Raw genomic sequence first — 72,089 nt, 5'->3', positions numbered from 1 at the left:
TGTTTGGAGTTAAGCTTCTTTTGAAGCTTTAAGAAGCTCCTCTCGGATCCTGGCCCCTGACATTGATCTGTCTTCCACATCTCTATTCCCAGATAAGAGACAATGGCCAAAGACAGCACTCCAGAGGCTCAGGGAACTATACTCTTTTCCAGCCCCTGTTTTCTTACCAGTTCCTGTTTTGGTCATGAGACTTCCACTTCCGGGAGCGGCATGCAAACACAAGTACATTCATCCCTGGGACACTGTGGAATTATCACCCACAGACTCTGCTCACCGCTGTTACCTGGCTGGCATCTCACCTCCCCAGGGGAACCATAGGCTCACTAAAACAGGAGCCCAGCCTCATACTTGGTTTCATCCTCACAAAGCCTGGAACAGTGCTGGGTACTTAATCGGGGCATATTTATTCATATATATCTGATCTCTTCCTCTTTGGGTTTTAGGTCTTGGGGCAGGAGATGACAAAAAGAACACCAGCTGTCACTCCTCTCTAAGGCCCAGGCCTAACAAAATACTACTGCTACCTGAGGAAGGCATTTTCCCAACAATGATAATTAATAGCTAATATTTATTGAACATATATTATGTCCCAAGCATTCTGGGAAGCACATTGTACACACTATCTCATTTAACCCTCGTAGGAATTCTGTGAGTAGGTTGTACCCACCGCACATATGAGGAAACTGAGAGCCCACGAACTCTAAGGTCAAATATAGTTCGTCATTGGTAGACCCAAGTCCAGCTGATTCCAAAGCCTAGGCTCTACTCTAGCACCTAAAACCCCTTGGATTCTTGCAGGAAATTATGCAGCAAGTTTATTTCCACTGTTTCCAAAAATTCCAAGGAGCTGCTCCCATATTTCCCACCAGAGCCCAGCTTTCTGCTAGTCCCATAGAGTCTTGACTCCTATCAGGAGTTCCCAGTTTCTACTGAGCACCTGAAAAGGAACCTGGGAGAGGAAAACAGAAGTGGGATAGAAAAGGCAGAAAGAATTAGAGCATGAAAGGACCCTTGGTACCCCCGCCTTGGCCCCAGCCCTCTTGCCACAAAAGAAAGCCCCAATGCCCTACGCCGGTTACCTCTCTGTCAAGCCCTTCCCGGGCCCCATCTTAATGCTAGCGCAGAGTTTTCTCTGTGAGTCATAACAAAGAATAAAGGCGCTGTTTCTTTCATGGCCAGTCCAGACTGGTTTCAAGAGTGAACAAGCAGTGATTCATTGATTGATCAAAAAATTGAAGCTTAGAGAAGGAGTGATTTTGCCTAAAGTTTAGCATCTCTCCTCCAAATCAGAGAAGGGTCTGTTGTCCCAGAACCTCAATTATTCCTGGGGCAAAAGGAGGTATTAAGAAAACGTGATCTATGGAAGGTGTCTTCCAGTCTTGACATTCACATGAAATTACCAGTGAACCTGTGTACCCATAAAAGATATACTGACAAGGTAACCTTCACAAGGCATTGTAACTCTACTTTTCTTCCTGATTATCAAGTAGTCAAAACAGGAAGCAAAAGGGCCAAAGGAAGGGAAGGGAAGGGAAGGGAGAAGGGAGGGGAAGGGAGGGGGAGAGCAGGGGAGGGGAAGGGAAGAGGGAAGAGGGAGGAGGAAAAGCAAGAAGCAAAATGTTCTCAAGTACAGTAACCCTGGGTAAAGAATAGATAGTCAACTGATAACTCTTCAAAAGACCACCAGAAAACCTTTGCTCAGCCGAAGCTTGTCTTTGGCCTACTATAGTAAGAGAATGCACAGAATCTTAATGTCTCAAAAGGAGGAAATCAATGGAAGATATTTACAGAGTTTGGGGGTCTGGACCCAAGTGGGTTAAGGTAGATTTAAAAAAAATATTTGTTTTTAACGTTTATTCATTGTTGAGAGATAGAGAGAAACTGAGCATGAGCAGGGGAGGGGCAGAGAGAGGGGGAGACACAGAATCCAAAGCAGGTTCCAGGTTCCGAGCCGTCAGCACAGAGCCCAACACGGGGCTCAAACTCACAAACCAGGAGATCATGACCTGAGCCCAAGTCAGACGCCCAACTGACTGAGCCACCCAGGCGCCCCAAGGTAGATTTTTTTTTTAATATTTTTTGTTACTGTTTTTTTATTAAATTTTTTTTAATGTTTTATTTATTTTTGAGACTGTGAGAGAGAGAGACAGAGAATAAACAGAGGAGGAGCAGAGAGGGGGACACAGAATCCGAAGCAGGCTCCAGGCTCTGAGTTGTCAGCATAGAGCCCAACACGGAGCTCGAAGACACAGACCATGAGATCATGACCTGAGCCAAAGTCAGACACTTAACCAACTGAGCCACCCAGGTGCCCCATTTATGTCACTGTTTTTAAACCAATCCCTACAACCCAACATGGGACTGGAACGCACAACCTCAAGATGCAGAGTTTGCATGCTCTTAACTGAGCCAGCCAGGCACCCCTAAAGTGGATCTTTCAAATCGGGGAGCACATCAGGACTGGATGAAGTTTGTGACATTATAGTTTAGGATCCGCAGGTACAGGGAAAGCAGGGCCTGAAAGCCAACCTTGAGAAGGAAGATTTACCGAGGAGGACATTGTTTCCCACCCCACCCACCCCCCACCCCACCCCCCCACCCCCCCACCCCCCCCCCCCCCCCCCCCCCCCCCCCCGTGAGCAATCTACAGTCTGAATAGGACAGCTGTTTGCCCAGACGAGCAAACTATTTGTTTACATAAAATTGGCTTGCAGGGATTTCATGAAGCAAGCAGTGAAGTTACTTCTTCGGTCATGGTCCTATCTTCCGGGCTGAATTTCCTGGAACAATAGTTACGGCCTGTCGCCATAGGAAGTCACTGCTCTCACTCCTGACGGTTAAGCCACGTGCATACAGAGGATCTCCATTCTCAAATTCAACTTATTGTTGTATTTATTTATTTATTTATTTATTTTTAATGTTTATTTATTTTTGAGAGAAAAAGAGCATGAGCAGGGGAGGGGCAGAGAGAGAGGGGGAAAGAGAGAGAATCCTAAGCAGGCTCGACGCTCAGTGCATGGAGCACGAGGCACTGCTCAATCTCACAACAGCAAGATCATGACCTGAGCCAAAATCAAGAGTCCGTCGTTTAACCAACTGAGCCACCCAGTTGCCTCTCAACTTCTTATTTTAAAACACCATTTGGGGGGAGGGGGGCGGCGCCTGGGTGGTGCTCAGTCCATTGGTTCAGGTCACAATCTCACAGTTCGTGAGTTCAAGTCCCATATAGGGCTCTGCACTGACACCTCAGAGACTAGAACCTGCTTCCGATTCTGTGTCCCCTTCTTTCTCTGCAGCCCCCCCCCAACTCATGCTCTGTCTCTCTCTCTCTTTCTGTCTCTCAAAAATAAATAAACATTAAAAAATGTTAAGAACAGTCACCACTGTGGGGCATGCTTCTATTCCCCTGGAGACAGAACATCACCTCACTTCCCCCACCAATGACATTATGACTGGATGACATAATTCTGAATGTTTCTCCCACGCCACCCCACCAAATGAGCAGGGACAGTCAATAGATCATTTCAGCTGGAAAAGAGCTCACTGCCGTGTGCACATAGCCTATCTGTGCCCCAGATGGTTAATGAGTAATCAGCACTCATCCAAAAGGATCCAGTTCCCCCAGTGGGCCTGGGAACAGCAGTACATTATTAGGGCATTGTTAGGTAATTTTAGGATATATGCTTTATTCAGAAAGACCAGGTCTCCAGCCCCAGAGTCACTGGCTGTGTATAACTTTTAGCAAGCATCTTCCCTCTGGGCCTCTTTTCCCACTCTCAGACACGTTGGGTGGGATGTTTCCCAGGAGTCCTCTCAACTCTGGCTTTCTGGTTCTTTGATCTGGCCCTGCTAATGTATTTCCACCCTTGATCAAAAAAGATGCAAAGATAGTAAAGGACATCCTTTATGGCTGCTTCCATAGCCTTTATATAGTCTTCCCTGTGGGGACATTCCTCAAGAACATAGCGTCTAAGCCCATGGACTTGCATTACTCAGAATAGAACTTATCAAGGGGCACGCCTAGGTGGCTCAGTCGGTTGAGCGTCCGACTTCGGCTCAGGTCATGATCTTGCAGTTTGTGAGTTTGAGCCCCGCGTGGGGCTCTGTGCTGAGAGCTCAGAGCCTGGAGCTTGCTTTGGATTCTGTGTCTCCTCCTTTCTGCCTTTCCCATGCTCATGCTCTATCTCTCTCTGTCTCTCAATAATAAATAAACATTAGAAAAATTTTAATTAAAAAAATAAATTAAATTAAATTAAATTTAAAAAAGAGTAGAACTTAGCCCAGTGCCATGCAGAAGGAAGCACAAAGAGCTCGTGGCACGCAATTGTCTTTCCCACTTATCGCCGAGTGGTAACAACGCACAGCTCTCTGGTTCTCCATCTTTCTGCTTCCTGGACGATCCTGCCAGCTGACGGAACTGGTGTAGGAACACCGATATTTCACTTCTGAGTGAGATTTTCATGAAAACTTTGCTGGTCAGTGTACCTGAGGAGAGAGAAAGGGCCCTCCCAACCTACAGACAGGACTATCGGCTGTTTGTACTTGCTTACTAACACGTGTTTGTTTGGCAGAACTTGTAAGTTTGGTAGAATTTAGCCCAGGACTTTCTTTCATTGCATCCTATCGCCTGTCAACCAGGTTTGCAAGAACAGAGTCACACAGAACCTGCCATTAATAGCTAGAACCTTCTCATATTCTAAAAATAAAATAAATTGCTTATATTATATATATTATATAATATTATCTCATATTATAAAAATAAATTGCTTTATTATATATTATATTATATGATATTATCTCGTATTATAAAAATAAATTGCTTATATATTATATTATATTATCTCATATTATAAAAAGAAAATAAAGTCATGGGATGTAATGTACAGCATGGTGACTGTAGTTAATAATACTGTAGATTATTAAATGGTCTTAAAAGTTCTCATCACGAGAAAAAACATTGCAGCTACGAATGTGACGGTTGTCCACTTAGGCTCACCGGTGATCATTTCGCAACAGAGACAAATGTCAAATCATTATGTTGGATATCTGAAATTATAAAATGTTAGATACCAGTTATATCTAAATTTTTATTTATTTATTTATTTATTTATTTATTTACTTTGAGAGAGAGAGAGAGAGAAAGCACACATGAGCAGGGAAGGGGCAGAGATCGGGGGTGCACAGAGGATCTGAATCAGGCTCTGTGCCGACAGCAGGGAGCCAGATGCGGAGCTTGAATTCACAAACCCCACCCGAGTGCCCCTAACTTTTAAAAATTAATAAAAGTCATGGCTTTTATTTACCCTGGGTGGCTCAGTCGGTTAAGCAGCTGGCTTCAGCCCAGGTCACGATCTCGAAGGTCATGGGATTGAGCTCCGCACTGGGCTCTGTGCTGACAGCACAGAGCCGGCTTCAGATTCTGTCTGTCTGTCTGTCTGTCTCTCTCTCTCTCTCTGCCCCTCCCCTGCTCATACTCGCTCTCTATCGCTTGCTCCCTCAAAAAAATAAATATTTTTTAAAAATTAATAAAAGTCGGCGCGCCTGGGTGGCGCAGTCGGTTAAGCGTCCGACTTCAGCCAGGTCACGATCTCGCGGTCCGTGAGTTCGAGCCCCGCGTCAGGCTCTGGGCTGATGGCTCAGAGCCTGGAGCCTGTTTCCGATTCTGTGTCTCCCTCTCTCTGCCCCTCCCCCGTTCATGCTCTGTCTCTCTCTGTCCCAAAAATAAATAAACGTTGAAAAAAAAAAAAAATTAAAAAAAAAAAATTAATAAAAGTCAACAATCGTTGCCTCTGGAGGAGGCAGCAAGGAACCCTACCTGACAGGCCCGGATGACCTGAGTTAGGGTAGATGAGATAGACCCGGGGCCATAGCCAAGAAAAGAAGTTTGCCCTTGAAGAAGACATCAGGCAGCGGAGGCCGCCATATTAACAGTTAACACCCAAATCTCACAGGCTTAGAATAAGTTTATTTCTCACTCGTGTTCCCGTTTGTCATGAGTCCATGGTGAGTCTGCTCCTTCTCCCTCCCAGATTCGGGCTGAGGTAAGAGGAGCCTCTACGTCGTGCCCGTGGCTGGTGTCCCCATAGAGGAAAGAGGGGGAAAGTGGGAGACTGCAAGGGGGCTCCAGAGCCTTCCATGCTCAGAAGGGGGCACAACTCACTTCCTCTCATGCTCCGGGGCCAAACCCAATCATGCAGCCGAGCTAAGTCTAAAGGACGGAGATAATGGAGCCACAAGGAGCAACCTTGACTCCTGGGCACCGTAACAACATCCACCATGGAGGGCCCGGCCGAGGCTGTGGCACGTTCACAGGCAGAGGCCTGGCCCACCGAAGGGGGCACTTGCCGGGGAGATGCGTCCCACGACCAGTGCAGGTTGGGTGCTGTGGGGAAGGCCAGGGGACAGAGCACTGTCTCACTTCCATGGGGAGACCCCTTCTTACCTCCAGGAAGTGTGGGCAATCCAGCCGCTCATCTGCTGAGACTGCCAGGTCAGAGTCTAGGGACCAAATTTCTTCTACCCAAACAAATCATTTGCCTAACAAGGCCCTTTGCTCTGTGCGGTGATTTCCCCTGGGGCTGTGGAAACCCAGGGTGCCAGGCTCCCCAAGGTGCCAGCCAGAGTCTTCCTTCCTGGCAGAGGAAAAGCAGGTTCTCTACACCCTGTGCTCACTGGACTTGGCCTCCGGACGCCATACCTGGGGGCGTCTGTCAGAGAGTCGCTTACAACAGGGAGAAGCTGGAGACACCTTACTGCCAACAAGGGGACCAGTTAAGTAAATGGCGACACACATACACAACAAAACAAGACGCAGCCACCAAGTATGATGATGTAGGTCTTCCTTATTGCTTGATACGGGTATATATACACACACACCCCAGCAAGCGCATGTCCCAGGGCTATTCTGAAGGTCAAAGGAAGTAGCAGTCGGGGAAGCCACATCTAGACCTTCAAAGAGCACACATATGTTGGTTTCATTAGCACTTCTAGTCACTTCCTGTGAGCCTGTGCTCCGACCACCTGTGCAGACACTGCTGAGGGCAGTGATCAGGGCATCTTCTGCCCCGATTACCGCATTCTCTACGTCAGCGTTACCCTGGCCTCCTATGCCTACATCCCAGTCGCCATCCGCAGGGTGTGTGGCTCCTCCTGAGTCAGGTGCTCTCCACCTGTGCCTCCCACCTCACCGTCACCTGCCTCGTCGATGGCGTGCAGCATCTCCGTCCCGGATGCTCAGCTGAGCTGTTGTAGTTCCATGAAACAACAGGACAAGGTCGTGTCCGTCTTCTACTCTGTGGTCAACGCCGTGCTGGACCCTCTGATCTACAGCCTGAGGAATAAGGAGGTGAAGGCCGCTTACAGAAGAGATGCTTTTGGCAAGCTGCCTTCCTAACCGACTGTGGAACATTCTAGCCCAGCCAAACCATGGTAGCCACCCCCTAAAGCACAGATAATATTAACACTTAGATAGAGTCAAATGTATGCCAGCACTATTTTTTTTATTTTATTAATTTTAAGTAATCTCTACACCCAACATGGAGCTCGAACCCATGACCCCAAAATCAAGAGTTGCACGCTCTTCTGACTGAGCCAGCCAGGCGCCCCGAGTACTGTTTTAAAAGCTTTACAAAGCTTTACACTATCTACTCATTTCAGCTTCACAATAACCGTATGAAACGGATACTATTATTATCCCTGGAAACCTGAGACACAGAGAGGCTGAGTAACTGGCTCAAGGTCACACAGCTAATAAAAAGCAGAGCCAGAATTTGAATCCAGGTAGGCAATGGCTCCAGAGGCAACGTTCTCAGCCAATACGCTATATTGTCCCTTTCTGATGACTGCGTCTTCACAGACAGACAGTGGGCACGGTTTTTCCTGAATTCATACGTCACGGGGAAGGACCAGATTATAGAATTATACAGTGGTACAGAAGGGACTAGGGCCTTAGCACACCTGAGTTCATGCTACCTCAGAGCGACTCTGTCTCTTGACATCTCTGTGACGTTGAGTCAAGGTACATAACCCCCTGACCCTCAGTTTTCCCAAGCGAAAACAGGGTATAACCACCCATCTCAAGTGGTCATTGTAAGAGTCCCGCGAGAGCACAGGAGGCTCACAATTATTCAGACACCACTGTTTTCCTTTCTTGCTCGGAAAAACCTCTTCATAAGAACACATATTTTTTTTAATACAAAAAATTGTATTTACTTAGAAGCACTCAGAATATCAACAAAACAGCTGCAACTTTGTTGTTTTTTTTTTTTTTTTGCAATTACAGAGTGGCTTTCAGCTAACAGAACAATAATTATTTCATAGAAGCTGCATCAGAGACAACTGAAAAATGAACAAACTACCATCCCCATATGCAACTCATTTGTGCTGTGCACCAACAAGAACCTGCTTTAAATTTCCATGCCGGTTTACAACCCCCATAAGGTACCAGGCAAGGTTAGCGGCTATTGAAAATACCAGCAGGGGGCGCCTGGGTGGCTCAGTCGGTTAAGCCTCCGACTACTGATTTCAACTCAGGTCATGATCTCCCGGTTCCTGGGTTTGAGCCCTACTTTGGGCTCTGTGCTGACAGCGCAGAGCCTGCTTGGGATTCTCTCTCTCCCTCTCTGTCCCTCCCCTGCTTTCTCTGTCTCAAAATAAATAAATAAACATTAAAGAGAAAAGAGAAAAGAGAAGGAAAGAAAAGAAGAAAAGGGGAGGGGGGAAGGGGGAGGGGGAGGGGGAGGGGAAGGGGAGGAGGGAGGGGAGAGGGGGAGGAGGGGGAAGGGGAGCGGAAAGGGGGAGGAGGGAGAGAGGGGGAGGAGGGGAGAGGGGGAGGGGAGGAGGGAAAGAGGGGGAGGAGGGGGAGAGGGGGAGGGGGAGGAGGGAGAGAGGGGGAGGAGGGGGAGAGGGGAAGGGGGAGGGGGAGGAGGGGGGGAGGGGGAGGGGGAGGAGGAGGGGAGGGGGGAGGAGGAGGGGAGGGGGAGGGGGAGGAGGAGGGGAGGGGGAGGGGGAGGAGGAGGGGAGGGGGAGGGGAAGAGGGGAGAGGGGGAGGGGGATGGGGAAGGGGAGGGGGAGGAGGGAGAGGGGGGGAGGAGGGAGAGGGGGGAGAGGGGGAGAAGGAGGGGAGGGGAGGGGAGGGGGAGGGGAGGGGGAGGGGAGGGGAGAGGGAGGGGAGGGGGAGGGGAGGGGAGAGGGAGGGGAGGGGGAGGGGGAAGGGGAGGGGAAGAGGGTGGAGGGGGAGGGGAAGGGGAGGGGGAAGAGGGGGAGGGGAAGGGGAGGGGGGAAGAGGGGGAGAGTGGGGAGGAGGGAGGGGGGAGGGGGAGGAGTGGGGAAGGGGAGAGGGGGAGGAGGGGGGAAGGGGAGGGAAGAGGGGAAGGAGGGCAGAGGGGTGGGGAGGGGAGGGGAGGAAGGGAGAGGAGGGGAGGGGGGAGGGGAGGGGGGAGGAGAGGAGGGGAGGGGGGAGGGGGGGAAGGGTGGGGAGGGGAGAGGAGGGGAGGGGAGGGGGGAGGGGTGGGGAGGGGAGAGGAGGGGAGGGGAGGGGAGGGAGGGGAGAAAGGGAAGAGGGGAGGGGAGGGGAGGAGGGGAGGGGAGGGGAGGGGGGGAAGGGGGGAGGGGAGAGAAAAGAGCCAAGGGAGGCCTCTTGGGTGCATTGGGATCCTTGAACTTCTTTTTTGTTTCCCTTTTAGGGGGGATACTAGTTTTCATTTCTCTTTCATGATGGGCCTTGTCTACCTTTACCTTGTCTTCAAATGTTCCTTTTTCTTGGGCAGACATGGTCTTCCACTTCTCTGAGCTTTTCTTTTTAAACTTTTTTTTTAAGTTTATTTACTTATTTATTTACTTGGAGAGAGACAGAGATAGTGTCCGTGGGGGAGAGGCAGAGAGAGAGAGAGAGAGAGAGAGAGAGAGAGAGAGAATCTCAAGCAGCCTCCACGCCGCCAGCCCAGAGCCCAATGCGGAGCTCGAACTCAAGAAGCTGCAAGGTTATGACCTGAGCCGAAAAGAAGAGTCGGACTCTGAACCGAGTGAGCCCCCCAGGTGCCCCATCTCTAAGCACTTCTTAGAATACTCTGAGAGGGGTGCCTGGGGGGCTCAGTCGGTTAAACGTCCGTCCGAATCTTGATCTCAGCTCAGGTCAGGGCCACACAGTTCATGAGTCTTGAGTCCTGCGCTGGGCTCTGCTCTGAGTGTGGAGCCTGCTGGGGATTCTGTCTTTTCCCCCCTCTCTCTGCCCCTCCTCTGCTTGTGTGCTCTCTCTCTCTCTGTCTCTCTCAATAAATACATAAACTTTTTTAAAAAGGAATACACTGAGAAGCTGACTGAAGCATCTCATGCTTCCTCTTGGGAAGTTTGCACAAAGAATGCGTATGATGACATTTTTGCCTCTTGACTTCTTAGTATCTCCTATGCCCATGTTTATTTTCTTCAGCGAGGCACAGAGTAGCCCAGTGCTCGTCTGGCTCTCACTTGCCCCGGGGCCGTCTCTGTGGAACTCAATGTACCGCCAAGACCAAATATTTTTATACGTTAGTATTTTTTAAGAATGAGATGATATCATGTAGCTCTAATATTAAATAACATTTAGTTGAGTCACCAGAAAATTCTTTATTTTGTCCTTACCTCTTACGATTACATCAAGGTAGACGTCCCTGCTTGGTGCTAGTTTGACGTAAAACCTTCCTCAATCCAGAGGCGCCTGGGTGGCTTAGTTGGTTAAATGACCAACTTCAGCTCAGGTCATGATCTCACGGTTCGTGAGTTCGAGCCCCATGCCGGGCTGTGTGCTGACAGCTCAGAGTCTGGAGCCTGCTTCGGATTCTGTGTCTCCCTCTCTCTCTGCCCTCCCCTGCTCTTGCTCTGTCTCTCTCTCTCTCTCTCTCTCTCTCTTTCTTTCAAAAATAAATACACATTAAAAAAGGTTTTTTTAAACCTTTCTTAATCTAGTCTCCCTTTTTAAAAGAGAGAGCAAGCCTTAGCACTTAAGAGTAACTAGCTAGCCTTTAATAATGTTATGTTGGGGCACCTGGGTGCCTCGGTCATTTAGGGTCCAACTCTTGATGTCGGCTCAAGTCACGATCTCACGGTTTGTGAGTTCAAGCCCCACGTTGGGCTCTGCACTGACAGTGAGGAGCCTGCTTGGAATCCTCTCTCTGCCCCTCCCCCACTCACTCTCTCTGTCTCTCTCAAAAATGAATAAACTTAAAAAAATTTTTAAATAATGTTATGTTACTTTCATTTTTATTTACTACGCTAAATACTTATAAATATATAAGTATCATAATACTTATGATAAAAAGTATACTTTGATTAAAAAATTGCTTAGAGAAGTCCCATCTTCAAAAATCATAATACAGGCGATACCCAAGGCAAAACATCACAAAGGATGCAAATGAATGGCTTTAGAAGCACTGATCTGCATCATTTCTATGTTTGGAAACGTTTTCCCATTCATGCTTTTATTTGATCTTCATCGAATGCTGTTAGATAAGCCAGGTGTCATTACCCCCATTTGACACATAACCAAGATCATCATAATTAATCTGAGGGGTTGAACTGGCCAGCACCAAGTCCCCCTGGATGGCCCTAAAATAGCACAGAGCAGAGAAACCAGGCACCCTGAGGATTCATGATGGAATCCCCAGAACATACTTCTCAACTTCATTTCAGAAAACAAGGACGTTCTGGATCGTCGTGGCCGCGGGCTGCCCTCTCCCTGCCTTCCTGGTTTAGTTTCTTCCGACAGGGTCTCCCTTGCCTCCAAATGCCCCTCCTCTGCCTCACACCTCGGGAAAACACACACTGGGCTAAATCGCTCCTCTTCCAGGAAGCCCTTATGAATCTGCTGGGAACTGCCTTCCCCAGCTAGCAACAGAGAACTGACCTTAATGGCCTAAGGTTGCTTAAGAGGAAGTCTGTCTGTAGGAGTCAGAGAAGTTTCCCAAAGAGCAATTAGGCTGAAGCTAGGGCTAGACTGATAACAAAGAGATTTTTCAGGCTGACAAAGTCCATGCGTCCTGCATTGTAATGGAATCATATATTTTTTAAAGGCTGCAAGTGGTTCGCACTGGTACGGAGGCTCCCTGGAGGCAACGGAGATCCAGGCAAATTCCCTCTTTCTGTCCCAGCATCTTTCGTACACAACTTCTGCTGTGGATTAAATTGTGTCCCCCCACCCCACACACACACAAATTGACACGTTGAAGCCTTAACCCCTAACACCTCAGAACATGACTGTATTTGGAGACAGGGCCTTTAAAAGATGACCGAACTGGGGCGCCGGGGTGACTCAGTCAGATAAGCGTCCACCCCTTGATTTCAGCTCAGGTCATGATCTTGCGGTTCAATGAGTTCACGCCCCATGTTTCAGGCTCCGCGTTGTCAGTGCAGGGCCTGCTTGGGATTCTCTCTCTCTCCCTCTCTCTCCCTGTCCCCCACCCTCACTCATGCTCTCTCTCTCTCTCAAAATAAATACAAACATTAAAAAAAATATAAAGTGTTGCCTTCATATCACAGTTTTTCCTGCTAGGAAAGAAAACTGACTGTATTCACCTCTCTGGTAAACACGAGAAGAGAAAACAGGACCTACAAGGGACATGTTTCGAGTCAGAGAGCCAGTGCCTAGGACAATGCCTGGCTCGGTCAGTACTCTTTGAATGCATGAAGATAACGTTTATCTTTTGGGTGTGAAAACTGTGCAGAGGGATGGAATATGAGCTCCCCGCCCCCACCAAAATCGTACATCCAGGCAGAAAGAATGAAACCTACCTTTTTCGTCCATGTAAGGTATTTGAGTAGCCCTTGAAGGCATTGGAGTATGCAACCCTTGGCCCATGGGGGAAATTCTCAACTCCTTAGTGTTGCCTTACAAGCCTGTCCCAACCTAACTTTCAAGGGAACACTCACCCCACAGGTCCTACCAAACACCTGCCCAGCAGCCACAACTCATGACCTGGGCTGGCCAGAACCAGTCGTGCATGTTCACATTGCTCTTCCTTTGCTCATGGCTTCCCCCATGCCTGGAATATGCGATCTAACCTTCTATCGGCCTGCCTGACAAATCCCTCCGGCTGTCATTCTAGTCCCAGCCTAAACGTAATCTCTTCTGGGAAACTTCTCTGACTCCTACAGAGAGAATTTCTCATTCCTTCCTCTGCGCTGTGGTTTGCCTTCCTTAAAGAAAAAAACAGTGCTGAGTGGGAAAAAAAGAAACATTTACTTTCAAGCAGGAAGCCCCAGTCCAGCACAGTCTAGGAAAATGGGGAAGAAGAAAGAGTGGTTTTCTAAAGCCAGGAGACCAGGGTAGAAAACACGTTTTCTCCCCCGTGAGACATGAGTGCCTGGAGTGCATTGTTTTTGGTTTGGGTTTTTTTTTAATCTTATGTCCCCGTTGAACAGCCCCTGACCTGGTATTGGATACAGAGAGAATGTTAGATTCCTTTTTTTTTAAAATTTATTTCTTTATTTTGAGAGGGAGAGAGAGCAGGAGTGGGATAGGGGCAGAGAGAGAAGGAGAGAGAATTCTGAGCGGGCTCCGTGCTGTCAGTGCAGAGACAGTGTGGGGCTCGAACCCACAAACCGTGAGATCATGACCTGAGCAGAAATCGAGAGTCGGACGCTTAACCAACTGAACCACCAAGGAGCCCCTAGATTCTTTTTTTTTAAAGTTTGTTTGTTTGTTTGTTTTCATAATCTCTATACGTATCATGGGATTCGAACTCACCATCCTAAGCCTTGCATGCTTTACCGACTGAGTCAGCCAGGTGCCCCTGCCGTTTTTTTTTTCTTTTTTTTAAGGTTTATTTATGAGAATGTTACATTTCTTGATAATTGCCTGGCTTACACGGGTAATACAGCAAAGTGCCCAGCACGGCCCCTGACACGTAATAGAAGCTCAGAGACTGAATAATGGGCAGGAAACTTTCTCCCTAGAACCGGAGGGGATGCCTCCAAAGTCACAGAGCTGCATCTTTCCCGTGAGAAGCTGATACCCCTCACTTCCGAAGCTCCAAGCTGCACCTGTGGACCATGTTGCCACACAGACAGCCGTCTGGAAGCATCCAGGAGTCCTAGAAATGGGCCTTACCTACCGCGCCTGGGGAGTGGGGGCAGGGGCAGTTCACGGTCTCATTTAATCGTAGATTTTTATTGTCGCCTTCCTGTTGTGGAGAAGGTCACAGGGTTGGAAAACTGTCCTGAGAGTTGTCCTGAGAGCCTGGGGGCTCTGGAGCACAGGCTCCTTCCATAGCTCTGGATATGGGTAACCCTGTCATCACTCTGACCCCCAGCGCTGTTCCTTTGAAGGCTATGCTCTCACTGAGCCCTCTTTAAAGCCATTTATAATCATTTTAAGTGTGCAAGCTTTGTGTCTCCAGCTAGACCGTGCACTCCCTAAGGGCAGGGAGTGGGGAGCTCAAGGAAATCTGGGTGGAAAGTTGCAGAATTAACCCTCAGCATGCTCCCCCTGCACACCTGGAGACCCGGTTTCCCTAAAGAAATCTGGGGGCAGCTCAGTTTGTATTCCCTCTGAGAAAACCCTATCAGCTTCCACCAGCTTCCTCCTAAGGGACGGCTGCCCAACAATTGTGGTAGAGTTGGTCTGACCAGGAACTTCTAATGAGTTCCAGGACGGCTACAGAGGGCCCCGGGGACGGGAAAAAGACAGGCAAGGCAGGGGACAAGTAGGCAAGTAACGTAGCCCCTGTGGATGGACCAGTCTGCTTTCTAGAGCTTTCTCCCAGAGGGCTGGTCTCCAGCTGGGAGCGATCTCCACCTGGGGCTCCGGGAGGGTGAGTCCCACCTCTGAAGGAGAACTCCTTCTGTCTCCACCAGGATGAGTTCAGACAGGCTCAGGAGTTCAGTGGGGGGGGGGGGGGGGAGGGGTTGGGTTAGACCATGAGTCACTGATGATCTAGAAAGAGCCAGGGAATGGAAGAGGGTGGAACAGGTTCCTCTGCTGTGTCAGCGTCCACACCCTCCTGCCTGACCCCTGTCCAAGGATGTTCAGGGTCCTTCCTAGGTGCAGGCCAGGATCTCTCAGCCTTGACACTATTAACATTTGGGGCTGGATAATTCTTTGTGGGGGAGGGGGCGGCTTGTGCCCCGTACCATAGAATGTTTGTCAGCATTCTTGACCTCCCCCTGAGATGCCAGAAGCACACCACCCCCTACGCCCCAGTGTGCCGACCAAATACATCTCCAGACACTGCCACGCATCCGCTGGGGGTCGGGGGGAGTCAGCCCGGTGGAGACCCCGGCCTCATCAGGATTGCCAGCTCCCTTCCCTTCCTTACGAAGAACACGGGGACGGGGATCTCCACCTTCCTTCTGTCCTCTCCTGCACCTGCCTCTCCTAGCAGCTCGTGGAGATTATCCTTCAGGCCATAATCACATCAGGGCTTTACTGCTGCTTTTTTCAGAGCAGCGGGCAAGAAGGAATCAAGTTCCCGGAGTTAGTTCCTTTGTAAAAAATGTAAAGTGTCAGAAGGAAAACCCACACGCCCAAAATGGCGTCCCCTAGGCCAAGTCACCAAACGGGGGTTTACTACCTGACCTAACTGTAGTTTCAACCTCCCCCATAAATAGAAGCCTTAATGGGTCAGTCAGGAATTTTCTGGTCAGCACCAATGAGCTAATGGGTCACAAGGGCCCTCTCCATTCCCCAAGGGAAGATGAGGTCATCTGCATGATAAGAGCCCCTGCCTTTCCCTCTGAAGGAAGGTGACCTGGCCTGAAACAATCCTTTCTTTTCCTAATAACTTCCTTGTCCTACACTCCTTCCTATTAAAAAAACAAAAACAACCTTCCATTTTGGGGCACCTGGGTGGTTCAGTCGGTTGAGCGTCTGACTCTTGATCTCGGGCTCAGGTCAGGATCTCAAGGTTTGTGGGTTTGAGCCCCACACCGGGCTCTGTGTTGACAGTGTGGAGCCTGCTTGGGATTCTCTCTCTCTCCCTCCCTCTCTCTCTCTGCCCCTCCTCCACTTGTGCAAGCCTGCGAGCGCCCGAGCACGCATTCTCTCTCTCTCTCAAAATAAATGAATAAACTTAAAAAAAAATTTTTTTAACCCTTCTCATCTCCTCAGAGCTCCCCTCTGCTTCCAAGATGGGCTGCCCCCCCATTCACAAATCACTTAATAAAGCCAATTAGACGTTCACATTTACTCAGTTGGAATTTTTTTTTAAGTTTATTATTTTTTTAAATGTAATCTCTGTAACCAATGCGGCACTCGAACTCACAACCCCGAGAGATCAAGATTCGCAAGTTCCTCCCACTGACCCACCCAGGCGCCCCCCCCAGTGAGGCCTGCTTTGAAATGAACAGGAGCGCCTAGGTGGGCTCAGTCAGTTAAGCGTCCAACTTCAGCTCAGGTCATGATCTCACGGTTCATGGGTTCTGGCCCCATGTTGGGCTTTGTGCTGACAGCTCAGAGCCTGGAGCCTGCTTCAGAATCTGTGTCTCCCTCTGTCTCTCTGCCCCTCCCCTGCTCATGCTCTATCTCTCTGTGTCACTCAAAAATAAATTAAAAATACATACATACATACATACAGAAGTAAACAAAATTAAAAAAAAAAAAAGAGTTAATCGCTCAACTGACTGAGCCACCCAAGAGCCCCTTTTTTTCTTCTAAACCCAAGTTATAGGGGCACCAGCATGGCTCGGTCGGTTAAGGGTCCAACTTGATTTCGGCTTAGGTCATGATCTCACGATTCGTGGGATCAAGCCCCAGTTCAGCTCTTGGCTGATAGTGTGGAGCCTGCTTGGGATTCTCTCTGCCCCTCCCCGGCTTGCATTCTGTCTCTCTCAACAGAAATAAATGAACGTTAAAGAATAAACACACACACACACACACACACACACACACACACACACAGTCTATAGGTCCAGAAGCAAAGAGGATCCTAAGGAAATTCAGCCTTGTCTTGCCTGGCATCTGCCTCAGGGAGGGCTATTACTGTTTTCTCAGGCAATGCCGAATCGATCCCCAGAGGCCAGAGATGGACACGCCCACTGTGAGGTGGGGAGATGCCCCTGCCACTGGGGGTAGGGAGACCTCTTCCACTGCCCATCAGGATTTAGGGTTCAATGTTCCCAGCTTCACCACCATCTTCCCACACGTCCCCAACACACTTGTTTAAATTCCGCTTTTTTCCCAGCCAGTGCCCTCACTTGAAGCCTTCACTCGCTTGGTACACCAGCCAGTCACACGATGAGATCCTGCGTCTGATTTTTCAGCAGTTTTGGTCCTGGGGTTGCAACCGATAAGGGGCTGCCTCGGAGAACACATGGAAGCTTTTAGGTCATTTCTGCGGCTTGAGCTGGGAATTCAAACACTTGAGCTCATTCTTTTATTCTGCCACCTGGTCCGGAGGCCCTCGGAGCAGCCAACCAGTGTCACTCTATTTCTTGATTTTCCAAAATGCTCAAAAGTATCATATACAGAGTTACTTAGCTCCTTGCTTCTTACACGTGGTTGATTGGGAGTAACCAACGCAGACCTTTTGTGCGTCTCTGTAAACAGTTGCCACATGGACCACCAGGGCTCTGTTTCCTTCTAGTATCTTTAAATCTGATCAGATGAGAGCCAATTCCAGAAACTCTGGAACCAATTCAGGAAATTCATCCTTAACGTTCTGTTCCTCTGGAACCACTATTTGTACCAAAATCGGTATTCTTCAAGGTTCTCCAGAGGAACAGAACCGATAAGATCCGCACCCACCCTCTCTCTCAATCTGTGTGGTGTGTGTGTGTGTGTGTGTGTGTGTGTAGACACTATATCCTCCAAGAAGAAGATATCTGTAACTCAGGGAACAAAATAGCCCTGCTCCATCCAAAACAATGCCCCCTCCCTGGGCAGGTAAACAAAGCAGCTTCCAAGTTGTCTCTGGCCCTTTTCACAGGTTGGACCTCAGACATTGCACGCCACACCCTGCATCAGGAAGAAAGTTATAAACCTTCAGGCTGTAAATTAGTCTAACCCCACCCTATGCGTAGATTTCCCCGAGTCAGATGCGTCCACCCAGGCTTTATACACCCTGCTCTTTTCCCTGCAGCTCAATTTGCTCACCACTTGCCTCACTCAAGTCTTCAGATCTGCAAGGCCCTGTGGCCCCCAACTTGTGGGCCATTATCTATTCACTAACCTTTCATCCGCATCTGCTTCCTGGAAGACAGATAAGGTGCTCAGTTACGTTGATCACCTCTCGCCGATCCATACATCCCCAAGCCTTGTGGAGAAATTCCTAGTCAAGGCACCAGGCCTGGAATTGCGACCCTGGATGGAGATTTATAGTCTCTCTTTATGGGTGGGGTCTTCCCCATTCTTTCTGCCCAGATGTGCATCTAGGAATCAACTCTTCTTGGCTCAAACAAAGACCCTGCAGCAGCTTGGATGGAAAAAGAGAAATGTTGAGACCGCTGTGCTCATCAGTTAAGCATCTGACTCTTGATATCGGCTCAGGTCATGATTTTGATGTTCATGAGATCGAGGCTCAGGTGGGCCCCAAGCATGGAACCTACTTGGGATTCTCTCTCTCTCTCTCTCTCTCTCTCTGCCCCTCCCCAACTGTGCATGTGCTCTCTCTCTTTCTCTCTCTCAAAATCAATAAGTAAACTTGGAAGGAAGGAAGGAAGGAAGGAAGGAAGGAAGGAAGGAAGGAAGGGGAAAAGGAAGAAATGCTGAGGCCAGGACCATCTAAGGGGAAGAAATTCCAAAATTTTCCCATTTTTTTCTCACTGGAAATGTTCCCAGATAATCATTCAGCAGCTTTAAAACAAAAAAGCAAACAAAAAGAAAACTTTATGTCCCTAGTGCATGAAACTTGGCATATAGTAAGATCTCTACACCTACATGTATGAATTTGTTATAGGTGGCAAACACAGCCCAGACCCTGGGCGGAAGGGGTGTCTGAGAGGTCTCCATGTTTGAAGTTCAGGAAGGGGTGACCCCTTATTTGCTGTTTTCCAATGTCCTAACCCTTTATCTATAAGAACCTGGGCAACAGCCAGATTCATGACTCCTAAGGTCAGTTCCAACATTCTGCCTTGCCAAGCGTGTGGTCCAAACTCCCCTCCCAAGATGGCCGTTAAAGCCCCAGGCCTCAACTATGAAGATCCTTATCCAGTCTCCTTCCCCTTGGAACCATTGTTCAAGTTCCACTCACTATTTTGGCTTTTAGAAGACTCTTCAGTTCTGGCTCTTCGGGATTTCCTTTCCTTACATCTGAGCCCAGTCAGAGCTTTTGAATGATTTTGTGATTTTTTCCCCCCCTACATTTCTGTACATGAGATGGGAAGGCGTCCCTGTTTCCCCTGCGAAAGTAACCACATGGGTCCAAGAAGGAGTTGCTCATGCCAAGCCCATGGCAGCAAACCAAAACTCGGTTAAGCTCTATGCTCGGCTCTGCCAGAAAAAGTAAGCCAAGGTCATCCAATCAACACTTGTCTGCTCAACACAAATTACCTGACCCACCTCCCTGACTTCCTTTTTCTCCATTTACAGAAAGTAACCCTGCTTTGACCAGGTACCAAGTGCCCAGTACAGCTTCCTTGTTCCTGCTCACTTTGGTCCATGAACTTCCTCACCTTGTACAGCTCTTCCGTGCTCCTTTCTATCTGCCAGAGGGGATGATGCCCGATTCATGCATCGCCAAATAAAAGTTTACTAGATCCCTAAATTATTTGTGAAACTTTTTCTTTTGACACCACTAAGTCACCCGCAGTGACTAAAAGTACTGGGCTGATGCACTCTGGTCTTCTGAATTCTCTGTTCCCTTCCCTGAGTCCCCGTGTCCTTCAGGGTTTAGTCTGAAGAGCTCAGTCTGGCATGCAAGGCCCCTCATGATCAGGCTTTGGTTGATTCTGGCTTCTTGGCAAGCCCGTCCTCACACCCTTTACTCAACATCACTAAAACATTTGCTGTCAGCACGGTCTCCCACACGTCCCCCATTTACATATGTCACCTCTCCGCCCAGAACATTCTCCACCTCGCTCTCACTCACCCTTTGTAATTCACCCCAGATGTCATTCTCCACACAAGGCTTCCGGGAGATCTACCCTACAAGCTTGAGTCAACCCCCACTTCTGCTCCCGTGCTCTCTCAGTCTGCCCAAACCTCTCCTCACTGCATATTGTATGTATTTACATTAAAGAATTTTTTTGGTTTGTTTTCTCAGGGAACACTCACCTCACCCACCAGGTTCAGGTTAGGTCTCCAGCTACCATTTTGTGCTACAAGACCCTGCCCTGGGGTGCCTGGGGGGGCTCAGTCAGTTAAGCATCTGATTCTTGATTTGGGCTCAGCTCATGATCTCACGGTTCATGAGTTCCAGCATCGGGATCTGTGCTGACAGCCTGGAGCCCGCTAGGGATTCTCTGTCTCCCTCCCCTCCTGTCCCTCCCCTGCTCCAAAACAAATAAATACACTTGAAAAAAGTTACAAGACCCTGCCCAGAAGCAAGTTCCTCGCTTGCCCAGACTCTTCCAAGCCTCTGGGAAGTTCATAGCTAGGTGTTCACGAGATCAGATGCTTTTTGTAAAATTGTAAGAGGAAGTAATTTTAGCTACAATTGGTTAAAACCGGTGTATCTTTCCACCCCAGGTCCACCCTTCCCCTGCCCCATCACACGTTCTCCCTTGCAGCTTTAGGGTGGCTGCAGACAATAGGAGATCCAGCTAAGGGGTAGTTGAGGCGGGAGTATACTTGGGCTTACCACATTTATCTATGACTTGTAAATAGTTTCATCTTACTTAAGTTCCGGTAGTCAGCCCAGTGGAAAATGACTTCCAGGAGTCACCATCACCCATCGTTAACAACTCACCCAGCATCATGCGCGAATGTACAGAGTCAGGATTCACATCACTGCATTCACGTAGCCTACAGCACCCAGATGCATGTGTGTTTGACAGGGACAGAGCCAGAAGATATCTATGGAGCCCTCTCCCAGCCATCAGAGCTATTATGAATATCATGCGATTTTTAAAAAATTCGTAATGTTTTGGTATCTGTCAGTTTTAGAACACGTTTAATTCCTTGTGATTTATTTTCTCAGTCACTCCCAGTAATCATTTTTTTTGGACGTAAACTTGTGTTCTTTTCCTTAATGAGCCTCCCCACAATGATATAATCTGCAAGCCCCACAAAACTTGGATTTGTCCCTAGACCTATCCTCTGCCACCACCGACACAGATTAGACTCTACATTCTCTCAGAAATTTGGAATTAGGATTTCTGTGTTACTGGAACTGTAATGTATAAAGTCAGGAGCTACGGGGTTACCAGGCTTCTCTCTATGGACGAAGTACTAGAGAAAGCCCGTAGGCAGGGTAGCCAGATCATTCTGTGTACTTTCTAGACTCTGGTTTCTGCCTTCTCCCTTCCTGTGGGGTCTGTTTCAGTTAATTATTGCTGAATAACAAATTACCCCAAAAGTTAGCAGCTTAAAACAACAAACATTCGTTATCTCACTATTTCTGCAGGCCAGGAATTTGAGAGCAGCTGAGCCGGATGATTCTGCTCAGTGTCCTTCATGAGGTTGTAGAAAAGATGTCAGCCAGAACCCTGGTGCCCTGTTGGTGGGAATGTGAACTGGTTCAGCCACCGTGGAAAACAGTATAGAGGTGCCTCAAAAAAATCCAAATTAGAACGACCTTCTGAGCCAGCAATCCCACTTCTAGGCATTTATCCAAAGGAAATGAAATCAGGATCTCAAAGAGATATCTGTATTCCCGTGTTCACTGCAGCGTTATTCATAATAGCCAAAATGTGGAAACAATTTGAATATTGTCATCAGGTGAATGACTAAAGAAAATGTGATATAGATGATTGATAGATAGATAGATGATAGACAGACAGAGATAGGTATACACACACACACAATGGAATATTATTCAGCCTTTTCAAAAAAAGAAAATCCTGCCATTTGCCCCAACATGGATGAACTCGGAGGGCATTATGCTAAATAAATAAAATGAGGCAGACACAGAAAGACAAATACATGATTTCACTTACATGTGCAATCTAAAAAAAAGCCAGACTCCTAGAAGCAGAGTAGAGTGGTGGTTACCAAGGGCTGGGCAGACAGGGAGATGGGAGATGTTGGTCAAGGAGCACCAACTTTCGGTTATGCAAGATGACCAAGTTCTAGAGATCTAAGATACAGCGTGGTAACTGTAGTTACTACTGTCTTGTATCCTTGAAATTTGCTATGAGGACAAATCCTAAGTGCTCTCACCATACCCACAAAAGAGATGATAACTATGTGAAGTGACAATTATGTTAATTAGCCTGATTGTGATGATGATCTCACAATGGATCTGTATGTCAAATCATCAAGGGGTACCCCTTAAATATACACAATCTTTACTTGTTGATTATACCTCAATCAAGGTGGGGAGAGTAGGGAGGGGGAGAGGTGGAAAGATGTCAGAGAGAGCCACAGTCATCTCAAGGTCGTCTGGGGCTGGCAGGTGTGCTTTCAAGGTGGTTCATTCACAGGGCTGTTAGCCAGAGGCCTGAGTTCCCGGCCATGTGAACCTTATCATAGGTCTTCTGGAGTGCCCTCAAAACATGGCAGCTGGGTTCCCCCAGGGTGAGTGATCCAGGAGAGAGATAGCAAGGAGAAAGCCATGTGGTCTTTTATGATTGCTATGGCTTGAATTGTGTCCTCCCCCAAATTTACATACTGAAGTCCTAACCCCCAGGACCTCAGAAAGTGCCCCTAACTGGAAGCAGGATCTTTATAGAGATAATCACATTAAAAATGAGGTCAAATTAATGGTATGGAGTCTTAATTTGTAAGTGAATGAATATTGAAATAATACATTCTGCTTGTTCTGTGGCAGGGCAGGAGGGGGAGACTCTGGGCACAGAGACAGATACGCATAAAGAAAATACTACATGACAATGAAGACAGACAGCCGTGAACCCAAAAGTTTACCAGCAAAGACACATGGAACAGCTTCTCCCTCCCACCTCTCCAAAGGAAACAAGACCGCTGATACAGTAACCTCAGACCTCTAACCTCCAGAACTGAGACAATACACTTCTGTCGCTTGAGCCCCCCAGCTTGTGGCAGTTTGTTACAGCAGACTTGAGGAGTCACCCGTCATTTCTTGGCAGTCCATTTGTCAGGAGTGAGTCACCAGTCCAGCGCATGCTCCAGGGGAGGGGAATGAAGCCTCACCTCTTGAAAGGAATACTCTCAGAGAGTATGGAGATATTTTTAAATCACTGCCAAGGCCATGAGATACCTCTATAACCAACCGTATGGGAAATTTTTCTCTTTCGTCTAAATGGACTCAAGTTGGGTTCCTCCGTGCTGCATTCAAATGTCCTTGTTGAGAATTTATTTATGTGTCTCTCTGTTCTAATAAGGTCTGGAGGATAAATTGTGAAACTCTGCCTCCCAGAAACCTAGTCTAGGGCTGGAAATATGTGTTCTAAAAACTGATTAATCTGTTAATTATGTCAAAAATAACATCACGCTGGTGTAGCCCTTGGGACTTCAAATAGCATTTTCCCAATAGATGCTCACTCTCAGAAACCTGTGGTGCAGATCAAGTAAGAGGGTGACTGTGAAGTTTCCAAAACCATCAAGTGTTATTATTTTTCATGTAGGTGATTCATTCAGTAGATAACTAACAGATATTTGGCTTTTACACCCTTACGTAAGTGTTAGAAATGGGGTGATGAAGAAGAAAGTCCCTACTCTCAAGGAATATACAGTCTTGCATTAAAATCCTTGTCATACTCAGGTCATGATCTCATGGTTCGTGGGTTCAAGCCCCGCGTCGGGCTCTGTTCTGACAGCTCAGAGCCTGGAGCCTGCTTCGGATTCTGTGTCTCCCTCTCTCTCTGCCCCTCCCCTGCTCTTGCTCTCTCTCTCTCTCTCTCTCTGTCCCATCCAAAAGTAAATAAACATTAAAAAAATTTTTTTAGGGGCGCCTGGGTGGCTTAGTCGGTTGAGCGTCCGACTTCGGCTCAGGTCATGATCTCGCACTCCATGAGTTCAAGCCCCACATCAGGCTCTGTCCTGACAGCTCGGAGCCTGGAGCCTGCTTCAGATTCTGTGTCTCCCTCTCTTTCTCTGCCTCTCCCCTGCTCATGCTCTGTCTCTCTCTGTCTCAAAAATAAAAACAATAAAAAAATTAAAAAAAAATTTTTTTTTAATTTTTTTTTAAATCCTTGTCAGACTATGTATCCCAACCATCTTTGGATGGCTCTGTCTATAACCATCAGCCTCTCCAACTTGGGCCTTTCTTACTAAGCATCTCCCTTTTCCGGGCACTGGATAGTTAACTGAGACCAAGATGCCCTGTCTTTGGGAAGTGGCTGTTCTAGGAGGAAGCAGATGGTCAGAGAAACCCAGGTATCTGAAGTTTAATTTTAATGATCTGTGAATACGTTTTTCCCTTGCATGCTGCAGGGGATCTGGGCCAAAGACTGAGTGGGTGAAAAGGAATAGAGAAATGAAAAGCTAAAAATGACAAACAAGGGAAGCAATGATACATTCTCACTTGAGAAATAACTGAGAAGAGACTGCAGGGAGTTGGTGTGGGTGTATGCAAATATATGTAAATGTGACATCCACACCAGCTCAAATTCTTATAGTCCTTTTATTTTATATACTTGAGTGTTGGTCACTGGGACTATTCCCCTGGACCTCCTATGTGAAATGATTGACTGCTAATCTCACTCACCTCACTATCTATTTGATCAGGGATGAAGCATTTTTCCACTCTGGCCCTTAGTAACTTCTTTTATGCAACAGAGTTGGATACATGGTCTTTACGGTTTCTTCCAGTTCTTACATATGTTGTTAGCACAGAGAACAATCGTTTCCTTTGCCCCTCATTATTTCCAAGGAAGCTACCCCAAGATTTGAGCACTCCTAGAAAACCTAAATCGTGTTGAAGATATGAAAAGGGGTAGGGAGGGGAAAGGAGTTGGAAGAGAAAGAATTAACCATAGAGGAAAGGACAAGAGAATGTAGAAAAAAATAGAGATGTACCTGGCAAAAAAGTTGTAGAGAACACCTCACAGCTGCATGGGACCCACAGAAATGCAGAGCCATAGGTCATCTGTTCCTTTCCAACAGAAGTACCTACCACAATGCTGGTATACATTAGATTCTCAAATTTTTTAAATCATTGAACTGAGCCAAACTGGAATTCTATTCCATTGAACACATTGTCTCTATAGCTAGAAAAGTCCCCAGTACCAGAGATGTCTGAGAAGAGGTATGATGTCCACCTGGTGAAGATATTGAAAAGGTGAATCATGCAGCAGCCAGTGAATTTCGGAGTGACCCCTGAGTCTCTTCAAACTCAGTGACCACTGAGTGTGATAGTTTGAGATTAGATTGAACTCCATGAAACTCTAAAATTTTTGGCTTAGGTACACCTGAGTCTGTGTCTGTAAATCCTGTTGTAGCCTACTCTGCCCCAACTCCATCAGTTCCTCCCATGCCCAATCCCCAATTATCCTTCAGGGACTATTCAGGGGGGAAAATAACCTATCAGATTCTCTGGTCCTGCACCCTTCCTGAGATGCTATTAGTCAACTTTCAGTTCATTTTTTGTGCTTTTCATCCCCCACCCACAAAGTCATTTCCTTCTATTACTCAATCAATAAATATTTATTGAGCACCACTTTGTATCCTGCCATGGCGTCTGGAACTATATGGAACAGAGAACATGCAAACACCATGGTCCCTGCCCTCTGATGCCTATCACTTGGCTGGAGAGACAAAACTGCCACATGTTTTGGCAATTTTCAAAATGAACTTAAGTTTATAACCAAGGATTAAGTGGCATACCCGAGGTGAAAATGCTGTAGGATTTCAAAAGAAAGGAATATTGCTTTCCGTTAGGTTGATCTGGAAGAAAGCAAGTTTACATTGGACATTCAAATATGGGAAAGATAAATCTTGACTGGGGAAGGAAGAAGGCTATCATGAGCTTAAAGAACAAGAAGACAGGAGCCAGAGCAGGGTGTTACACACAACAGCCTGCCTGGATGGAGCACAGGGGCAGTCTATGCTGATGACGTGGGAGATAAAGCTGAGGGTTTAGCACAGAGTAAGAGGCAGCTATAACCATGTTTCTGAAAGCTGTCATCCTCAGTATCTCCAGTCTTTGAGGCTGAGATCCAGCCACATTAACACCGGGGGCTATTTATGACTGAAGGAGAAAGTGTTGAGTAGTCATCAGCCCTCAAAGACTCATTCCAGCTACTTCCCACACTCAGCACCATCCTAGGAATGAAGCATGTGCTGGCAGCAGTGAGCCTTATTTGCAGGAAGGTCAGCAGTCAGCCAGCTGGAAAAGAAGACAAGGTGGGATGTGGAGCCTTGAGTGAGAATGGTAGATGTAGGTGGAAGGTTGAGGTGACAGACTGTGAGAAAGGTGGAGAAGAGGAGGCGTACCTGAGATACCACGGTTGAAAAGCAGAGACGCGTTCAGACACAGTTAATTGCAAATTGCTGGCTGCGTCAAGGAGTCATTTCAGCACCCTGGTAACTGGACAGCACTCCCCGCCCCACCCGCCACCCCCCCCAGGCTCTTCCCATTGGCTACTCAAAAGTAGATGTGTTAACTTGTTTCAATTCTACCTCAGATTCACCTTTTTCTTTTTCATTCCAATCACCATTTACCAATCCTCTGAGAGCTGTTTAATGGATTTCTGAGACCTCCTTAGAGATGCCTGTATTTAGCGCACACACACACACACACACTCCTCCAAATCTATTCTACTAGGATGGAATCAAATAGTTTACTCTTTTTGTCTTTGTTTCCATGAAGACAAAGTTATATTCAGCAATTAGTGAATCTAAATTGTCATCCATCGTCAATATAAACTACATTAACTGGAAGTTACTATGTACCAGGGACTACATTAATCTATATCTTATATGTACTGTATCTCATTTGGTTCTCTCGGCATTCCTTGGGAGACAAGGATTTTCAACTCCACTTTTACAGAGGAGGAACCTGGGAATCACAGACACTTGGATGTAATTTATCCAAGACTACACCACTAATGAATATCAGAACCAGGATTTAAACCTGATTAAAGTGCTTCCCAAGCCCATGTTAGTGTGGACTATTGGATTTTAGGTAAAACACAAATTAACAAATTTATCTTAGTAGTTACATTTTTCTTCTAATATGCATTAAAAATACAAAGGTCTCATTAAATCCATGGCTTTTAGGTATATTTTTTAAGGTAGGGCTAGATTTTGTTCATTCTTAGGTGAGTTGTCTTTTTAAATATTAAGTAAATATTATAAGTAGCATGTAAAGTTAGCGAAAATCATGACGGACTTTTAGCAAATATGGTGCCAGGCTTGACTTTTTATGTTACTGAGTTACAGTTCTGAAAACTCACCCAATCCCTAATCTTAGAAATGTCACTGTAGCATACAATTTCTTCATAAAGTGCATAGTCAACAAAGGCACACCGAGTGCAAATATTGGGACTCAGCTAAATTACTCACTGGGAAAGTGGATCCCTCCAAACACCAGCAGGACAGTGCAGGTGGTTTGAATTCATATCTCAGCAAAATTGCAAGTCTTATCTCTGATGAATCTTTAGGCCCTGAAACTGCACATGTTAGTTTGCTAAGTTTCTAGAGTCCTCTGTATTTAGCTCCTATCATGTATCCATTTCTTTTTTTTTTTAATTTTTTAACATTTATTCATTTTTGAGAGAGACAGAGAGTGCGAGTGAGGAAGGGGCAGAGAGAGAAGGAGACACAGAATCCGAAGCAGCTTCAGGCTCTGAGCTGTCAGCACAGAGCCCAATGCGGGGCTCAAACCCACAAACCGTGAGATTATGCCCTGAGCCAAAGTCAGATGCTTAGCCAACTGAGACACCCAGGGGCCCCTCAGGTATCCATTTCTGCTTCCCTTAGGTATCTAAGACAAAGGAACCATCTATGGTTCCTGGCACATGTTGGTATTCAATTGATATTTATTAAATGCATTAATAAATAAGTGAATGCCTACATGCATGCATGAATGACTGAACAGTAGGCATTCGCATGTAAGTAGGTTTTGAACATGTGATAAAGACAGAAAGTGGAATAAGAGAAAGTTCCCGTTTGTCGTTCTTAGAGAAAGCAGTTTAAATATAGATATCAAATCCATCCAGGTCACATTTTTTGGCTCGGCTAATAGCAGATTAAGGAGTCACTCCTGTCTCCCCTACCAATCTAAGCCCAGTGTTGCAGACCCAACATTCATACTTACTCCTTCTCCCCTCCCTGCTTCAAAACTATAGAGGCTTAATAAGCCAAATACTCTTTTTCTCAGTCACCTTTGTGATTAGAGGTAACCCTGTGATCCACTTCTGGCCAATGAGCTTCCAGGAGACATTAGCTAGCTGGCTTCTGGGCAAGATATTTATTTGTTCACTGATTTTTTAGAAATCAATCACCAAATTTATTATTAAGTAAGGAATAAATATCTTCATCACCTAAGGTATCTTGCTTGAGTCTTTTGTTATTTATAGCTGGACAAATGTAATATATTCATCTAATAATGCTATTTAATTCAGCAGATTTTATTTTTAAGCCTCTATTGAAAACAAAGTCATATTGTCTCCTCACCGTCTACTAAATTCACCATCCCCTCACGTGCCCTTAGCCTTTCTGCTATCTTACACTGTTGGGAAATATCAGTCTTTCCTCTCCTGCACTTTACATTTTATGTGTCTATACAAAACCATCTGCTTGATTAATTCTATTCCAAAATATAAAAGGAAGGCAATTAGAGTTTATCCATGCTGTGCAAACATTGTCTCATGTGAATCTCTACAATCATGCTTTGATAAATTTTTCAATGTTTATTTTACTTTGAGAGAAAGAGGGAGCGAGAGAGTATGCAGGCATGAGTGGGAGAGGGGCAGAGAGAGTGAGAATCCCAAGCGGGATCCACACTGTCAGCACAGAGCCCAACACAGGACTCGAACTCATGAGCTGTGAGATCATGACCTGAGCCAAAATCAGAGTCAGATGCTTAACCAACTGAGCCACCAGGCACTGACAATCATGCTTTAGAATAAGCACTTTAGGGGCGCCTGGGTGGCTCAGTTGGTTAAGCATCTGACTTCGGCTCAGGTCATGATCTCGCGGTCCGTGAGTTCGGGCCCCACGTCGGGCTCTGAGCTGACAGCTCGGAGCCTGGAGCCTGTTTCAGATTCTGTGTCTGTTTCTCTAACCCTCCCCCGTTCATGCTCTGTCTCAAAAATAAACATTTAAAAAAAAAAGAATAAGCATTTTAGGGGCACTTGGGTGGCTCAGTTGGTTAAGCATCTGGCTCTTGGTTTCCACTCAGGTTATGATCTCACAGTTTGTGGGTTCAAGCCCCGCATGGAGCTCTGCACTGACAGTGCAGAACCTGCTTGGGACTCTCTCCCTCTCCCTCTCTCTCTCTCTCTCTCTCTCCCCCACTTGCATTTTCTCCCTTTCTCAAAACAAATAAATAAACTAAAAAATATAGAGAGAATAAGCACTTGACTCCCATTTTGCAAAGGGAAAAGCTCAGGTTAGTTGACTTAACTAAGGCCATAACGATTGTTAAAGCCATATTGTCTTAATTTGTTTAATTGCAAAAGCTCTGCTCTTTCTACTTTGTTCTCTCCCACCTACTCACACCTCCATGTAAATTGGTTTCTATCAGCTTATGCTATTTGAACAATCTACTCAATCCACAAAAGCACCTCGGTTTCTATATTTGTAGTTGTATCATTTATTTACAGCCAGCCCTTGGTTATCAGTATCCATGGGGAGAGAGCAGTTGCACAGACATTCCAAACATAACTCATTTTTGTCTCAGAAACCTGCAAGATACTTCGTTTTCATAACAGGCTTTCCTTCTAATTTTTGTTTATCTCAGGCTAACACTAAGATAAATTTGAACTTTCTAAATACTCACTTTCTAATACTCACCTGAGGGCAGGGTGAAAAAGCCCAGGCTGAGAAGGGTAACCACCTGGTGGGATTAGAAATGACACCTGGTTGGAAAGTAATGCCTAACTGGGTGACAGAAAGTTAGCCCTAAAACCATATCCTCTGACTCTGTATTAGTCTATGAGGAATGCCATCACAAAATGCCACAGACCGAGGGGTTTAAACAACAACAGTTTATTTTTTCTTACAGTTGTGGAGGCTGGATGTCTAAGATCAAGGTGTCATTGGAGTTAGTTTCTGGCTTGACCTCTCTTCTTGGCTTGTAGACAGCCACCTTCTCGCTGTGTCCTTATATGGCTTCTTCCCTCTATGCACAAGAAGAGAGAGCGAGATCTCTGGTGTCTCTTTCTCTTTACAAGAACACCAGTCCCATCAGCCTTATGACTTCATTTAACCTTAATTACTTCTCCAAAGACACTGTCCTCCAACTACAGTCACATTGGGGGCGAGAGCTTCAATATATGATTGGGGGGGGGGGCACACAATTCAGTCCATACAGATCCTGGACTTCGAAATTAACACAAGCCATGGGGGCCCGGGTGGTTCAGGTGGTTAAGCATCTGACTCTTGATTTTGGCTCAGTTCATGAGGTTGGGGCTCACGGACTCAAGCCCTGTGTTGGGCTCAGCGCTGACAGCTCAAAGCCTGCTTGGGATTCTTTCTCTCCTCTCTCTGTCCCTCCACCGTTCACTCTCTCTCTCTCTCTCAAAAAATTTTAAAAAAACATTAAAAAATCTTAAAAAAGAAGAAATTAGTGCAAGTCAGAAGATGCAGATGATAGAAGCCATGAGGGAGAAGAAGAGGAAGAAACAAGTAACAGCTACGCATACTGAGCATCTTCTCTGTGGCCCAGGAGGTGTTTTCACAAAAAATATATTTTTAGCTCTGACAGCAAGCTTGGAAGTCAAGTGTTATTACCATTCCATCACCTTTTTTTATTATTATTGTGCAATACACATAACAGAAAATTTTCCATTTCAACCATTTCTAAGTGCCTCATTCAGTGGCATTGAGTACCTTCAGAATTTTGGGCAACCAGCACTACTGTCCGTTTCCAGAACCGCTTCATCGTCCCCAATAGAAACTCCATATTCACGAAGAAGTAGCTCTCACTCCCTCCTCCCACAAGCCCATGGCAACCTCTGTTCTCTATATTTACCTGTCCTAGGTAACTCATAGAGTGGGATCACACGGTCCTTGTCTTTTTGTTTTTGCCCGGCTTAGCACAAAGTTTTCGAGGTTCGTTCACGTCATATTGTGTGTCGGAATTCCACTCATCATTCTGGCTGAATAATATTCCAGTGTGCGCATAGGCCACATTTTACTTATCCACTCATCTGTTGGTGGACGTCTGGGTTGTTTCCATCTTGTTGTTACTGTGAATAAGACTGCTAGGAATATTGGATGCAAGCTTCTGTTTGAGTCCCTGCATTATGGGATGAATTATGTCCCCCTCCAAACCCACATTACAATTCTAACCTCCAGTACTTCAGAGTGTGATTATATTTAGAGAAATGGTTGTTGAAGAGGTAATTAAGGGCATGTAGGTAGCTCAGTCATTTAAGTGTCCTCCTCTTAATTTTGGCTCAGGTCATGATCTCATAGTTCATGAGTTCAAGGCCTGCATTGGGCTCTGTGCTGACAGTGTGGAGCCTGCTTAGGATTCTCTCCCTCTCTCTCTGCCCCTTCCTCATTCATGTCCTCTCGAGAAGAAAGAAAGAAAGAAGAAAGAAAGAAAGAAAGAAAGAAAGAGTGCTGACAAGAAGAGATTAAGAGACAGACACCCAGAACAAAGGTCATGAGAAGACACAGGGAACAGCCAAGGAGAGAGGCTTTGGAAGAATCCAACCTGCCAACACCTTGATCTTACACTCCCAGCCTCCGGAACTGGGAGAAAACAAATTTCCGTTGGTTAAGGGAGAAAACAAATTTCCGTTGGTTAAGCCACGCAGTCTGTAGTCATTTGTGTGGCAGCCCAAGCAAACTCAGACACCTGCTTCCAAGTCATGACGGTGGACTTGGTATAACCAGGGCAATTCTATGTGTGACTGTTTGAGGAACCACCAGACTGTTTGTTACCCACAGTACTGTCACCTGTAACACTTGCCATTCCCACCAGCAATGCACCCAGGTTCCACGTTCCCACGTCCTCACCAACGCTTGTTATTTCCAGGGGTCTTTTTCTAATAGTTGCCCTAATGCATGTGAAGGCGGTCCCTCTTCTTTCGGATGGATGGTCAGATAAGTTGTTCCTCCCTATTCAGACTCGGGCCCTTCAGATACAAATCCCTGCTGTCTCTGTCTTTGCGTCTCTGTTACTCCCTGTCTCTCTTTGAAAAAGGGGGAAGAGTCTTCCTGCCTTCTGAGAGCTACATTTGGGCCCATCTTGGAGTCGGTTAGAAGCTATGGTAAGACCACGGAAGGACCCATCTTCTCCTGCAGAAATTTCATTTTGGGGTAAGTAACTTAGAAAGACCCTCACACACATGCACAAAGAGACGTATCCAAAAATATTCAGGGCCCGCTGTAATAATGAAACTCTGGAAATGGCGTCTGTGCTCACCAATGCAGGGAACAGGTAAATTGACTGCTGTATAGTAATATGTTGAGACAGTAAACAGTAAACTTGCAGTCAAAATGAATGAACTATAACTATATACCATCCTGGAGAGTTCTCCAAAATATGATATTGAAGGTAAAACAGCAAATTGCAAAAGAGTATATAGCATGACACCAGACAGCCTGGGACTGAATCAGAGTTCTGCCGCTCGCTAGCTCTATGACCTTAGGGAATTTACTGCACTCTTGTGCCTCAGTTTCCTCATCTGTAAAATAAGAATAATGATAGCACCTAATATTGCTTTTGAGGGACAAAGGACTCAGTACATGTAAAACCCTTAAGACAGTGCTTGGCCCAAATTAATGCTTAACAAATAGCTACTATTATTATTTATAGATTCATATCTTTGGGAACATATAGAAATACATATTTGCTAAGGAGAATTATCCAAAACTTGAAAATAATGGGGGAAAGTGAATGGCATGTCCTTTCAATGTTCGAGTGGGGTGTTGTTTAACAGGCCCACCCAAGGATTTATTCAGGAAAATGTACCTGCTTTGACCCATGCTTACTGCTGACTAAAAGTTCCAGACTTAGTGAAGTGACATGTTAGCTTATAGATTGTTGTCCAGTAGAAATGCAAGCAATATCTGTTTTGCAGAAAAAAATAACCCCAAGGTCATAGTTTATTGCCCAATGAGACAAGAGTCACTGGAGAATCTAACCTAGCAATCTTCTTTTAACCGCCTTTTCAACCGGTTTTCTTCTATTAATTGTGTTAAGCTTATTGCCTATAAATTTCCACCCCCTCAAATGCTCTTTGTACTGACCTTAATATCTTACCGTTTTTCTCATTGATAAGTTGAAGAAAGTCTTTTTTTTTTTAATGTTTATTTATTTTCAAGAGAGATTGAAAGCATGAGCAGAGAAGTGCAGAGAGGGAGGGAGACAGAGGATCCGAAGCAGGCTCTGTGCTAACAGCAGACAGCCCGATGTTGGGGTTCGAACTCACAAACCATGAGATCATGACCTGAGCCGAAGTTGGATGCTTAACCGACTGAGCCGTCCAGGCGTCCCAAGTTGAATAAAGTCTTTGATATGTGTGTCTATTTGTAAGAGTCACAGTTTTACTTTTTTTTAAATATATTTTATTTTTTATTTTGGGGGAGGGGCAGAGAGAGAAAGAGGGAGAGAGAATCTCAAGCAGGTTCCATGCTCAGAGCAGAGCCTGACGTTGGGCTCTATCCCATGACCCTGGGATCAAGACCTGAGCCAAAATCAAGAGTCAGATGTTCAACCGACTTAGCCAACCAAGTGTCCCAATTTTTTTTGAAAATTATGCTTTCATAAGCTATAAAGACCACAAGCCAAATTTATGATAATGGTTGTCTCTAGGGAGGGAGGGGCATGGGACTGGGGTAGAATACATGGGGATTCCAATGTCCTTTGATGTGTTATTTCTGAAATTTAAAAAAAAAAAAAAAAAAAGGGAGGGTGCCTGGGTGGCTCAGTTGGTTAAGGATCTGACTTCGGCTCAGGTCGTGATCTCATGGTTCATGAGTTCAAGCCCCACTTCACGTGAGCATGAGCCCCACTTTCCTCTCTCTGTGTCTCCCTCTCTCTCTCTCTCTTTCTCTCTCTCTCTCTCTCTCTCTCCCTCTACCCCTTCTGGGATTCTCTCTCTCAATCTCTCTCTCTCTCTCTCTGCCCCTCGATTACTTGAGCCCTTTCTCTCAAAAAGCATATACAGAAAAACATGTACATTTACTAAGTCAAAGTGGTGGACATATGGGTGTTTATTATACTGATCTCTGTTTCCAATTTGTTAAAAAAAAAAAAAAATCCCAAAAAGTGAAGCAGAAAAGTATTGAAGTATAGTGTTGGGGAAAGATAGAAAGTTCTATGCACTCATTAATCCCAAATTATTGACCGGGCACAAATTAAGAGGACAAAGGCATTGTGTAAAGTTTTGTAGACTGGGACCCAGACGACACGGGCTAAATTCTTGAGTCTAGAACTAATCAGCTGCGTGACCCTGGGTTCCTTTCTTGGAACATCACTTTTGTTTCCCTTAAGATAAATAAACACTGAAGGGGGGCCTGGCTGGCTCAATGCGTACAGCGTGCAACTCTTGGTCTCTGGATTGTGAGTTCAAGCCCCATGCTGAGTGTAGACATCACTTAGAAATAAAATCTTAAAAAAAAAAAAAGATAAACACTGAAAAATTATGGGGTGTACCACTCCACATGTAAATTTTAAGGTGTAAATTCAGTATAAGGAATTGCAAGAAAATTTTGATTTTTCTGTGATGCTTCAATATCTTTTAAAATTATTATGAAGCAGTTCAAATAGATACAAAGAAAATAGTATGATAAATTAACGCTCATGTGCTGATGGCCCAGCTTCGACGATGATCAACCTACAGCCAATTCCTGCTTCATTTACCCCGAAAATGCTCCTCCCACCCAGACTTTTTTTACCTTTTGTTTTTGACATGATTTCACATATTTTATGTTTATAATATATTTAATATGCTTCTAAAAGTTGCAAGAATAATACTGGAAGTCTATATATCCTTTACCCAGAGACGTCCCTTGTTCACATTTCTGTATATATATGTATATGTACACATAGAATATTCATATATATATGAAATTTTTTCCAAACCAATTATCCATAAACGCTTCAGTGAGTACTTTCTAAGAATAGGTCGTTCTCAGGGTGTCTGGCTGGCTCAGTCGGGACAGCATATAACTCTTAACCTTGGGGTCATGAGTTTGAGCCCCATGTTGGGTGTAGCGATTACTTAAAACCATAAAATAAATATAAATTAACTGATTAATTAAATAAAATCTAGGGTTCACCTGGGGGGCTCAGTACGTTGAGCATCAGACTCTTTGTTTCGGCTCAGGTCACGATCTCATGGCCATGGGATCAAGCTCCAAGTTGGCTCCCTGTGCTGAGCGTGGAGCCGGCTTGGAATTCTTTCTCTCCCTCTCTCTCTGCCCCTCCCCTGCTCACGCTCTCTCAGTAAAAATAAATAAGCATTAAAAAAATAAGTAAATAAATAAAATCTTTAAAGAGAAAAAACTACGTCTTTCTCTTCCATCGTCAGTATGGTTATCGAAACTGGGACATTTTACAGTGATACGGTACGATTATCTAATACACAGTTCATATCAGATCTCACCAGTTGTCTCCAAAATGCCCTTATTTATATTTTCCCCCCCTGTGCCCACCCAGGTTATGTTAAAGCAAATCCGAAGTCCTTATCATTTCCCGGTGCTTTTTTTTAAATGTCCAAATGTGTCCTTTCTCTATTGTTGTGCCTCTACTTTGCTGGTGCCCTGAGCACGCTCCGCTCACGGTCCTGATGCAGACCCTGCTGAGCCATCACACCTCGGCTGAGGGCCTCCGGGCTACATGCTTGGTAATTCTCTCCACCTAGAACAGTGGGGGATTCACACACCTGTAAGCACATCCCACCAGTAGCCTCAGCTGGGCCCAGCGGGAGGAAGTCTCTGGAGAGCCAGCCTGCTGACAGTGGGGAGGGAGGGAGCCGCCCCTCTCCACCCTCAAAGCCGTGGGGGTGGCAGGGCGGGGGCGGGAAGGGGAGGGAAGGAGGGACAAAGCAACAGCTGGGAGATGCTCACTGTGCTCTTGGTTCTTGGTTAACAATCCCCCGGGGCTCCTCCTTATGCCCATCGGCATTTCCTATGCTGAGAAGTTAGCTTCCTTTCTGACAATAGAATTTTTTAAATCGTTAACATAAATAAATTACCTATTCTGTTAACAAGGCCTCCAGTGCCTCCGTAGATGATTCCCTGGCTGCCCAAACCAAGAGAGCTTCATAGACAGGGTCAAGCCTCAGACTTCCTGCCCTATGTGTCCCCAACTCCCCTTCAGAACCCCTCCTGCTGGGACACAGAAATAACAAGAAAAGGCACTTAGCCCCAGCCGCAGACTCTATGGAGCTCAGTGCCACCAACTCATTTGACCAGGATTAGGGCCCGGCCAAGAAGAGCCCCTGGGTAAACTGGGTAAGCTGTCCCCCAGTTCTCTGCCCGCTCCCAAGGGGCAAGATGACTTTTTTTCATCCAGACTTCAGAAGCCTGGGAGGAGATAGGGAGTCTTTCTGCTGGTTAAGAATGAACCGTAAGTGCCAACTCCTCCAGGAGACCCGAGGCTCCCTCTGCCTCAAGACCGGAGCAAGTGACCACTGTCTCTAGGGGATCAGCTCTTCTTCCCCCAGGCCTGAACCTTGCAGGACCCCTGAAGAGGATATGGGGGTGGGTCTGTTTCCAGCACCTCCCCAGGGCTCTGAGCCTCAGCAGTCACCCGGGAGCACGAGGGGTTGGAGCGAGCTGTATAAGCCCTGGCGGAACCAGGATGCAGGAAACTGGTTTGTTAGGTTTATTAGGAACCAGTCCTAATAAACTGGGTGCCTCATCACCTGGTCTGGATGTGTGGCCACCCCAGAAACAGCTCTAGGGAAGACAAGCTGAAAGACCCAGGCTGGAGCGAAAGTCAGTCCCACACTGTCCCCTCTGTGGCTGGGCTGAGACGATCTGGAGGTGTATCAGGTTGAGGAGCCTCGTCTGCTAAGGTTGGTATTTGTCTCTTAGAAATTCTACCTAGTTCCACTAGAGCTGATTCAGAAAGCTGAGGTTGCCTGTTAACTTCTCCTTGCTCTCGCTCCAAATCTGCACCCACCCCATCCCCCTTCTGCCAGCCTTTGAGTATTCCTGAGATCCCGCTGCATTCAGGGGCCCTAGCGATCTCTTCCAGCTCCCCATCCGTTGCGCGTTTATAACCTAACCTGCAGTGGAGCGGACCTTCATGTACACCAGGTGCCTGCCCTGTTGCCAGAAGTGGGTCAAGTGGATCGGCTTACATGGTCTTCCCATCTCAGAAACGAGGGAAACCGAGGCTCAAAAAGGTTGACTAACTCTACCAGGTTTCCTGACCCTGTCCAACGCATCTTTTGCCTGGTAAATATTTACCGATGAGTTTAATTCCCGCTTCCAGGCTCTTTCTTGTGCTTGCCCGGCTCCTGCACGGAGCGCCCCCTTCCTCACTCAAGGCCCAGCCCCGCACTCCTGTTTCTGAAGCCTTCCTGCACGACTCCAGTGGGTTTTACTGCAGAGAGGACACCACCCGACTTCACTCTTGTTTCATGGGAAGGAGTTAGTCATTAGTCTCCCGCAGCAAGACTGTAGGATCGTCCATGGCCAAAGCCACGTCTGACACTATTTGAACGGGAGTTGTTCAAATGGCTTAATTGCGTAATTGCTTAAATCCGTTGGAACTGTAGTTGTTCAAATACTTATGGATAACGGTGGTTGCTCAAATATTTGCTGTTCACCTGATAGAAAACTTAGAACAGCCTCTGCTTTCAGAAGTCATAATGTGATAGGAAAGCAAAACAGCCCAGAAGGAGGAAAGAAAGACAGCGACACTGATAAAGCCCTGTGAAATGATTCTAAATACATCTGTGTGCGTGAGAGCCGGCCGCCAATACCAACCGCACCCAACGAGAGAATTCAGTTGGGTAAGGGAAATCTGACAGGCAGGGCTGAGGGATGGCTTTGCAGGATTTACAGAGGATGCCTGGAGGTATGTTGCAAACTGGGAACCTCAGGATACATCTGTGAGGCTGTTGGTGGAAGTCACCACAGTGGAGAATTGGTGGTGGGTGTGCCCCTGAAGGAATCGAGTGGCCATCCGGAAGGCAGGATGGTGGGAAGGGAGGAGCAAAGGATTAGGGGGGAACGCAGCCTGGAGCAGGGGAATACTGTGGGAAGGGGGGACTTGGGGGAAAGGACAGGAAAGCTTAATTACTGGAGAGCAGGATCCAGGAGCTCACCCTAAAAACAACACTGAGTGTCAGTGTGTGTGTGTGTGTGTGTGTGTGTGTGTGCATGCATGCACGGGCAGAGGATTGGCTGCCATCCTATCAGAGAACAATGAAAACATTAATATTCATGATAGGTCAGAGACTTCTGGATATTTGGATTTGGACACAACTAAACCCCTAAGAAAGTGAGAAAAGGAGCGTGAGACACACGGGGCACTCGGTGGAGAAAGTGGAGCTCAGGGCAGGACGCTGACTCTGCCAGGTTAGACTCCAAGATGATAGGATTGTGCCCCACCCCTGGGACCCTGACTTCCAGGTGGCATCTTCTCACCTTTATACTAAACAGGTTGGTCTCTAAAGGGCACAGAGTGTTCCAGTGAATTCTCCTACAGTCACATGATCACAAGACCAGCCCTGAGAGGAAGGAGAGGCGGCAGGGCAAGAGAGCAGTGTCCTGGAACTAACCAGTGTTTCTGTTTTTTTTTTTTTTTTTTCTTTTTTTCCAATATTTATTTATTTTGGGGGGAGAGCACAAATGCGAGGGGGCAGACAGAGGGAGACAGAGGATCTGAAGCTGGCCCTGGGCTGACAGTCTGGCAGCAGTGAGCCCCATGTGGGGCTGGAACTCCCAAACCATGAGATCATGACCTGAGCCAAAGCCGGTCACTCAGCTGACTGAGCCACCCAGGCAGCCCGGGACCAGTGTTTCTAAGGGCACAGTCTTCAAACTAGGGTTGTGTACGCTTGAGGGTGAAGTAGAGACTATTCAGAGGGTTCGTGGGCAAAACAATTTTAATGGGAACTGATTTCCGGAACTCAAGGTCCACATCTATTCTTTCATGAAATCAATGTCCTTGAAAATACATCTGGGAGGGAAGTGCTGTACTCCTTTCTGATCTCACCCTTCACAATTGCCCTTCTCTCATTTTTGAAAAGAAATGCGTGCTTCTAACTCATCCTGAATCTTAGTCTAAGGCACTCTGCCAGCATACAAAACCTCCAGGATTGCACACAAAGAGGTAATTTCATAAATAGGTGTTGAAAAATTAAATGACTTTAATGACTGCCTATAAAATCCTTTCTAAGTCAGATGGAAATCTTTCAACAAAATAGAGGGAGGATCTTTTCAAAATGACAGACAATGCAGCATGAAAAATAATTTTTGATGATACATCACTATGTGATTCTTGGCATTAACTAAGTTCAATGAATTGGATGGATTACCATAACAAAACTCATATTTTCCTACCTACTCATTTCTGTTGACAAAGTGTCTCATAACTTCCTACATCACGTACAAAATATTTGCCAGTGATTACGGCTGTGAGTGGCCAAGATATTTAAATAGATCCTCGTGACTTGGACAGACCCTCCCAGAATTGTCTGTTACAATCAGGTATAGAGTATCCTTTTTTTCTGGAGAAATTCACATGGATTCTTTTAGTGTTGCCTGGGGCTACACTGGCATAAAGATCCACCCAGGCAGCAAGTTCAGGGAAGATGTGCTCTCTCACTGTCAGATTGTCGGGGCCAGGTGTGATCTTGACTCTGCCAACGAGGCATAGAGGTTCAGAGAGGAGAATTGCCCAAAGTAACAGAGCTGGAACTAGAAAGCGGGTCTCCTTCCCGTCAGCCCAGGGCTGTGCTCTGAACCTGTTACAGCAGGTAAAAACAGAGGTGGGGCCGTTCCCTGTCTTCTTCAAGGAGACACCACGTTCCTTTCTTGTCGTGGGACCATTTGACACGAATGAAGGGGTTAGTGAGGTTTTCCTAGGACTAATTTTCAGAACGTATTCCAGATCCCCCAAAGAGGTGGGAGGCGAGGGGCGGAAAGAGAGGGAAGTATGGGGAAGAAGGAAAGGACTGTGAGCGTGTCCTGTTCTCCTACGGATAAGCATCTTGAAGGACAGTCGAGCAAGCACTAAAACACCATTTCCAAGCTGATGGTCTCCCAGGTGACATTCAGTTCAATAGATTCTCAGAGGACACAGTGGTTACTACCCAGAGGTTATGCCCCGAAGGATGTTTCGATGCAAGACAGAATGAATACCCGTACGTGCTACAACACGGATAAACCTTGAAAACATTAAGTGAAAGAAGCCAGACACGAAAGGCCACGTAGAGGAGGAATGCATTTATACGAAATGCCCAGAATAGGCAGATTTTTAGGGCCTTGGGGGAAGGGTAGAACGGGGAGAGACTACTAGTGGCCATGGGGTTTTCTTTTGTGGGTGACGAAAGCGTTCTGCAATTAAATAGCAGGGATGGTTACGCAATCCTGTGCATATGCTCCTAACTGACCACTGATTTAGACACTTTAAAATGGTGAGTTTTATAGTATGTAAATTTTATCTCGATTTTTTTTTAAACACAAAACGAAACAGTTGTCAAATATAGCCATAAGCATATTTGTAGATACGGGCACTAGAAATTGCAGAAGAGGCCTCACAATTTATTGATCACCTCCTGTGTCCCAGACATTCAGATATTATACATTCATTTTTTCACTGAGGCCACAGGACAACCCTGAAAAGTACGCATGTTTTCTTTGTTTCACAACGAGAAAACTAAAGCTCATCGATAGAGCTTGTCCAAGGATACACAACTAGTTAGTGCCATCATCAGAATTAGGACTCAGGTCTGTCAGGCTTCACAGTACTTGTCCTTTCCACGAGGGCACGAGGCTTCCCATCAGTTTCTTGTGCAAGAAGCCTTACACCTGCTTGGTGTTGTCCCTCATTGTCCTATGCACAGTGGTGGACATGCTCAGGTGATACTGTTCGAGTGATTATCAACTGTCACCTCCACAGATGACACCTGGAGAACTAGCCCTTGCAAATGGCAACCGCACTCCAGTTACCGAGTTCATCTTGTTGGGATTCTCCAGTTATGCCGATCTCCAGGAGCTTCTGTTTGTAGCCTTCCTGCTCATTTATGCCATAACAGTGCTGGGCAACCTGGGAATGATGGCACTCATCTTCACAGACTCCCGTCTCCATAGCCCCATGTATTTCTTCCTCAGTGTCCTGTCGTTTCTAGATATTTGTTACTCATCTGTGGTCACACCCAAGCTCTTGGTCAACTTCCTGGCCTCTGATAAGACCATCTCTTTCGAGGGCTGTGTGGTCCAACTGACCTTCTTTGTGGTGCACGTGACAGCTGAGAGCTTCCTGCTGGCCTCCATGGCCTATGACCGCTTTGTGGCCATCTGCCAACCCCTCCATTATGGTTCTGTCATGACTAAGGAGACCTGTGTCCAGCTGGTAGCTGCTTCCTATGCATTTGGTGGTGCCAACTCTGCTATCCAGACTGGGAATGTCTTTGCTCTGCCTTTCTGTGGGCCCAACCAAGTAACACACTACTTCTGTGACATCCCACCCCTTCTCCGCCTGGCTTGTGGCAACACGGCCACAGCAGGGCTGGTCCTCTATATCTTCTCTGCTCTGGTTACCCTTCTGCCTGCTGCAGTCATCCTCACCTCCTACAGCTTGGTCCTGGTGGCCATTGGGAGGATGCGCTCAGCAGCTGGACGGGAGAAGGCCCTCTCCACCTGTGCCTCCCACTTCTTGGCCATTGCCATTTTCTATGGCACTGTGGTTTTCACCTACGTCCAGCCTCACGGATCCTCTAATGATACCAACGGCCAAATAGTGTCCGTGTTCTACACCATCATAATTCCCATGCTCAACCCCTTCATCTATAGCCTCCGCAACAAGGAGGTAAAGGACGCACTGGAGAGGAAACTCCAGGTCAGTATCTTTCCCTGCCGAGTCCTGCAAGGTTATTTGCCGGAATGAGGACGGAGCCAGATTCTCGCACAGAGAGTCGTGACGCCGAGGCTTTTCTTTCCAGGAAACAACTTTATTCGTGCTCGCACGGGCTCAGAGGGTTTGTACCCAAAAAACTGAATGTCGCGTGCTGTAGCCTTTGAAGCATTTTCTACTTCTTTGTCTCCCATATATGGGTAACGTATAGACATACAGTCTGATCGGGTAGTCTCATGTTACAGGGTCGTGAGAGGTGTCACGTGAGGACATACAGAGTTGGGAGGAAGGTCACATACGCACATCGCTAGGTTGCCTTCTCTTGAGGTCCTTTCCTCCCCACATTCCTCAGGGAGGGAACTCTACCACAAGGAAGGTGGAGCATGTTCCGAATCACATTATGGATTGACCTAATGGAGAGCAGCCCTGGAAGAAGGAGGTGGAAGAAGGAGGGAAGAAACAGCAAATATCATTCTTTCTACAGAGAATCGCAGTTTTCGTTAATGTTTATTTATTTTTGACAGAGAGAAAGAGTGTGCATGAGCAGGGGAGGGTCAGAGAGAGAGACAGAGAAAATCCCAAGTAGGATCCATGCTGTCAGCACAGAGCCCAACGCAGGGCTTGAACTCATGAACCACGAGATCATGACCTGAGCCAAAACCGAGAGTCGGACACTTAACCGACTGAGCCACCCAGGCACCCCTCCAAAACGTTTTTAATGACCCTATTTGCTTCTGATACTTTATGCTAAAAAAGAAATAATTAAATCCTTTCCGGGAAACTGAGTGTGAAAATCTCTCACTTCTGTCTTCTTTCATGAAGCCAATATTTACGAAATTCCTCCTATGCTCCACAGTCCATTAACGTATAACTAAGTTTTCAGTACATGCCTACAACAGAGGTCAGGGCTGGAACATCATGGCGAAGGGACCTGGTGAAAATGAGTCTAATTCATTCATCTGGAAAAATATTTATGAGGCAATTAGGTGTAACACACTGTGTAGGCCCGACCTGGATTAATAGAACAGTGAAAAATAAATCCCATCATGTCGGTGGGTTAATACCGCAAAGGCTTTCCCCCGTGCTAAAGATGAGACAGATCAGGTGACTCTCCAGGGCCACTTTTATCCAGCCATCATATCTGGGCCCCTGTCATCTTACCACACTACCATCTCAACCTGTGCCCTCCAAGATTTTAATGGTAGAGGAAATAATCAAGAAAGTCTTGTGGAGTGTTTTTAATTACCTGGCCTGAAGCTGGCTCACGTCACTTCAGCCCACATGCCATTAGCCCGAAACCAGTCTTTGAGTTTAAAATAATTGCAAAGGAGACCAGGAAATGTAGTCTCTCTATTTACCCAGAGAGAGGAAAACTAAACGAGATTTAGTAAATACATAGTTTTGTCTCTGTCACTGGCCAATTGGGCAGTTGGGTAGAACCATCTTCTATAAGGGCTTCTAAAACATACTAGAATAAATCAGAAATAAGGTGCTGGTTAACTCATGTTTCTACGTAATTGAGGTGGACTGTTTCTTCGGATGAAAATTTTAGACCATCCCTTGCCTGATCTGAACTATCCCTGTTGAGTATTCTTTGAATCACACACCTGGGTTGCATGATGCTCCCACAAGCAGTAAAAGTGACTCTGAGATCAGCTAGTTGACCGTTGCCCGAAGCTGGAGGTCACAATTACCTTGACTTCTAAAACTAAATTATACACAACATAGTGGTATTTACTAAGAGTGATCTTATATAAGTTTAAAGGATGTAACGTATCACCCAAGAGTAGGTACACGTATAAACATAAGAACTCCTGAAGAGAGAATAAGAAGCCAGAAAAAAGGAAAGCATTTTGAGACCATTAAAGTCAGGGACAGGGGCGCCTGGGTGGCTCAGTCGGTTAGGCGTCCGACTTCGGCTCAGGTCACGATCTCTCGGTCCATGAGTTCGAGCCCCGCGTCGGGCTCTGGGCTGATGGCTCAGAGCCTGGAGCCTGCTTCCGATTCTGTGTCTCCCTCTCTCTCTGCCCCTGCCCCGTTCATGCTCTGTCTCTCTCTGTCTCAAAAATAAATAAACGGTAAAAAAAAAAAAAATTAAAAAAAAAAAAAAAAGTCAGGGACAAAATACAAAAGTTAAATGCGCCTGATGAGGGAGCCAAAGGTAAGTTGAAGGCAAAGGGCCCCCAACCCCCAGGTGGGGTATGTGTGACATTCCTCAGGCACTGCTGGCTGCCCAAGAACAAAGGAAGGAGAAAAACAAAAGGTAACTGATAAAAATCACAGTCATGCAGGACAGGTCTCCATCAGTTTGTAACTGTTTTAATAATTTACAAGAAAAAAGGCAATCTCCAGAAACCTACAGACTCAGTTTCCTAGAGCCCTAACATCACCCTCCTCTCCATAGTGATGTGGGGAACAGAGGCAAGAAAGAAATGTCAATAAAATTCATTTCTTTTATAACCTGCAGTCCATTGACCAATACTTGTGGCAAATACAGAGTATAACATTCCTCCGGGAACTTCCTATTCTCTTCATGTTAATGTTTTGCTAGAGGGAAAAACAACCTTAGCTTGACAATAGCTAAGCCTTCAGTGTCTTAGGAGTCCTCTTTAGTATATGAAAGTCCTCCTGAAGGCCTCCCTTTTGCCTTTACCTCCCCCAACTCCACAGTATATACCCAGTCACTCCTCCAAACCCCAGTGCAGCTCTTTCTGCCCAGGGTTCCTGTCCCCCATGCTTTAATAAAATCACCTTTTTGCACCAAAGACGTCTCTAGAATTCCTTCTTGGCCATCGGCTCCGAACCCCCACTGCCACTCCAAAACCGCATCACACCTCTGATATGGCTCTGCTGTACAATTTTTATTCACTATATAAACAAGTATAGAGAGGGGCGCCTGGGTGGTTCAGTCGGTTGAGCGACCGACTTCAGCTCAGGTCATGATCTCACGGTTTGTGAGTTCGAGCCCCGCGTCGGGCTCTGTGCTGGCAGCTCAGAGCCTGGAGCCTGCTTCGGATTCTGTGTCTCCCTCTCTCTCTGCCCCTCCCCCACTAATGCCCTGTCTCTCTCTGTCTCAGAAATAAACATTAAAAAGATTTTTTTTTTAAATAAACAAGTATATAGATTTTGAACAAATATTTATAGACTTTCAATCTGAGAAGTGGCTAATTTTCCTATTCCTCCCATTCACTGTTGTATCCTCAATGCCTGGCACCTTGTAGGCACTCAATAGAGATCTGTTCAATAAATGAACGAATGGACGTCTACACGAAAGTTCTCCTTGGAGCAGTGGCACTGTCATCACCCGAGAGTTTTTGAGAAACGCAGAATCTGGGCCCTGCCTCGGACCTACTGAGTCAGAATCTGCAGGTGCACAAGACCCCCAAGTGCTTGGTGTGCACATTAAGGTTTGGGAAGCACTAATTCCCATACTTCGATCTAGCACTAAATTCTAAAGTGAACACAGTATGCAATTCTCCCAGAGCCCCACGGTTTAGTCTGGGAGAAGGTCCTTGGCAGAGGAAAGAGCGTGACAAAACCCAAAAAGTGAGAAAACTACATCCCTGATCCTTTTTCAGCATTGTATGTGATCTACATTAAAATGAGCAGTAAGAAAAAAAATAATAAAATAAAATAAAATAAGCAGTAAGAGGAGAATCAACATGAACAGGGGCATCATGTTGCCTGAGGGGGGTGGTACAATAAGAGGGCAACGCCACCTGAGTTTGTCTTAACGGTGTGGAGAGTTATTATGGGCCAACACAGTATATGACTATGGCTTCCCTTCCATAATGCCTTGTTGTAGCTGGCAGGTGGTGACCCAACCCAGGATTACATTTCTGTGGACTCCTTGCATCTGGATGCGGTCCTGTGACTCGGTCGGTCTCACCAAAGAAATGTGATCAGAAGAGAGATTTCATTTCAAGGCATAGACTTTTCAGAAGTGGGTGGGTGTTAGGACCTCTTGGCTCTCTATTTTCTCTGCTGCCAACTGCAAGGGAGGGGGGCCCCATGACCCTAGGGCATAGTGGAGCCACAGGGAAGGAGCCTGGTCTCCTAAATTAGTGGAGAAAAGCTGCCCCCTAACTGGTTTAACACAGGAATAAGATATGTGCTCTATTTGGTTAAGCCACTGAAATTTACCTACAGCTATTGGAGTTACCTCCAACAGAACAATGAATGTTAGGTGTTTTTGTTTTGTTTCTTTTTTTAAACAAACTGATATGGCCCTCTCCCTGCCCCAGGCTGCTTCTCTGAACCCACCATCTCTGTATTGATTGCTGCATCATTTGGAGATGCCTCCCCCAGTGCCCTAGACCTAAAAGCAGTACTGGTCAAAATGCCATCTAAAAGGAAGCTAAGTAAATGCCATTTTACCATAGCAGGTCCTTCCCCCAAAGGGCAGCATCTTGGGTGGTGTATGTCATTCTCTTCTTTTTACTGCTGAAGAAAAGAAAAGAAGAAAAGCAACACATCCAAGTTATCACAGCTAATAAGACATCCTGGATTTGGTTGGCCCATAAACATTTGAAAGCTTCACTGGCAATTAAGAAGATGAAAATTAAAATCCCAAGATACACTTTTATAGCCTCCAAAAGAGTAAAAATTAAAAATCAGACAATCTAAGTGTCAGTCATGGTTGTGTGTAAATTGTACCAACCACTTTGACAACAATTAGACATCAAATTTAAAAGTTGAACCCAGGGGCACCTGGGTGGCTCAGTCAGCCAAGCAAGCAACTTCAGCTCAGGTCATGATCTCATGGTATGTAAGTTCGAGCCCCACATGGGGCTCTCTGCTGTCAGCACAGAGCCCACTTCAAATCCTCTGAAATAAAATAAATAAAATTAATATAAAAAATAAATACACATTAAAAAAATATAACTGAATAAAAGTTGAACCCGTGGTTTTATGAGTAGGCATGTAATCTAGAGAAATGCCTTCACTCTTGCATTATGAAATATGCTTATAGCAACATTGTTTGTATTACCAAAAAAGCAGAAGTAACACAAATGTCTGTGACAGGAGAAAGGGCTGAATAAAATAGGGCACAGTCGTTCAACAGAAATAAGTGAAGTACAGGTCCGTGCACCAACATGAATGTGTCTCTAAAACATAAGCTTGAGGGACGCCTGGGTGGCTCAGTCGGTTGGGCGTCCGACTTCGGCTCAGGTCACAATCTCACGGTCCGTGAGTTCCAGCCCCGCGTCGGGCTCTGTGCTGACCGCTCAGAGCCTGGAGCCCGTTTCAGATTCTGTGTCTCCCTCTCTCTCTGCCCCTCCCCTGTTCATGCTCTGTCTCTCTCTGTCTCAAAAATAAACGTCAAAAAAATTTAAAAAAAAAAAAAACATAAGCTTGAGTGAAATCAAGACAGAAAAGTAACAGAAGGATGCACACAGTATTATTCCATTTGTATAAAATTTTAAAACAGGCAAAACTAAACAATTATAATGTTTAGAAATGCATTCACAGATGGTAAAACTATTTAAAATAAAGCAAAGAGTGATTGACAGAAGATTTGAGACAGTGCTTCTCGTAGGGGGGTAAACAGGCGTGATATTAGGGAGAGACTCATGGGAGCCTTCCTGGATCACGCTGCTCAGCGTGCGATCTGTGCACCACCAATACCGGCCTTGTCTGGGAGCTGGTTACGGACGCAAAATCTCAGGCTCTTCCCCACAGGTACAGAATCTGAATCTGCATTTCAGCATGATCCCCAGATGATTCGTAAGCACCTTAAAGATACTTGTAACAGTCTATTTCTAAGGTAGATGGTACACACACGAGTGTTTATTTTAGCAATATTCTTCAAACGGTATAGGTTTTACAACACATTTGCATGCATGATGTATTTTACAATTTAATAACATTTAAAAAATACATAGTTTGAATTCAATTTTAAATATTTTAAAATATATATAAGTACAGGGGCGCCTGGGTGGCTCAGTCGGTTAAGCGTCCGACTTCAGCCAGGTCACGATCTCATGGTCCGTGAGTTCGAGCCCCGCGTCGGGCTCTGTGCTGACAGCTCAGAGCCTGGAACCTGTTTCAGATTCTGTGTCTCCCTCTCTCTCTGACCCTCCCCCATTCATTCTCTGTCTCTCTCTGTCTCAAAAATAAATAAACGTTAAAAAAAAATTTTTAAAAAACCAGTTAAAAAAAAATATATATATATGTACAAAGACGAATACATAAAATGACAAAGAGCTGAAACCAAAACCTGATATGTACACTCAAGATCCACCCCTATTTCCACTTTTCCATGCCTTTGGCTCAAGGTAGTAAATGAACTGACTCCAGTGAATTTTTCCATTTCTTTTTCTTTCTTTTTTAATGTTTATTTATTTTTGAGCGAGACAGAGACAGAATGCGAGTGGGTTGGGACAGAGAGGGAGACACAGAATCTGAAACAGGCTCCAGGCTCTGAGCTGTCAGCACAGAGCCCAACGCGGGGCTCGAACTCACAAGCTGTGAGATCATGACCTGAGCTGAAGTCGGAGGCTCAACCGACTGAGCCACCCAGGCGCCCCAGCCATTCCTAATTCATATTGCATGGGCCAAATCCACAATACAGATAGATAAATTATTGGAAGATTCATTCAGTCGCTTGACCTTTTTTTATTTAGATATGCTGGGTTGGGGAGTGAGTAGGCAAGTTATTTCCCCATTCGGCCAATCTTTGCCTTTCCTGGAAAGGCTTTCCTGGAACGTGTTTTGGAAAGTGGAATGCCTGAAATTTGAACTTTATACTTAACATGTTTTATTTGTTTGGAAGGAAAGGAAGAGGGAAAGGGATACAACTCAGAGAGCTACAAAGAATTATAAAGTCTCAAGTATGATATAATTGCTTAATTTGATTTTATGTCTGAATGTTATGCACTGTATATATGAATATTTAAAGTATCGAAAATAGATTATATTTAAATGCTGACAATCAAATTCAATTTTCTGGTGTAACTTCGCAACTCAAAAGTCCTTGTTCAATCCAGTTGACTTAAAACGATATTCGGTAAGGAGAAAATTTAACTTTGATGTTGGATACAAAGATATGCTAGTAGTAATTATGCAAATGATCGAGCAGGACCTTGTGTAACTGTCGAATGTCTTTTCAATGCTCTTGAATAATTTGTAAAGAGAGGATTTAAACACTGCTGGTCTCTCCCTTGAAAAAGAAGCCTGTAACACACTAAATCGTTGCAAACAGCTGGCTGGGACGGTGAAGTTCCCTCTGCGAGGCTGGCTGGTGCCGATTCTCAGCCCGGTTATAATAGGTGCTTATGGAAGGCCCCGAACTCACCTGTACAAGAAGCGTGACTTTTTTATTTCCCCCCCTTGGCAAGTTGTCTTTGGAGCTACTCATCTGCCCGGTGGTGAACACATCCTGTCTGTCAAATCTGGGCAATGCTGACCAGTTTACGAGCCCCCCTCTCCGCAACGTTCACCCATGTACACACTCCTTCCCTTTCTCAGGGGTTGGAGAGTGCCAGTGAGGACAGTTGGAATAGACTGGGATGTCTCCTGGTCCTCTGTCACGTCAGTCCGAGCTGGCATTTCCTAAGACATCCTATTCCCGTTTGGTGTCCAGCTGCCAGACCAGGATGATCGTGGTCATGACTCCATGTCTGAAAAAGAAGGCCTCTCTGAACTCCGTTACTCCTCCCCTCTCAGGGGGCACCACCCACTCTGCCATGACTCTCTGCCTCTCCAGGAAAGTTGCCTCGGGCTCTCTCAGCCTGGTCCAGCCACAAGGCCGTTTCTTCTCAACGGCTCCTATACCTCGAGAGATACAGCTCTAGAGACTGGGCCACAGGATTCCTTCCTAGGCGCTCACCAGCCTGTAAACTCCCATCTGCTCTTTCTTCTCCTTACAAGCTCAGGGAACTTTTATCTACTCTTTGAGAAAAAGAAAAGCTCTGGAAAAACTGGCTCTGACTGATCATATATTCTTATATGCCTGTGGTTATGGCATCAGTTTATGCCCTGGGTTATTGATGGTTCTGGCTTTTGAAGTTCAAAAGCTTCTTATCACAAAAGTTTAATCTCTGCCTTGGGTTTCTAAAACATATTTTAAACCTCAAAGGCCAGGGATTGACTTCTTTTGGTATCTTCACTATGCTGTAACAACCCTTCCCTGAGGCATGGCTGCCAAGAAGTCTATTTGGAACAGGGGGAAGGACCACTGAGAAAAAAGAAAAAGTAAATTATCAGAAAAACAAAACAGTGTATCAAAATAATATTCTAATATCTAATGAACATAATTGTAAAGGTCTCCACATTTTGCTGTTACCACTTCACCCTACCTGTGAGCCACGAACTTGGTCAATGGAGGTCCAGCATTTTGTACACGTGTTTTAAATTGTGCTGTTTTCCTTAGTAAATTGAATACAGTTGACAGGCTTGCTTAAATTCAACAAGCGTCAAATTGACTGTTTTTGACCTACCAGATGGTATCTTCCTTTGTCTCAAATGCAAAATCACTAACATCAGCACTTGATTTTTCCATTTTCCACTCTCCTTTGATAAACAAGGGCAAATATGCAACGAGACGTTCAAGTGATTACACAAACATTGCCATATTTAGATGGCAACGCAGCTCAACTGAAATGGTTGGCTGGCAGACAGCAGTACCATGAGGTAACTTAAGGGGGGTTAGTTGCTGAAATAGACAAAGTAAAATTTGGTGGAGGAAGGGAGTCCAGGGGTGCGGGTCCTATAATATATATGAAAGGGCCAGTTGGACACATTCATGATTGCCCTCCCTACTTTCATATCTCTAAGTAGGAGCAATTATAACAAGGTTATTTGTAACAGCTTTACTGAGATATAATTCACACACCCTGCAATTCACCGAAGTAGGAAAAAAAAAAAACCAAAACCCACCACGCTTTCATTCCAGTGTGTTTCTCCTTCACCCTTACACCACTACCCAACTCACAATACTTCTGACACAAGATGTTTGGGGATCTTCCCACCAAGCAATTCTCAGTAACATCAGCTGGGGGTCCTACCGTGGAGTTCATTTCTGATACTAACCAGGCCCCACAGGTAAAAACTCGGTGCCACAAGATTACCCCTGCCTCCCTTAAGCTTCAACAGGGGACTTTTTGCTGTTACTTTCTGCAGGGGACAAAAGACGCTACGCCTAGGAGAAACTTCCCTGAAGGTGCTGGTTTTACCTGACTTGGATTCTTCCTAGGCTTTGGACACAAGCCGAGTTTGCCCCTAGTTCAGGATTGCCTCACCTGCCAGGCCTCTGCTGCGTGCCGGGGTGGCCAGTAGGGCTCAGGAGAGGACAGGTGCCAGGGAGTCCCCAAAAAAGAAAAAAAGAGAGAATTTTACCGTGTATAGTTTTGTGTGTGCTTGGATACACCATAGGGTGACGTGGGATATATTGTACATATAGTCTACATACGTGTCTGAGATTATGCACGATTGGTGCTTTGGCTTTGTAAAGAATTTCCAGATCACCTGACAACAGTTGCAGGGGCAGGGGGATTGGTTCTCTCATCATCCCTGATGTTTGGGAATATTCTGTTTGCTTCTTAGATAGTTAAGAATGTATTCAGCTACTCTGTACTAACTTGAAACGTGTTTAAGGAAAATGATTTCGCCCTCTTGCCGTCCCCCCCACCCCAGCTCAGTAATGTCAAGAAACTAAAACCCGATGCCACAGCTCCCGTAGGCTTTTTAGAGATCTTGGATTTTTATGTAGTCTTAGTCATTTTTAATAAATGTGGTTCATTAAGGGAAAAAAAAATTACCCCTGCCTCTAGTGTGAACAGGTGTATGAAGGAAGTGGTGAATAGGTTTGTTGATATAGAACAAGGTGTTCTCATATGAGCATTACAATGTCGAGATCACATATTAACCCGTGCCAGTGACGCCCTCAACACGGCTGGGTTTTCACCAGCAGTAAAAAAAAAAAAAAAGAAGACTGTCTTCGCAGGTAGCAGCCTTACCTTTCAGTGATGCCTTGAGAGTTAAGGAAATGAAAAATCCTTTCTACCAAATTATAGGCTTGATGTCAAATTGAAGGCCTAGAAAATATTACATGTAGAATCCTGATATTGAGTCGGCCACAGATACATACACCATCTCTTCACCGTCAGCTGTTAGGTCAGTTACTCTTAATATAAAGTAGGTTGGTATAAACACCAACACTGGGATGGAGCCTTCCAGCACTGCGGAGCGGTAATCCCCCGGAGCACCGTGCTGGTTTATGCTTTACTTAAAGCGGATGATGGCGAAACACTTAGCACTGACTACGTAGTAAGCTAAATGGCAAATACGAGGAAGGAAAACTGGAAAACTCTTCTCAGGATGCGCTGCAGCTCAGCTTTCAATGACATCTGGATCTGTACTTTGAGGAAATAACAGCAGCCAGTGGGCAGGCTGCCTTTCGGGGGTCCAGACTGGAATACCTTTGAAATGGATGAGTATACCAACTCCCGTCATTTGCCGAACGGTCGCAAACAAGGAGACAAAGAATTGAAAACCTGTAGATCAAAATCGAAAACTTGCTTTGAAATTCACAGTCAACTCGTGCATGCCTAACTCCACGCTAGGTTTGCATCAGCCTTTTATCTATGTGATACATTGAGATGGCAGCAGATATTCAAGAAGTGGGAGCTGGAATTCTTTATTGCTCTCAGTAACGTTTTGGAACACCAATAGTGGTTTTATTTGTTAAAACAAAGACAGGGTGGATGTACAGAATGAAATAAACATGCTGTCTATTCAAAAAAGAAAGAAAAAAAAGATTACCCCTGCCTCAGTTCAACACCAATCACAAGTAGTAGGTCCCAGGTTACCCACAACTTCTGTTCTACTTGGCCACAAATGAGAGGTTCCCATGACCTGCCCACCCACTCTTGGATTCTATCATTTGCTAGAACAACCCATAGAACTCAGGGAAACACTTAAGTTTACCAGTTTATAATAAAATAAAGGATATGATAGGGGTGCCTGGGTGGCTCTGTCGGTTAAGCGTCCAACTCTTGATATTGGCTCAGGTGGTAATCTTACGGTTGTGGGTTCGGAACATGCTTGGGATTCTCTCTCCCTCTCCCTCTGCCCCTACCACACTCACACACACTCACACGCACCCACACTCTCTCTCTCTCAAAATAAATAAATAAACTTTAAAAAAATGAAATAAAGTAAAGGATATGATAAAGGATACAGATGAACAGCCAAATTAAGAGCTATGATGGGCAAGGTCCAGCAGTCCCCCAAGTTTGGGAGCTTCTGTCCCTGTAGAGTTGGGGTATGCCACCCTCCCCGCATGTAGAGGCATGCACCAACCTAGAAGCTCTGGGAACTCCATACTATTAGGATATTTATAGACGCTTCATCATGATTTCATTTCTAGCCCTTCTTCCCATTCTGGAGAATGGGCAGTGGGGATAAAAATTCCAAGCTTCTAATCATGGCTTGGTCTTTCAAGCCATGACCAGCCCCCCTGCCCCCCATCCAGGAACCCACCAAGTGTCACCTCATTAGAACAAAAGACATTGTTATCACCCAGGAAATTTTGTCAAGAATCAGGGTCAAAGAGAAAATCCTTTTTTTTTAATTAATTAATTTATTTGAGAGAGAGACAACATGAGTGGGGAAGGGACAGACAGACAGGCAGAATTCCAAGCAGGCTCCATACTGTCAACACAGAGCCCAACTCGGGGCTTGAACTCACACTGTGAGATCATGACCCGAGCCAAAAGCAAGAGCCAGACGCCCAACCGTCTGAGTCACCCAGGCATCCCTCAAAGACCAAATCTTGGAACAAAAGATGTTCCTAGTGCTCTGATAACTTAGAAAATTATAAGGGTATTAGGTTCCTGTGCCAGGGACCAGGGGCAGAGACTAATATACATATATATTTTTTTTTATTATTTCACATCACCCATTTAAAGCATACAGTTCAATGACTTTTAGTCTATTCATGGACTTGTGCAACCATCACAATTAATTTGGGAACATCTTTATCACACCCAGAAGAAACCTTGGCCACCATCCTGCAATTCCTCTACTGTCTTTAGTCCTTGGAGATCACTAGTCTACTTTCTGTCTCAAGAGACTTGTCTGGACATTTCATATAAATGGAATCCTAAAACTATGGTCTTATATGACTGGCTTCTTTCACTTAGCATAATGTTTTCAAGGTTCGTCAGTATTTCATTTTTTTATATGGCTGAATAATATCCCATTGTATGGATACACCACATTTTATTTATCCATTTACTACTTGATAGATATTTGGATTGTTTCCACCTTTTAACTATTGTGAATAATGCTGCTAAGGACACGCATGAGAATGCAGCCATCTGCCAGCCAGAAATAGACCCCTCACCAGAAACACGGACACTCTGATCTCAGACTTCCAGCCTCCAAAAGTGAGAAATTTCCATTGTTTAAACCACCCAGGCTATGATATTTTGTTATAGCAGCCTGATCTAAGAAATTTATTTTTTCTTTTGTTGTTGATGCTTTTGGTGTCATATCTAAAACTCCATTTCCAAATCCAAGGTCATGAACAGTTACCTCTATGTTTTCTTCAAAAGATTTTATGGTTTTATTTATTTATTTTTTTAATATTTATTTATTTATTATTTTTTTTTTTTTAATTTTTTTTTCAACGTTTATTTATTTTTGGGACAGAGAGAGACAGAGCATGAACGGGGGAGGGGCAGAGAGAGAGGGAGACACAGAATCGGAAACAGGCTCCAGGCTCCGAGCCATCAGCCCAGAGCCTGATGCGGGGCTCGAACTCACGGACCGCGAGATCGTGACCTGGCTGAAGTCGGGCGCTTAACCGACTGCGCCACCCAGGCGCCCCTTTTAATATTTATTTTTGAGAGAGAGATAGAGAACGGGATTCAGGGAGAGGCAGAGAGGGAGACACAGAATCTGAAGCAGGCTCAGGCTCTGAGCTGTCAGCACAGAGCCCGAAGCAGGGCTTGAACCGACAAACCGTAAGATCATGACCTGAGCCAAAGTCAGTCACTTAACTGACTGAGCCATCCAGGCGCCCTAAGGATTTTATGGTTTTAGCTCTTAACCATTTTGAGTTCATTCTTGTATATGGTGTGAGGAAAGTATCCAACTTCATTCATTTGTGTGTGGATATCCAATTGTCTCAGCACCATTTGTAGAAACTGTTGTCTATTAAATAATCTTAGCATCCTTGTCAAAAATCAATTGACCATAAATATATGGGTTTATTTCGAGACTCTCAGTTCTACTCCACTGATCTATATGCCTATTCTTATGCTGGTTCCCATGCTGTTTTGATTAGTGTAGCTTTGTAGGAAGTTTTGAAATTAAGAATCATGAGTCCTCTGGGGTGCCTGGGTGGCTCAGTTGGTTGAGTGTCCAACTCTTGATTTTAGCTTGGGTCGTGATCTCAGTTTCTTGAGTTCAAGCCCCAAATGGGCTCTGCACGGACAGCGCAGAGCCTGCTTGAGATTCTCCCTCTTTCTCTACCTCTCTCTCTCTCTTACAAAATAAATAAATAAACTTAAAAAAAAAAAAGAATCATGAGTCCTCCAACTTTATTATTCTTTTTCAAGACTGTTTTAGCAATACTTTTTTTTTTAAGTTTATTCATTTATTTTGAGAGAGAGAGAGAGTGGGAGCATGAGAGGGGGAAGGGCAGAGAGAGAGGAAGGGAGAAAATCCCAAGCAGGCTCCAAGCTCCCTGTCACCATGAAGCCCAAGTCTTGGAGCTTGATCCCATGAACCCTGGGATCATGACCTGAGCTGAAATCAAGAGTCAGACGCTTAACCAACTGAGCCACCCAGGCACCCCTGTTTTAGCTGTTCTTGGTCGCTTAAATTTCCATATGAATATTAGGATCAGCTTCTCCACTTCCATCCAGAAGCTAGCTTGGACTTTGGTAAAGACTGCATTGAATCTGTAGGTCAATTTGGAGAGTGTTATTAAAAAAAAAAAGTTTTTTTAATGTTTATTTACTTTTGGGAGAAAAAGACAGAGCATAAGTGAGGGAGGGGCAGAGAGAGAGGGAGACAGGGAATCTCAAGCAGGTTCTGGTCTGTCAGCACAAAGCCCAACATGGGGCTTGAACCCATAAACCATGAGATCGTGACCTGAGCCAAAGTCAGATGTTCAACTGACTGAGCCACCCAGGTGCCCACGTGTTGTCATTTTAAGAATATAAAGCTTCAGGAGCACCTGAGTGGCTCAGTCGGTTAGGGTCCGGCTTTGGCTCAGGTCATGATCGCACTGCTTGTGGGTTCGAGCCCGGCGTCAGGCTCTGTGCTGACAGCTCAGAGCCTGGAGCCTGCTTTGGATTCGGTGTCTCCCCCTCTCTCTTCCCCTCCCATGCTTGTGCTCTGTCTCTCTCTGTCTCTCAATAATGAATAAATGTTAAAAAAAAATTTTTTTAATGTTTAAAAAAATATTAAACCTTCCTACTCATGAACATGGGATGTCTTCAGTTTATTTAGATCTTCTTTGATTTTTTTCAACGATGTGTTATAGTTTTCCAATATTAATTTTGCACTCCTTTTGTTAAATCTATTCCTAAATATTTTGTTCTTTTTGATACTACCATGAATTGAAATGTTTTCTTAACTTAATTTTTGGAATGATCATTGCAAGTGTATAGAAATACAAAGGATTTTTTAACAACTTTATTGAGACATAATTCACATACAATTCACTCATTTAAACTTCATAATAGTAGAAATACAATTGATTTCTGTATATTCTATATCTTGCAAACTTGCTGAACTCCTTTACTACGTCTCACAGTTTTTAGTGGATTCATTAGGAATTCAGGGTCATATTGCCCTGAATAGAGAAGGGTTTACTTCCTTCTTTCCAATCTGGATTCCTTCCTTCCTGTCCCCTCCCCAGTTGCCCTGGATTGAAATTCCAGTAGAATAAAAGTTGTGAGAGTAGATATTCTTTTCTATTTTTCTTATTTTAGGACATTTAGTCTTTCACCATTGAAAGTATTATGCTAGCTATGGGTTTTTCATAGCTCCTTTTATCAAGTTGAGGAAATTCCATTGTATTCCTATTGTGTTGAGTGTTTTTATCCTGAAAGGGTGTTGGATTTTCTCAAATGATTTTCTTCTGCATCTATTTATGTCTATTAAATCAGTAACAATGTCTCCTCTCTCCTTTTTTTTTTAATTTATTTATTTAGAGAGAAAGTACATATGCATGTGTGCAAGCGGAGGAAAGGCAGAGAGAGGGAGAGAGAATCCCAAGCAGGCTCCACTCTGTCAGTGCAGAGCCCGACGAAAGGCTTGATCTCACAAACTGGGAGATCATGACCTGAGCCAAATCAAGAGTCAGACGCTTAACCAACTCAACCACCCAGGTGGCCCTCCTCTCTCATTCTTGATTTTAGTAATTTGAAACTTTTCTCTTTTTTTCTTGGACAGTCTAGCTAAAAAGTTTGGCAATTCTGTTGATCTTTTCAAGGAACCAACTTTTAGGTTATTGATTTTTCTCTATAGTTTTTCTATTTGCTGTTTCATTTCTACTCTAATCTTTATTATTTCATTTCTTTTGCTTGCTTTAGTTTTGGTGTGCTCCTCTTTTTTCTTCAATGTCTTAAGGTAGAAGGTTAAGTTATAATGATTTGAGAGCATTCTTCTTTTATAATATAGGTGTTTTAGCTATAAATTTCCCTCTCGGTACTGCTTTAACTGTATCCCATAAGTTTTATTATATTGTGTCTTCATTTTCATTCATCACAACATATTTTCCAGTTTCTCTCATTATTTCCTCTTTGGCCTGTTGGCTATTAAGGAATGTGTTGATTCCATATATGTGTGAACTTCCCAAACTTCTTTCAATTATTGATTTCTAATTTCATCTGACTGTAGTTGGAGATTGTTGAATAATTTTAGTCCTTTTAAATTTATTGAGGTTTGTTTTATGATCTAGCACATTGTCTATCCTGGAGAATGCTCCATGTGCACTTGAGAAGAAGTTATATTCTGCTACTGTTGGGCAGGGTGTATCTATAGACATACATAGTTACTGTTAGATTAGTTGGTGCATAGCGTTCAAACCTTCTATTTCCTATTGATCTTCTACCTAGTCTACCCACTATTGAAAGTGAAGTACTGAAGTCTGCAACAATTATTGTCAAGTTGTCTATCTCTCCCATTATTTATCAGTTTTGCTTTGTGTATTTCGGGGCTCTGTTGTTATATAGATAGATAGATAGATAGATAGATAGATAGATAGATATAGATATATAGGTATATAGATATAGATATAGATATAGATATATAGATATAGATGTATGTTTATTGCTATATCTTCCTGATAGGTTGGTCTTTTTATAATTACAAAATTCCCCTCTTTATCTCTAGTTACATTTTTTGTTTTAAAACCTATCTTGTCTCATATCATTATATTCACTCCAGACTTCTCTTAAGGCTCTGTTCATTTGTCTTCTCTTTTTCTTCTTTTCCTCTTCTTTGGATTTTATAACCTCTGTTGATCTGTCTTCAAGCTCACTAATTCTTTCTTCTACCGGTTCAAATCTACTGTCGAACGTCTCCAGTGGGTTTTTTTATTTCAGGTACTATACTTTTTAACTCCAAAAATTCCATTAGATTCTTTTTATAATTACTATCTCTTTATTGATACTCTCTGCATAATAACAGATTGTAACCATCTCCTCTTATTTCTTTGAGCATGATTTCTTTTAGTTCTTTGAATACGGCTACTTTGAAATCTGTCAGTCAAGTGTGACATCTGTCCTCACAGGCAGTTTCCGTTGCTTACTTTGTAGCCTATGTATGGGTCCCACTTTCCTGTTTCTCTGAATGTTACATAATTTTTGTTGCAATTAGATACTCCTGATAATATACTGTAGCAACCCTGGAGGCCAGCCCCTCCCTCTTCATCCAGAGTTTATTATTGTTTACTTGTTTGTTTATTTATGTATTTATTTTTGAGCAGCAGGCCAAAGTTTATCAGAATATAAGATTAGGGGGGCGCCTGGGTGGCTCAGTCGGTTAAGCGGCCGACTTCGGCTCAGGTCATGATCTCGCGGTCCGTGAGTTTGAGCCCCGCATGAGGCTCTGTGCTGACAGCTCAGAGCCTGGAGCCTGTTTCAGATTCTGTGTCTCCCTCTCTCTGACCCTCCCCCATTCATGCTCTGTCTCTCTCTGTCTCAAAAATAAATAAACGTTAAAAAAAAAAAATTAAAAAAAAAAAAAAAGAATATAAGATTAGGAAGGAAGAATAGTAGGAAAGCTCTCTTTACAGAGAGGCGACATTCGAAAGTGAATGCCCCTACCTGTTGGTTTATTGACTGGCTGAACGATTTTAGTGAAGTGTATTTCCTCCACAGTGTGAAGGCTCTGATGCTGCTCTTCAGAAGATGCTGTATTGGGCATGCACACAGTCACTGTACAATGACAGTGGGACTTAACAGGGCTCTCTTCCACTGTCTCTTTCCTTGTGGGCTCCACCAATGCCAATTTGTGCTATTGTTTGTGACAAATCCCTGGGACATAAATTGCTTCAGAGTCTAATCCAATTAAATTTGTACTCCCTTGCAGGGGAAGTTTTTGAGGTGAGTGTCTGAGGTTTGTTCTGTCCCCAGGGGGCTCTACCTAGATGTCCCTCTCCCTGGGTCTCTCTGGTAAACTAGCTGGTTCGTGCTTTCAGTTCTATCACTCATGAAGCTACCAGTCTTTTCTTTTCTTTTTCTTTTTTTTTTTTTTAATTTCTTTCTTTACTTAAGTAATCTCTACACCCAATGTGGGCTCGAACTCACAACCCTGAGGCCAAGGGTGACTCGCCCTGCTGACCAAGCCAGCCAGGTATCCTGCTATCAGCCTTTTCTTAATTGCTGTCTCATAAAACCTCCATTGTTTTTTGAGAGCACCCTTAGACATGAACTTCTCCACATTCTGTTTCAAGCAGCCTGCCCTGAAAGGAGAACTTTAGAGTTCTCCGTTTTACAGCCTGTCTCTTCCCCTGGGCAAAACCCCTGAGCTGTGTTTCTGAGCTTGGGGCAGGGATGATGATGTCTTTCTCCCTGAGCACACCCTTACCTTAAGAGGAAGGCACTAGGTGGGACAGTAGCCTCTAGTCTTCTCAGTTTTCCTCTCCCAGTATGTTATCTCTCTCCTCCAAACAACCTGGAATTGGGGCCCGTGTTCTTAGCACACAGTCTCTGAGCTACAGCCTCTATCTCAACCTCTCAGCTGCACTTGCCATAACTGAGCCTTTGCAAGAAACAGCTGGTGATGAGAAATGTTGATGGTCTGGGTCTGCTCCTCTTGGAAATCTATCACTGTCCTGAACGGGGAGCTGGAGGAAGAGAGAGCACTGAGTTCTGTGCTGGAGTCCTGGGGCAGCATTTCCTTCAGGCTGAGCTGGGACAGGGAAGGGAAAGAGCAGGTCACGGTTCAAATGCCACAGACTTGCTGTTTTTGCCAAGTAGATTTTCTTAAATAATTGTTTCTTAATTTACCGTATGCCCTAAAAACCATTAAAGACCTTAAATGGCTTATGTTTTATGCTATTGACCAGTTATGCCTGTTTGCCTGGGAAGAAGGTCCATGGAACTCCTGAGAAAAAGTCTCTCCTTGACCAAATTTTAGACAGGCTCTTCTGAGCCCTCGCTTCAAAGGGGGCTTGTCCTTGGGCCCTGTCCTAGGCCTGCTGAATACAGCAAAGAATCCTTCTAATTCAATCCCCAGCCCTTGAGATCTGATCACTTTTGATATCTCATCAAAGTTCTTCATCTCCCATCTTGATCCCTTCCCCTTGGCTTGTTAAGTATTTTGTTAAAGCCATTTACCAAGAACCCCCCAACGCCTGACTATTACCTAGGAATAGTCCATTGCTTGACCCTCTCACTCTGCTTCCTTGCTCTATAGCCCACTTTGTCCTTACTGTGTTTGGAATTAAACTCAGGCCCACACGGAAGTCTCTTTCCCCTATTGTAATAGTACTGGATAAAACTTCCCTTTGCTGCTTTTAGCTGACATCCATCCTTTTCTCTTTGACACTCCTCACACTGGCCTTCCAGAAGTGAGTCCCCACATAACAGTTTCCTAACACACCGCGTCGTATGTAGCGTCCAAGTCCACACATTATGGAATAGAAAAGTTAAGCACTGTCAAAAGTGTTACTGAAGTATCACAGATATTACTGATATGTTACCTGAGTATCACATAAAGTATCACATTTAATTTCATTTCCTTCCAAATTCCATTCCTGATGCTCATCTCTCACAAAGGCCTGTGACTTTATTTTTGGCTTAGATCATTCCTTTTTTTTAAAGTTTTTGTTTTAATTCCAGTTAGTTAAGATACAGTTTTATATTAGTTCAGGTGTGCAATATAGTGATTTCACCCTTCCATACAACACCCGGTGCCCATCACAAATGTGCTTCTTAATCCTTATCACCTATTTCCCCCCTTCCCCTACCCAACTGCCCCCTCATGACCATTCGTTTGTTCTCTATAATTAAGAGTCTGTTTCTTAGTCTCTCTCTCTCTCCTATTTTCCTTTTGTTTGTTCATTTTGTTTCTTAAATTCCACCTATGAGTGAAATCAGATGGCATTTGTCTTCTTCTGACAGATTTATTTGGCTTAGCATAATGCTATTAGTACTCCATCCGTGTATTTGCAAAAGGCAAGACTTCATTCTTTTTTATGGCTGAATAATATTCTACTGTATATACCTGCTACACCTTCTTTATCCATTCATCAATCAATGGACACTTGGGCTACTTCCATATCTTGGCTATTGTAAATAATGTTGCTATAATCATAGGGTTGCCTGTGTCCCCTTGAATTAGTGTTCTTGTATTCTTTGGGTAAATACCCAGTAGTGCAATTGTTGGATCATCAAGTAGTTCTCTTTTTAACTTTCCGAGGGACCTCCATGTTGTTTTCCACAGTGGCTGCCCCAGTTTGATTCCCACCAACAGTGCACGAGTGTTTTTTCTCTACATCCTCACCAACACTTATTCTTTCTTGTGTTGTTGATTTTAGCCATTCTGACAGGTGTAAGGTGATATCTCATTATAGTTTTGATTTTCATTTCCCTGATGATGAGTGATGATGAGCACCTTTTCCTGTGTCTGTTGGCCATCTGTATGTTTTCTTTGGAGAAATATCTGTTCATGTTTTCCACCCATTTTTGTTGGTTTGTTTGTTTATTTTCAGAGAGAAAGAGTGTGTGATCAGGGGAGAGGCAGAGAGAGAGGGAGAGAGAGGATCCCAAGCAGGCTCCATGCTGTCAGCACAGAGCCCGAAGTGGGGCTCGAACTCATGAACCATGAGGATCATGACTTGAGCCAAAATCAAAGAGTTGGACACTTAACTGACTGAGCCACCCAGGTGCATTTTTAGTTAGATTATTTGGGTTTGGGGTGTTGAGTTTTACAAATTCTTTATATATTCTGGATTCTAATCCTTTATCGGATATGTCATTTGCAAATATCCTTTCCCATTCCATAGGTTGTCTTTTAGTTTTGTTGATTGTTTCCTTCACTGTGCAGAAGCTTTTTATTTTGAAGTAGTCCCAGTAATTTATTTTTGCTTTTGTTTCCCTTGCCTCAGGACATCTATCTAGAAAAAGTGGCTACAGCTGATGTCAAAGAAGTTACTGCCTGTGTTCTCCTCTAGAATTCTTATGGTTTTAGTTCTCACATTTAGGTCTTTAATCCTTTCTGAATCTATTTTTGTGTCTAGTGTAAGAAAGTGGTCCAGTTTTCCCAGCATCATTTGTTGAAGAGACTTTTTCCCATTAGATAGTTTTTCCTGCTTTGTCAAAGATTAATCGATCATTTAATTGTGTGTTCCTTTATGAATTTTCTTTTCTGTTCTATTGATCTATGCATCCATTTATGCTAGTTCCATACTATTTTGATTACTATAGCTTTGTAATATAACTTGAAGTCTGGAATTGTGATGCCTCCAGTTTTGCTTTTCCTTTTCAAGATTGCTTTGGCTATTCAGGGTCTTTTGTGGTTCCATACAAATTTTAGGATTGTTTGTTCCAACTCTGTGAAAAATGCTGGTGGTATTTTGATAAGGATTGCATTAAACGTGTAGAGTGCTTTGGGTATCATAGACATTTTAACAATACTTCTTCCAATCCATGAGCATGGAATGTATTTCCATTTCTTGAATTTCTTTCATAAGTGTTCTGCAGTTTTCAGAGTACAGGTTTTTCACCTCTTTGGTTAGGTGAATTCCTAGGTATCTTACTGTTTTGGGTGCAATTGTAAATAGGATTGTTTTCTTAATTTCTCTTTCTGCTGCTTTGTTATTGGTATGCAACAGATTTCTGTACATTGATTTTGTATACTGAGACTACAGAATTCATTGATCAGTTCTAGCCATTTTTTGGTGGAGTCTTTAGAGTTTTCTTTTCTTTCTTTTTCTTTTTCTTTTTTGTTTTTTAGTAGCACCCAAAAGTTTATTAGAGTATAAGATCAGAAAGGAAGAATAGTAGGAAAGCTCTCTTTACAGAAAGGGAACATTCAAAAGGGAATGCTCTGACTATACGCAAGGTCCTTGTTCTATAAAGTTCTCATTGCACCCTCCCCCTTCCCCCTTGGTCCTTCTCAGGTTCTACCCTTATTGACCAGATACCTCTAGGTGCTGGGTTATCCATTACTGATTGACTTGTTTCCATTGTATAAGGGGTGGTCTATGGCCTAGGGTTTTCTATATATAGTATCATGTCATCTGCAAATAGTGAAAGTTTTATTTCTTGCTTACCAATTTGAATTCTTTTTATTTCTTTTTTTTTTAAGTTCATTTATTTTGAGAGAGAGAATGCACACATAATCAGGGGAGGGACAGAGAGAGAGGGAGAGAGAGAATCTCAAGCAAGCTCCATGCTGTCAGCACAGAGCTCGACATGGGGCTCGTTCCCACAAACCCCAAAATTATTACCTGAGCTGAAATCAAGAGTTGGACACTTAACTGAGCCATCCAGGAACCCCCACCCTTTTTATTTCTTTTTGTTGTCTGATTGCTGTGGCAAGGTCTGTGATTTTAAAGTTTACAAAATTTTGCATAACTATTGCTAGTATCTCTATAACTTCTGTACAGGTCTCTCACCACTGTTCTCAGCACATCATCAGCTACCAAAGGCATAGGCACACAGCTCAATTCATGTTAGTGGTTGGGTCAGTAGCACAGGAGCGTCAAGTGGATAAAAATATAGCAAGTGTCTGAGACTTACCAACACATGTGGCAAATTCTACTTTAAGACCCCAGGCTATACATCCTATAGCTGATTCTAGTTCTGCATCTTCTGCTACATGTTCATAATCCAAGGTAGTCAGAGGACACAAATGGAAGCGTGACCCCATAGAACTCATCACGACTGCTTGCCATTCACAAGATGTAAGTAAGAAGCTTAAAAGAACAGCTGAGTGATATTCACTCTAAGAGGCTAAAGGAAATGGCCAAGTAGTAATACTTTCCTTTGCTCCCTAATTCATGAAAGGACTATTCCTTCTTCTCTGACTTTGGATAGGACCAGGTTTGCCAGAAGATGGTGGAATAAGGATGGAAGTTAAAGAGAAGAAGCCTAGTGCTGTTATTAGACTTTTTCTGGTAAGCATTGCAAATGCTTTGTATCACTGCCTTGCAAACCAAGAAGGATCAAAATCCAACATGATATGGAAGGGGATTTGCTTGATCAAACTATTCCAATTTTGGAAATCTATACTACTGAGCTTCTTATATATACGAAGATGGGGAAAATGATATTCAATGAAACACTATCTGAAAGAGCAAAAATTGGAAACAACCAAAATGTCCATCAATAGAAAAAAGAATAAATAAGCTTAGTGGGGCCGTATGATAGACTGCTATGCATAAAGATTAATATGGGCAGATGTCCAAAGTATATTTTAAATTTTAGAACGATACACACAGAACCATCACTGTGGAAGGAAGGAAGGAAGGAAGGAAGGAAAATGTCATTTTCATTTGCATTTGTTGTCGGCAAGAGTCAAAGTTTTTGATATACTTATTAATCCTATAATCTTTTTGATTTATTCATTCAAGTCTTCTGACCATATATTGTATGAGTTTTTTATATGATAAACACATTACCCATGTGTCATATCTGCTGATTTTTGCCACTTGTCATGTCTCATATTATGCTAATTATCTGTGTACATAACTGTTAAATGTGCACTTTAACATATCTTTTCCTTTTTTATTAATCCTATCATTTAAAAGTTTGTAAGTTAAAAAAACTTAAGACAGGCCACAGATTGAAAAAAAATATATTTGCCAAACACTTAAGAAAGGATTGTTATCCAGAATATATGGACAACTCTTTTTTTTTAAGACCTTTTTTTTAAAAACAATTTTAGCATTTTATTTTATTTTTTGAGAGACAGAGTGTGAGCAGGGAGGGACAGAGGGAGACACAAAATCCGAAGCAGACACCAGGCTCTGAGCTGTCAGCACAGAGCCCAACGCAGGGCTCAAACCTATGAACCGTGAGATCATAACCTGAGCCGAAGTCACACGCTCAACCAACTGAGCCACCCAGGCGCCCCTTTAAGGTCTTATCTTTAAGTAATCTCTACACCCAACATGGGGTTTAAACTCATCACCCTGAGATCAAGAGTGCATGCTCTACCAACTGAGCCAGACAGACACCGCCAAAATATGTGGAGAACTCTTAAGACTCAATGATAAGAAAACAACCCAGTTTAAAAGTGGGCAAAAGATGTGAAAGACACCCCACTGAAGACAATACAGGTAGCAAATAAGCACAAGAAAAGATGCCCGGCATCATACATCATTAAGGAATTGCAACTTAAAAAAAAAAATCCTACTACACAGCTATTAGAACGACTCAAATCCAAAACACTAATGACACTGAACGCTGGTGAGGGTGTGCGGTAACAGGAACTCTCACACTTTGCTGATGGGAATGCAAAACGGTACAGTCACTTTGGAAGGCAGTTTGGCCATTTTTTTACAAAACTAAACATACTCTCACCACATGATCCAATAAACACACCCCTTAGAATTTACCCAAAGGACTTGGAAGCTTCTGTCCACACAAAACATGCATGAATGTTTATAGCAGCTTTATCCAGAAGTGCTAAACCTTGGAAGCAACAAAGATGTCCTTCAGTAGGTGAATGGATAACCAAACTGTGGCATAGCCATACAACGAAATATTATTTGGTAATAATTCAAACAAAAGAGCTATCAAGCCATGAAAATCCATGAAGGAAACTTAAATGCATATTGACAAGTGAAAAATGTCGATTTCAAAAGGCTACCTCATGTATGATTCCCATTATATGACATTCTGGAAAAGGCAAAACTATGAAAATGGTACAAAGGATCAGCTGTTGCCAGAGGTTTGGGAGAAGGAAGGGATAATTGGGAGAGCATAGGGAATTTTTAGAGGAAAGAAACCATTTTGTAGAACACTGTAGTTGTAGATACATATCATTTTTAAAAAATTTTTTTAACATTTATTTATTTTTGAGAGACAGAGAGACAGAGCATAAGCAGGGGAGGGGCAGAGAGAAGGAGACACAGAATCCGAAGCAGGCTCCAGACTCTGAGCTGTCAGCACAGAGCCCAACGCGGGCCTGAACTCGGGTACTGTGAGATCATGACCTGAGCCGAAGTCAGACGCTTAACCAACCGAGCCACCCAGGTGCCTCAGTAGATACATATCATCATTACACATTAGTCAAAACCCACAGAAAGAGGGGCACCTGGGTGACTCAGTCGGTTAAGCACCGACTTTGGCACAGGTCACGATCTCATGGTTCATGGGTTTGAGCCCCACATCAGGCTTGTGCTCTGTGTCTCTCTCTCTCTCTGAAAAACAGATAAAAACATTAAAAATAAATTTAAATAATTTTTTTTTAAAAGAGAAAGAAACTCACACAGAGAGTGATCCCTAAGGTAAACTACTGACTTCAGTTAAAAATAATGTATACATCAATACTGCCTCACTAACACAAAATGTTAATAATAGGGGAAATTGGGGCAGGGGTGGAGAGGGGATGACGTGAGGAGATAGAGGGGAATGCTCTATACTTTCCACACAATTTTTCTGTAACTGCTTCAGAAAATAAAGTCTTTTTTTTTTTCAAAAAGTTTGCAAGCTCTTCCCCTTAAAAATTAATATTTATTTTTTCCTCCCTTTTTAAAAATATATGTTTTTAAATCTAAGTTAATGTAGAACGTGGTACAGGGGGAAAAAAATCTAAAAAGATTTTTTTTTCTCCTAATTGTTAACTCCATCATCCCCATATCATCTTCTGACTTTTCTTCCCTCACTGATTTGCGATGCTTTATCAAACTCTTAGGTACAATAGGACCCATTTCTGTGTTGATCCAGTTAACGTTTTGAACTACAATTGATCTACTCATCACCCAAGAAGTTCCTCTTTATTCTTAGCCTTCTATGTCCCTGGCTTGTAAAGTGAGCCTTAAAAACAACTCTATTCCCTTTCAGATCGTACTGAATACTGAATACTTCAATTCCCAAATGACTCATCACATTATTGATGAGGAAATTGGGGCACACAGAGTACACAGACTAAATGGTGGTTATGCAACTGAAAAGGAAGAAATGGGACTAGTACCCAAGCGTTTTTCACCTATATCGGGACATAATCTAAATTCGATCTGCCAATTTTTCAAACAGTTGGAGCTTAGGAAATTTTCGAGAGGTGTTCATTTATTAATTGGGGTGCCGTGGGCAAAAAAGAGGACCTAATGTGCAAATGCCCCTCCGTCGTTCTAGGATAAGATACGATTCTGGAGTTTTATTTGCATGAGACTCTTCCCATCTCATTCTCTGGGGAACGCAGTGCAAGTTCCTGAATGGAAGGAACTGTAAGACACTGATAGGGTAAAGCCCGTTGGTCCAGAGATGGATCCGCAAGGACTTCTCCAACTTCAAGACAGGAACCTCAGGGCAACAAGACAGCAGTAGTCTTAGGAGAGGGGCCGGAGGGGAAGTAACAGCAGCCATAGCAGAAAGAACAAGAACAGAGGCAGGTCTCCGGAGAGTGGAGGAATACTAATGGGAAGCTAGGTTGGGGGTCATAGTCTGTCATGATGTTTACTCAAGCCTGAAGTCTGAGAGGAAGTTGTACAGGATTGAAAAGTTATGCTTCTAGTATTAACGAAGTAGACCCCTCTTCCTCGGGGGACAACGAGGTTGTTTCCAACTCTCTTGGCCTCTCAACCCTACCTACCCACCACGCAATGTAATATCTTGCTTGTGTGGAAGCCCTCGGAAGTATTTTTTTATTATGTAGTAGTCCAACTTCCAAGTGTGGTAAGCCACTCCCATTGAGCTAACCGGTCTGGAAAATAGTTCGGAACAGTATACCCAGAGCCCTAAAAATGTTCTTGCCTTTTAACTCAGAAATTCCTCTTCGAAGGAAATAATCCAGATGATGACGATTTAGGCGCAAAGGTATTTATTATGGCGTATTTATAATATGACACATAAGTATTATACCTAAATATCCAACAACTGAGCAAAAGTTAAATAATGATATATCCATTTGATTAAATATCATGCAGCCATGAAAAAATATTATGGTCTTGAAGAATTAACTGCGAAATGTTATAGGGCAACGTTAGACCAGAGAAGCAGCTGTTTATTTTTTTTAACGTTCATTTATTTTTGAGAGAGAGAGAGAGAGGGAGAGAGACAGAGTGTGAGCAGAGGAGGGGCAAAAAGAAAGGGAGACACAGAATCTGAAGCAGGCTCCAAGCTCTGAGCTGTCAGCACAGAGTCCGATGCAGGGCCGGAACCCATAAACCAGGAGATCATGACCTGAGCCAAAGTCAGACGCTCAAACGACTGAGCCTCCCAGGCACCCCAATCTGTTAAATTTTGTGTTTTTTTTTTTTTTTAACAGAAAAACACTTGATGGGAGGGTGCCAAAATGTTAATAGTGCTTGCTTCGGGACAGCAGGGTTTAGGATTACAATGGATTTACCTTCTGCCTTTTTAAAAAAACTTTCTGTACTTTCTGTTTTCAATCATTAAATTTTAAATTTCTTTTTACAGCCAGTAAAAGGAATCAGTTAAAAGGAAGTTACTCAGTGACTTGCCCTACACTTGTCATCAGTTTCGAACTGGTAGGATATACCTGGGCCAGTCAACACTAAGCTCACCTGTTTCCTGCACCCCACTCCCCAGGCCCTGTCACTCTGAACCGCTGGCTATCCATGGGGATTATACGCCCCACATGTGGCAAACACGCAAAAGCACAGAACACCTTGCTTTGGGTGGGAATCTGCATCTCCAGAACAGGAAGCTTGCATTCTGGATTGGGAAAGACAAGTACAGAAAGAATTGATGAAAGATGGATAAAAGGAAATAGGGAAATGTGGCTCTCTAGGACACGAGAGATCCAGTCCCAGTGTCAGATTCTAGAGCTTCTCTAAGAAGGGGCTTCATTCACTATGGCCTTGGAGAAAAAGTACAGTTGACCTTTGAACAACATGGGTTTGAACTATGCGGATCCACTTAGCTGAGAATTTTTTCAATAAATACAGTATAGTACTATAAATGTATTTTCTCTTCCTTATGATTTTCTCAAGAACATTTTATTTTCTCCAGCTTACTTTATAAGAATACAGGACATAACACAGGAATACAGGACATAATATGTAACGTACAAAATATGTGTTAATTGTTTATGTTAGCAATATGGTTTTGAGTCAACAGTAGGCTGTTAGTAGTTGAGTTTTGGGGAGTCAAAAGCTACATGTGGATTTTTGACTGCCCCAGGGTGGGGGAGGGGGATCGGCGCCCTTAACCCCAGCGCTGTTCGAGGGTCAAGTGCAGTTGTTTTCTTTGGATGAGGACCCAGACTGCAGAATTTGAATCCCTGTAGCCACAGTTCAGTGGTTGAGCAGAGAAGATGAAATAGACATTTCTCAATTTTAGCATACTTGGGGCGCCTGAGTGGCTCAGTCAGTTAAGCATCCCACTTTGGCTCAGGTCATGATCTGACGGTTCGTGGGTTTGAGCCCTGCGTCGGGCTCTGTGCTGACAGCTCAGAGCCTGGATCCTGCTTCTGGCTCTGCGTCTCCCTCTATCTCTCTGCCCCTCCCCTCCTCATGCTCTCTCTCTCTCTGAAAAATAAATATTAAAAAATTTTAAAAAGAATTTTTAGCATACTTAAGAATCACTAGGGATATTGTTTGAATTGCTGGTTCCTAGGCTCTACCTCTGGAAATTCAGATTTAATATGTCTGGACTGGATCCAAGAACACTGTGTGTTTATCAAGCAGTCCTCACCACCACCACCAAAAGCTTCCGGTTGCACTGAGCACAGTTTTAAAAATCTAGAGACTCTGAAATTGTAGGCAAAATGCTGTGTGTGCACACTCTTTTAGAAGAGATCCCTAACTATCATCAGATTCTCAAGGAGTTCCATAATCCAAGAAGGCTAAGAACCATCATGATAAGCACAAAAACAAGTAAGGAGGCCTCATTCAAGCATCAAGTCAGAGGGGCAAAGACAAAGTTTAAAAACAAAAAACAGGAGTGCCTGGGTGGCTCAGTCAGTTTTCAGCTCAGGTCATGATTTCATGGTTTGTGGGTTCAAGCCCCACGTCTGGCTCTACACTGGCAGTGCAGAGCCTGCCTGGGGTCTTCTGTCTGCTTCTCTACCCAACTCACGCTCTCTCTCTCTAAATAAACCGTAAAGAAAACACAAAAAACAAAAACAGCCCACAAAGCCGAACCAGCAGAAACCAGGCAGAATTAGGATGGACTGGGGTGAAAGCCGATGGCTGGAGGACGCTGAGGGGTGTACCTAAGTCATGTTCACCTATAAGTCTGGAACATTAATAGCCTATTAGTCACCGGCCACTCAGCGCATGGGTGTGTGACTTAAAGGCACAGAGATCAGGGAGACATTAGCTCCAGAGGAGAATAATTAGCGGGGAAGTTTAGTGGATTTTCCTAGCAAGGCAGGCCCCAAGATTGTGGAGATAAGGGAAGAAAAGTGAGTTCGTTGTTGGGTCTTCCAGTCTGGAGTTAAAAGGGCGATACGAAGTTAGAGTAGTGGTCAAGCAGATGTGGTGGGGACACAGCTGAAGCAGTTGTAGTTGAGACAAAGGCCTCGATGACAGAAGTGGTCACCATGAGTCCAAACAGGTGGTGTCATTCCCTACCTGCCCCCGCTATCAGTCATGGCGCACAGGAGGACCAGGCCAGAATCTCTGAGAACGGGGTGGCACAGGGAGCTGGGCTGCAGCCCGTCGTCCAGTAGGCGCTCAGGGAGACTTTGTTGTCAGAAGAGTCAGCGTATTTCCTGACCCTCTTTGTTGTCCTTCTGATGACTACAAAATACTCTCACAGAATGTTTTCACCTCCTGGACCAAATCTTCATTAGCTAAATTCCTCTCGAAACAAATTTCTCATTCACTTGTGATATCACAATAGTCCCGTAGCTAATTTCCCCACCTCTGATCTTCTGCACTACAGCTCAAGCAATAACCTTTCAAATATCCAATCGTTCCCCCAATGGTTAGAGAAAAATTTTAAAGCCTCAGTATCTTGTTTTTAAATGTTACCCAGAAGCCCAATTTTAACAAAGCAGCTAGAAGCAAAGCTGTTAAAATGTGTAGGTGAACTGGCGTATCTTCTGTTCAGCCCCACTCTCCCCATCCCTGTGGCTGCTCAGGAGGTACCGCCACAGAACCCTAGGTCCCCACGGTGGTTTCAAATCCATTTGCCTGCTTGTGACAGGAAAAGAACTTCATAACCCAACCACCACTGCGGCCATCGCCACCCCCTTCCTAGTCCCATTTCTGGCTCCTGTCTATGTGTCCCTGGGCCTAGGCTGCTCCGAACAATTAGCTCCCAAATTGGTTATCACCATTAAAAACAAAACAAAACAAAAAAACAGAAAACCAAAAAACTTTTTTATTATGGG

The 72,089-nt window shown here is 44.4% G+C and overlaps 1 protein-coding gene and 1 long non-coding RNA gene across 2 annotated transcripts; one reads left to right on the top strand and one right to left on the bottom strand.

Annotated features, from left to right (window-relative positions):
* Positions 1-40,808: 40,808 nt before the first annotated feature.
* LOC123602709 (olfactory receptor 1052-like) lies at positions 40,809-42,486 on the top strand. The gene has a single exon (XM_045487177.1). The coding sequence runs from the start codon at positions 41,193-41,195 to the stop codon at positions 42,177-42,179; it is 987 nt and encodes a 328-aa protein (XP_045343133.1). The 5' UTR covers positions 40,809-41,192; the 3' UTR covers positions 42,180-42,486.
* Positions 42,487-48,882: 6,396 nt separating this feature from the next.
* LOC123602708 lies at positions 48,883-52,047 on the bottom strand. Its single transcript, XR_006714527.1, has 2 exons — positions 51,389-52,047; positions 48,883-49,768 (listed from the first exon to the last, which is right to left on the bottom strand). It is a non-coding gene; the product is annotated as an uncharacterized LOC123602708 (long non-coding RNA).
* Positions 52,048-72,089: the final 20,042 nt, after the last annotated feature.

The sequence above is a fragment of the Leopardus geoffroyi genome, chromosome D1 (assembly GCF_018350155.1).
Source record: "Leopardus geoffroyi isolate Oge1 chromosome D1, O.geoffroyi_Oge1_pat1.0, whole genome shotgun sequence".
In the NCBI taxonomy this organism is placed as follows: Eukaryota; Metazoa; Chordata; class Mammalia; order Carnivora; family Felidae; genus Leopardus; species Leopardus geoffroyi.
Note: the sequence above shows the minus strand (reverse complement) of the source record. Positions and strands in the feature narration are given on the sequence as shown.

What these genes read in the sequence shown, in the direction of transcription:
- LOC123602709 (XM_045487177.1), top strand. Translation starts at nt 41,193, where the DNA reads ATGACACCTGGAGAACTAGCCCTTGCAAATGGCAACCGCACTCCAGTT.